The sequence below is a fragment of the Meriones unguiculatus genome, chromosome 18, assembly GCF_030254825.1.
Source record: "Meriones unguiculatus strain TT.TT164.6M chromosome 18, Bangor_MerUng_6.1, whole genome shotgun sequence".
Classification (NCBI taxonomy): Eukaryota; Metazoa; Chordata; class Mammalia; order Rodentia; family Muridae; genus Meriones; species Meriones unguiculatus.
The window spans coordinates 4,053,762-4,125,850 of NC_083365.1; the positions used below are offsets into that span (position 1 = coordinate 4,053,762).

General features: G+C 37.4%; 1 protein-coding gene and 3 pseudogenes across 1 annotated transcript; all 4 read left to right on the forward strand.

Annotated features, from left to right (window-relative positions):
- Window positions 1–4,859: 4,859 nt before the first annotated feature.
- On the forward strand, window positions 4,860–5,799 carry LOC110541297 (olfactory receptor 5AS1-like). Its single transcript, XM_021628069.1, has one exon. It carries the CDS (start codon window positions 4,860–4,862, stop codon window positions 5,796–5,798), a length of 939 nt encoding a protein of 312 aa, XP_021483744.1. The 3' UTR covers window position 5,799.
- Window positions 5,800–23,020: 17,221 nt separating this feature from the next.
- On the forward strand, window positions 23,021–26,416 carry LOC110543201 (olfactory receptor 5J3-like; annotated as a pseudogene).
- Window positions 26,417–46,483: 20,067 nt separating this feature from the next.
- LOC110544217 (olfactory receptor 5J3-like) lies at window positions 46,484–47,362 on the forward strand (annotated as a pseudogene).
- Window positions 47,363–64,365: 17,003 nt separating this feature from the next.
- On the forward strand, window positions 64,366–65,290 carry LOC110541466 (olfactory receptor 5J3-like; annotated as a pseudogene).
- The last annotated feature ends 6,799 nt before the right edge of the window (window positions 65,291–72,089 follow it).

The following is a 72,089-nucleotide window of genomic DNA, read 5'->3' on the forward strand; positions in this document are numbered from 1 at the left end:
ATTCTGATAATTTCCTTTTGTGGACCAACAAAGTAATGAAAACAAGCACAAAAATAGAAAACAAACAAAAATTATGAAGATTAAAAGCTACCTGCAGTTCACCAGACACCCTCTTATAATATGCATTATTTATTTGTGTGTGTGTGTGCACATGCCATACACACACATACCATGGATCTTATGTGGATGTTAGAGGGCAATTTCAGAAATTCCTTTTTATATACAACTTTGTAGAACAAGTATTTTCTTTTTATTGTCCTGCTGTACAACATATTCCAAGAAAACTGTCCCTCAAACTTCATGGACTTTTCTCCCTGCTTCCTGTCTTGGCCTAGGAGTACTGGCATTACACATGTGTACTACATGTTCAGTACAAAGCCTGGAATAGCATGCGACCCGTCAGGCTGTATCACAAGCACCTCTTGAGGCATAGAGCTGGTCCAACTTTCTGTCCTCTGATGATGTAGTCCTCATAAACAGACATACTCCTCTCCTCAAATTTATGCAGAGAATAAATCAGATACTTTACATGTATCAATCTTCACTTCTGGTAAAACTGTGGAAGAGTTATGTTCACATTAGAATCATACTTTATATTGGAACTGTGTATAAAATTAATGTCAAGGACAGCTGCCCAAACTCTGTATGTCCCAGAGCTCTTCCTGTCACAAGTCATGGCAGTTCCTGGGCGTTTTCTTTGTGGGATCTTTTTAGCACTTTACGCTTCTTTATTTTTCACACTCATTGTCCCCTAACTGCAGATTGCTAGTTTTTTATATACATACATGAATCATTGTCTATTAAATGAGAAGCCCTTCCTGTGGAGAGACATCTAAAATAAGTTTTCTACCTTGTAAATTAAGTACATTACTTGCTCTGAGTCATTTTTTTTATTTTATCCATTTTATAGTTTTTTGACATTAGTAAGTTACATGTTATTGTCATCATTTAAAGGATTTTAAAATTAGTCTTGCCATTTGAAATATTGGGAAGGACTGTGTTAATTGTTAAAGAAAAAAATAAGTAAAAAAAATAAAAACACTAATCACTGAAGAAGATTTTGCACACTTATGTGGACTTTCTCAGGCCTCCCAAAGTTAAGCAGTCAATTACTGCTTAGAATTTAAAGGTTTGTCAAAGCTAGACAAAACAAAAAGCCCAAATTCAGCTTCTTCAAAACAATATTCTTCAAAATACTGCTTAGTTATTGATTGTCTTTATCATCATTTATTATACTAGTATCTAAATTTTGAGGTAATTTCTTACTGGTCACCAAGATTATTGAGAAAAAAAAAACCACAAAACTGTAATTCTAGGAAATAGTCCTAAAAGACTAGTAGTTACACAAAGCCCTGACAGGCATACATATGTGGAAGCAGGTATATCTAGATAACAAAGATGGCTGGCGCCCTTCTTCCCTTCCCTGGCCCGAGAAAAAGCCTGGACCTGCTTTTCCCTAACCCTAGTAAGGCTGGCTTGCTGGCCTACCAGCTGAGTATGATGGGACCTCAAAGCCAGGCCACTACATGCTTATTCCTAGTTGTGGGCCTTTTAGCTCTGCTTTTTTTTTTCCCTAAAGTGACCACTTTCAATTTTAAAAAGGAGAGAGAGAGAGAGAGAGAGAGAGAGAGAGAGAGAGAGAGAGAGAGAGAAAGAGACCTACTCCAGCCCAGCAAAACTATTATTTCTTCTTTGAGATTATAATAAAATTTTATCAATTCTCCCTTTCCTGCCCTACTACCAATGTCTCTCCCACACATCCTTTTGCTCCTAGATTACTCAGATGCTCCTTTGTGTAGGCTTGAAGTTTTCTCCGACCAGTACAGCATGTTTATTGGGGTCATTTTTATTCCACTCATATTTGAAAGGGTGTGTTAGTGAAACTTTATATGTGTAGCTTTTAACAGTATTAGGAGACACAATCTCACAGCAAACTTCCCAGTCCTGTGTCTCTTATACTCTTTCCATCTTTTCTTTTGGAATGCTCTGTGAGCCTTAGGTGAGGGAGCATTTTGTACATATATTCTTTGGGACTGGTACCCAAAAGTCTGCCTTCTCATTAGTTGCATTTTACTGTAATGGTCCCTGTCTGTTGCAAAGAGAAATTTCCTTATGAAGAATGAAGATTATGCTTACATGTGGGTTTAAGGATAAATGTTCATAGATTGCTAAAAGGGATTATGCTGGTTTAGAATGTTAGAGGTTAAAGATTCTCCTCCAATAACCATGACTTCCCTAGCACTGTGTAGTAACTTAGTAACGGGTATAGCATCTCTCTTGTTGAACAGGTCTTAAGTCCAATTAGAGAGGTGTTGGTTACTGACAAGGTGTGCATGCCACTGCTACACACCTAAGGTGTTCCTGCCCTCCTGGTCAGTGTCACAGATGTGTGGAAGTGATGGGTGTCCTCCTCCTTTGGAATCTTGCATGGCACCTTCATAGAGGAGGCTATTCGGGAGAAAGATTTTATCTTGACAGATGGTGCTCTCTCTATATTCCAAATGCTACCTAATAAAAGCCCCAATAATAGACATAAAAAGCACTCTGTTGAATTGTCCATGGCGGTACAAGAGTCTCCCAAATATACAAACTATTGCCTTTTCTCTTGGTTACCCTCTGATGTGGAAAGTTAAGTCCCTAATGCTGAAAACACATGTACTTCAAAACCACAGCCTAAAATCTCTAGAAATGGAACTGACCTAAAAATAATTTTATCCATTAATTCTGCCTATCATGTCTGGGATTTTTCTCTGCTGCTAATTGTTGTACTCAAGATGTTTTTCTTACTGAATTCTATAATTCACAGAGAAAATGATCATGTCTCTTAGACAGCAGCTTTCCAAATTTCCTTGACACTGTACTTCGTATTTTTCTCACATTACTACATATTTCAAGGGCTCTTGCAGTAGCTAAATTCACATTGTATATTCACAGAAAGTATAGATCCATGACAATAAAAAATAATCAAGTCATTCTACTGGTCTTAAGTCCAAGGGTTTGTTATAAAGTATCTTCTTGTGATAAAAACGAATGTGATGTTTATTCCTACACAGTAGTCAATAATGTTAGCACTCTTCATTTTATTTCATTTAAAAGAACTCAGCTAAGTCACATCTCTGTAAAAAATAATTGCTGACACAGTTGTCCACAGGGAATAAAAATCAGTCTGGGATAATGTCCCACTTGTCAGTGGACTATAAGATAAATAGTGATCTCTGACAAGACTTAGCTTAGGTTTTGAAACCTGGGAAGAAACAGTGTATCCAAAACAAAATATGTTCCACTGTGGATGGTCTTAGATGGTGTTAACGTAAGAAACTTAATCCCTGTCACAGCAATAAAACATCTAAGGTAAATGTTGCAAAGCTAATGTTTGTGCTTTAAATGCTATGCACCTTTGTTGACGCCTTATGAGAGTCAGCCTTCCTGTGGGCTAGGAGATCAAAGTGCTCTCCTACGACAATTACACAGAAGCACTGTGCCATCTGTTCTTTAGTTACTGCCAAGAGAAGGAAGCTGACTCTCCACGTTTCAGAACCTTTAGAATCAATGGTAGAAAATCTCCCTAATTGTTTTTCCAGGAGTTTCTTAATTCTTTAATATTTACGTGAACCTTTTGTTAAATTGTTGACAAATACATAAAAGAAGCTTTTTATTGAAATTTTCTCTGTCCATTTTCTGTGTCTCACTCACTCAATTGTTTTGTATCCATTGTAAATATCAGATTGGAAGACTTAGCATTTCCCTGTGTGGTATTGTCTGACTTAATGGTCATGGTGGTACTGATACGAATAATAATCACATAATAAAGAACTACTATTTTTTATACATCTACAGCATGATTTTGAAAAAGGCAATAGAGTGATAAATGTGGAAATCATTAGTGAACATGTTCCTTGTTGGATGGTTTTTTTCAAAGGATTCAGACACTTCATCCAAAAAAAAAAAAAGAAAATATGGGTGAGATCATTTCTAAGCGCCTCTATTTTAGCTAATATTCTTTAATTTTATAACCTAACCTAAAATTCTCATGGCAGGATAAAACCATTCAAGATCAGAGGCATTGCAGGATTTTGAGGAAAAAGACAAGAGAACACTCAACAAATGAACTTGGATAAATTAATTCTATTTTGTTTTAGTCCCACCTGTAAAAAAATTCTCTAACATTTTTATGACAATCAAGAAATCTAAATAAAATGAGACATGCAAATATTCTCCATACTTCATATTTATATTAGTTATTTATTGCTTCAGTCAGGACCATCGTCAGCCTCATCACTACCAGTTACCATGGATAAACAAGTGTTGTATGAAACTGTACCCCAGTTCTAGTTCCTAGAAATAGGAATAATCATAGTTCAAAGAATGGAAAATTACTGTATATGGTGTTGTTTCTTGTTACAGTACTGATATTATAATGATTACAGTTTATTCACATTTAGCAACATTTGAGCAATTATTATTATTTTGCCTGTTTACTTGTTCTGTTGTTTCCAATAAAAATAAATAAGTATGTTCTCACAAATGTGGCTTATTTTATAAAATTATGACAGTACCCTCTAGACAAACACAAAGGTTTCTAATATATTTTAGAGTTATAAAATATGCTTGATCATATTAATGCCACACTGTATATGCAACAAATGGAGTAAGTACTGTTATTATTAATGAAGAAGAAATTATATATAATGAAATTATTTACAATACTTTATTTACTTAAAATGTCATGTATCCTATTAAAAAATTCCCCTTGCTTCCTTAGAAGAGAAAATAAGGACCTTGTTTCATCCATTACCCAGGTAACTTCACATTGTTGGATATCACCAACTGTCAATGAGAAAAGCAAGAAGCCCGAGAAGATGCAGCAAACAAACTATACCAGGCCAACAGAGTTTATATTTATCGGATTCACAGAATATCTGCCATTCAGAGTCATGCTGTTCTTAGTATTTCTCATAGTGTATACATTAACTGTGGTGGGAAATATGGGCTTTATAATCCTAGTTAATATCGATTTAAGCCTTCAAACCCCCATGTACCACTTTCTTAGCAATCTGTCTTTCTTAGATATCAGCTATTCTACAGCCATTGCTCCTAAAATGCTCATAGATTTCTTAGCCTCCAAGAAGAGCATTTCTTTCCATGGATGTGCAATACAGATGTTTTTCTTTGCATGCTTTGCAGATGCAGAGTGCCTTATCCTGGCTGCAATGGCCTATGATCGCTACGCAGCCATTTGTAACCCACTGCTTTATGCCACACTAGTGTCTCAAAGGGTCTGCCTCAGCCTTGTCGTGTTGGCATATTTTAGTGGAAGTGTGACCTCTCTGGTGCACGTGTCCCTCACGTTCATGCTTCCATACTGTGGCTCCAACATTGTCAACCACTTTTTTTGTGACATACCACCTCTGCTTGCTCTATCTTGTGCGGATACTCATATTAATGAGCTTCTGCTCTTTGCCTTATGTGGTTCAGTTCAGACCGGCACCTTTGTGGTCATCCTCATCTCTTACTTCTGTATCCTTATCACTGTTTTCAGCATCAAGTCCCCAGGAGGCAGGAGCAAAACCTTCTCCACCTGTACATCCCATCTCATAGCTGTCACCTTGTTTTATGGAACACTCTTGTTTATGTACCTGCGTCCCAACACCAGCTATTCCCCAGACACTGACAAGGTAGTTGCTCTGTTTTACACTGTTGTCTTTCCTATGTTGAATCCAATTATTTACAGCTTTAGAAACAAGGATGTGAAAAATGCACTCAAAAAAATATTTGAAAGAAGGAAGACCTTCAAGTGAATGAGAATTCAAGTTGTTTATAAGTGTCAATTCCTTGCACTTATAAACAATTTTTAATATTGAGATATATCTTCTTATTATCTAAAAATTTCATGAATACTTTCAAAATATTATAAATTTATCACTTTATGCACTTCAAGTAAACAGACATTGATTTATTCTTTCACTGAATACGATACCTCTCTACTTATTCATATCTTCAATTACTTTCATCAACATTTCTTGATTGTATTAAATATTAGTTACATTTGATGCACTTATTTTGCTAGATCTACTAAGACACTTTTCTTCACTTCTTTTTTTCAAGTATTTACAACTTGTACCTATAAATGTTACTTATTTTTAATACTGACAATTTGTATTGAAACTCTTCTGGATTTATTACAACAGTCTTTTTTCATAGTTTTCAGAATTTTGTGCATGAGGGAGGGTATATAATTTTCATATTTTCAAAATCAAAGTTGTTCTTTTTATTCTATATAATTATCTGACTACAGTTTCCTACTACTCTGTCATATAGTAATGGCAAACATAGGTGTGTACTTAAAAGAATATCAGCTGTTGGTTTGTTACACTCATCTTTAGTGGTTTAAGGTAATTCATTTTTAAAAATCCAATAGCAATGAATTTAATAATTTTTGTAAAATCCACCTATAAAGATAATACGCTTTATTTAAATGATCACTAAGCAAAAGGATGAAAAATTCGACAATTAAATTGCATATTTAATATCTTATATCATTTTGATCAACTTTGATGCTCACCATAAGTATTGCATTTGGTGTGTTATCACTATTGTTACTGTTTAGATCACATTTCAACTTTCAAGTGTACAAAATGAAAAGAAAGTTAGTGAGCTATTACCCATAGTTGTAAATTAAATATTATTAACTGCATTTACATATTTGAAACCTACAAAGTCCAATTGTGTGGGTGTGAGTGTGTGATGTTTGTGTGTTTATACAGGTGCACACTCACATATGTACATATGCATATACAGGCCAAAAATTGACATTGGGTGTCTCTTTCAGTTGAACCTGGCTTTATTTTTCTCTTACTGAGAAGTTGGGCTCTCTTAAATCAACAACACAGGGTGACCAGCAATCCCCAAGGACTCTTCTTTTTCTGCCTTTTTAGCTCTGTGATTAGAGGTTCAAGGTATCATTCTCGTCTTTTCTGTGATCCGATTAAGTTTGTGATGTTTGTATGGCAAATACTTTGCTGATTATATCATTGCTATAGTTCTCTAAAACCCTATGATTGTAGGGCTAAGAATATTATTAACCACATATTAAAGTGATAATATTCAGTTATCTTGATGCATATTTCATAAATTATATAAGCAATTTCAGAACCTGGATAGATTATAAGCATTACTGAATATGATAGTATATTCATGAAGATTCTGGTCATTAAACCATTACCTAAAGCCAAACTCTAAATTCCAAAGTAGGAAATACACACATTTTCTCAGATGAAGATGGGAATTAACAGGGAGAGGTAAATTAATTACTGAGCCTAAGAAATAACTAAACAAATAAATATGAAAGTTCCATAGAGGAGGATCAAGGTAAGAAAAGTTAAATTTAAACAGTAATGTAATGTTGAAAAGTTCTTTAACAATGTCCATTCCTAAATCCATTCCTAAGACATTCTGTTCTTTTGATTTATTTCAGTTTTATACATCTATGCAGCTTCTCACAGCCATTGGTCATCTGAGTTAGCATCACACTGAAATACAAAATAAGTCAAGAGACAAGTATGACTTTAGAGTGGTGTTCTAGATTGTATTCTGTTGCTTTGAGAAACACCACGACCAAAGCAACTTGATATTGGAAGTATTCATTTCATTCTTTTCAGGGTAAAATCTATTATCAGTGAAATCAGGGAAAAACCTCAAGGAAAACGCTTGAAGCACAAACCATTTAAGGGCACTGCTTTTTAGCTTATTCTCAGGTTTGAATTCAATTAAATTTCTAAGGCTGCAGTTATAAACACCTAGACATTGACCTATACAGAGTGGGATGGACCATCTTACATCATGGTCAGCCAAAGAAATGCCCCATGGACATGTCTCTAGGTTAATCAGAAGGGCACACAATACTTCAGTTGATTACCTTTCCATGCGTCTGTCAAGTTGATAATGAAGATAAGTCATAAAAACTCTAACACTTGACAAGTTGACACAAAAGAAATTTACTGTTTTATCATAGTCATTCCTTTACTACAGATATTATGCTAATACCCCAATATAAAATTCAGTCAATTTTAAAATTGTCACAGTGTTTAGAATTTTTCAATGTCTGTTATCCGTGGACTCTTATAAAAATGTTTTAAATTAAATGTTCCCCATTCTTAAGAAGAAGAACAATGACATAGAACAGTCATACTTTAGTGAAGTCCAACTCTTGCAGCTCAATGTCTGATATAGGAGACTCGTTCAAGACTTTTTGGGCTGCAAAATGCTTGTGCAAGTCCACTTTTCCAGCCCTTATATCTTCATCACACAAAGGGTGGGTAGTAGGCACATTCTGGCTCTAATGTACAGCTAATGTTTTCATTGGCAAATAGCTTACGGTATGTCTAATTTTCAGTGACTTCAATTGCATCTGGGGTTGAATCACTTCTCCTGGCTTTTCTTTAGTTATTCCAATCCTAACACATAATTCCAAGCCTTCCTAGCCTCAGATTATCATAATATCCCCTTAAATATTAAAATTTTCACTCTGCCAAAGCCAGTACTATGTAGGAAACTATTGAGAGTTACTAAGTTCTGCAATACACTGAAGATGCAGCCATTAATTCCCCTCTTAAGAACTGGCTATAGACTCTTTGTGTTAATCTTAAAGAAATACTACCAAGAGACCATAATACATTATCTCAGTGAAGTACAGGTTTTATTTCCATTAATTATTAATCCAAAATATCACATGAACATTCATGATAGACTCTGCTTCTATTTGAAACTGCACAAGCCTCTAATGTCTAAGTTGCTCTCAGTATTATTTTTCTAGTTCCCACAACGGTTCACTGAGCTTTAAGCACTCAATGGCTTTTCTTGCCCAGTATACACAAATGTTTTCACAATCCTTTCAAAAACACATGCTTCAGTCTATCTCAGCAACATCTCAATTCTCCTAACTAATTTCTTCTCTTTTTGCTTTCTGTTGCTCTGATAAAACAGTAGTAAAACCAATATGATGCAATGCGTATATCTTGCCTTCAGGCTCATGTTCAGGCACCATTCTTATGTAACCCAAGTAACTCCTAAAATGGCATTACCCACAGTGGGCGGTGTCTTCTCACATGAATTAGAAAGCATGAAAATACTCCTAGCTACAAGCCCACAGGGCAGTTTGATGAAGATAAATTTTTAATTTAGGTTTCATTATCCCAGATGTGACAAGTTATGTGACAAGCTACAAGAGTAGCTTTCATGAGTGATGAGGTACGGTGACAGACAAATGAGCAATTAAGGATAAGTGTAACATAGGATCACTGTGTAGTCTAATGAAATGCTGAAAAGGACATGTCTTCTTATACCTCGCCATCATAACTTTCAGTCACTGCCTTAGAGTGGACCCCAACATTCTAATATAGAGTAATCAAATTCAGTATTAATCCAGCAGCACAGACTTGGTGGTGGGGTTGTTTGTTTGTTATCTTGGTTTGATTTAGTTTTTGCTTTGTTATTGGTTTTGGGTTTGTGTTTTGTATTATTTTGTGGATTAATCAGATTAAAGAAACATCAGAATATCTTAGCCTGATACAGGCATCCAGCTTGCCTGTATGTCAGCCTTGGTTCACGTCCAGAAATCCTGGGAATTTATGGACCCAGGGTTCTTCTCAAGGTGCATATCAGCTTCAGCATCAACTAGAAGCTGATTTAAAATTGTTGTATGCCTAATGCCAAGTCAACAAAATCAGAAATGAAAATGAGGGCATAATGACAGACACTGAGGAAATCCAAAGAATCATGAAGACTTATGTCAAAAGCCTATATGTCACAAAATTTGAAAATCTAAATGAAATGGATAATTTTCTTGATAGATTCCACTTACCAAAGTTGAATCAAGATCACGTAAATAAATAAAATAATCGAAGGTTTGGTTATGAGTCTCAGAATCTGCTTTGATACACTGCTAGGTAGAGTCTTTCAGAGGCCTTCTGTGGTAGGCTCCTGTCCTGTTATTTCTTTTCTCCTACATCCATTGCCTGTCCCATTTGTCTTTTTAAGTGATGACTGATCATCTTACCTCTGGTCCTCTTTCTTGTTTACCTTCCTTAGGTGTACAGATTTTAGTATGTTTATCCTATCTTATAGGTCTAGTACCCACTTATAAGTGAGTATGTACCATGTGTGTCTTTCTGCTTCTGGGATTCCTCACTCAGGATGATTTTTTTTTAGATCCCACCATTTGCCTGCAAATTTCATGATTTCCTTGTTTTTAATCACTAACTAGTATTCCATTGTGTAAAAGTACCACAATTTCTGTATCCATTCCTCAACTGAGGGACATCTGGGTTGTTTCCAGGTTCTGGCTATTATGATTAAAGCTGCTACAAACATGGCTGAGCAAATGTCCTTGTTCTGTACTTGAGCATCTTTTGGATATATGCCTAGGAGTGGTATAGTTGGATCTTGAGGAAGCACTATTCTTAGTTGTCTGAGAAAGCGCCAGTTTGATTTCCAAAGTGGTTATACCAGTTTACATTCCCACCAGCAATGGAGGATTCCCCATTTCTCTACAACCTTTCCAGCATGTATTGTCACTTGAGTTTTTGATCTTAGCCATTTTGATGGGTGTAAAGTGAAATCTCACAGTAGTTTTAATTTCCATCTCTCTGATGGCTAAGGACATTGAGCGTCAAAAGACTCTACCTAGCAGTGTATCAAAGCAGATATTAAGACTCATAACCAAACCTTCAGTAGAGTGCAGGGAATCATATGAAAGAAGGGGTAGTTAGTATGACCTGGAGAGGACAGAAGCTCCACAAGGACCAAATATATCTGGGCACAGGGGTCGTTCGTGAGACTGTATCTCCAATCAAGGACCATGTATGGATATAACTTAGAACCCCTGCTCAGATATAGCCCATGGTAGCTCAGTATCCAAGTGGGTTCCCTAGTAAGGGGAACTATTTCTGACATGAAACCCTAGTAAGGGGAACTATTTCTGACATGAACTCAATGGCAGGCTCTTTGACCCCTCCCCTATGAGGGAGGAGCAGCCTTCTAGACCACAGAGGAGGACATTGCAGCCAGTCCTGAAGATACCTGATAAACTAGGGTCAGATGGAAGGGGAAGAGGACCTCCCCGATCATGGACTTGGAAACAGGCAGGGGGGAGATGAAGGAGGGAGGGTGGGATTGGGAGGGAATGAAGGAGCGGGCTACAGCTGGGATACAGCTAGGATACAAAGTTAATAAACTGTAACTAATATTAAAAATAATAGAATAAAATAATCATGTATCCTATAAGGAAATTCAAGCTGATATCAAAAGTCTCCTATCCAAAAAATAGTTCAGGGTTAAATTGTTTCAGAGCAGAATTCTACCAGACTTTCAAAAAAAGAGACAATAACAGTAATCGTTAAATTATTGAATGAAATAGCAACAGAAAGAACATTACCAACCTCTTTCTATGAGGGCATAGTTATCTTGATACCGAATCCACACAAAGATCCAACAAAGAAAGAGAATTTCAGACCAATTTCTCTTATGAACATGGATGAAAAAATACTCATTAAAATTATCACAACCCAAATCTAAGAACACATCAAAGATATTATCCATGATGACCAATTAGGCTTCATCCCAGGCATGTAGAAATTCAATATACATAAATCCATCAACGTAATCCATCATATAAACAAACTGAAAGAAAAGAAATAGCACATAATCGTCCCCTATCAGTGGACTTGGAGAAGTGCATGGGAGGAGATGAGGGAGGGAGAGTGGGATTGGGATGGAATGAAGGAGGAGGCTACAGCTAGGATAGAAAACAAATAAACTGTAATTTATATATAAAAATGAAATTTACAAAAAAAAGAAAAAACACTTAATCATCTCCTTACGTGCTGAAAAAGCATTGACAAAATCCAATGCCCATTCATGTTTAAAGTTTTAGAGATATCAGAGATGCAAGGCACAAACCTAAACATAGTAAATGCAATATATAGCAAGCCTATAGCCAACATCAAACTAAATATGGAGAAACTTAAAACAATCCCACTGAAATCAGGGACAAGGCAAGGCTGTCCTCTCTGTATGTATCTCTTCAACATAGTACTTGAACTCTTAGCTTGAGTAATAAGAAAAAGGGGATACAAATGGAAAAGGAAGAAGTCAAAGTATCACTATTTGCAGATGATATGACAGTATACAGGAGTGACCCCAAAAAATCCCAGAGAATTTCTTCAGCTGAGAAACAGTGGCTGGATACAAAATTAACTAAAAAAAAATCAGTAGCCCTCCTTTATGCAAAAAACAAACTACTGAGAAAGAAATTAGAAAAAAAAACACCCTTCACAATAGCCACAAATAAATAATATAAAATACCATGGTGTAACTCTAACCAAGCAAGTAAAAGACAGGTAATAAATATCAAGTAATAAATATCAAGGTAATAAACATCAAGTCTCTGAAGAAAGAAATTGAAGAAGATATCAGAAGTTGGAAAGATCTCCTATGCTCATGGATCAGAAGGATTAACATAGTAAAAAAGACCATCCTACCAATAACAATCTACAGATTCAATGAAATTCCCATCAAAATATGAACATAATTATTTATAGATTTTGAAAGTAAAATTCTCAACTTCATATGGAAAAATCAAAATCCAGGATGGCTAAAACAATCCTGTACAAGAACAGATCTTCTGAAGCTATCTCCATCCCTGATCTTAAGTTGTATTATAGAGCAAGAATAAAACAAACTGCATAGTACTGACAGAAACAGACTGGATCTGGATCAATGGAACTGAAATGAAGTCTCAGACATATGGACATTTGATTTCTGGAAAGGAAGCCAGAATCATACAATGAGAAAAGGATAGCATCTTCAACAAACAGTGTCAGTCTAACTGGATGTCTACAAGTAGAATAAAAAGCAAATGGATCCATATTTATCACCCTGAACAAAACTCAGTCCAAGTGGATCAAAGACCTCTTTCATTGTTTGTTTGTTTGTTTAATTAATTTTTTTACATTAATTATTTTTTATTCACTTTGTATGCCAGCTGTAGCCCCCTCCCTCATTCTTTCCCAGTCTCATCCTCCCTCCCACATCTCTCATGCCCCTCTCCAAGTCCACTGATAGGGGAGATTCTCCTCCCCTTCCATCTGACCCTAGCCTATCAGGTCTCATGAGGACTGGCTGTATTGTCTTCCTCTGTGGCCTGGTAAGGCTGATTCCCCCTCATGGGGGAGGTGATCAAAGAGCCAGCCACTGAGTTCATGTCAGAAAGTCCCTGTTCCCTTTACTAGGGTACCTACTTGGATACTGAGTTGGCATAGGCTACACCAGAGCAGGGGTTCTAGGTTATCTCTGTGTCTGGTCCTTGGTTGGAGTATCAGTCTCAGAAAAGACCCCTGTACAAAGACCTCAACATAAAACCAGACACACTGTTCTATACGTACTAAACACTAACAGATTGTGCCACTGTCTCTGACATGAGCACAGTTACCTGCTCCTTGATTTCTACCTAGTTAGCCCACAGATGAAGAGGATCCAGACTGCCCTTATGGGACCTGTTAGGCTATGACCAGAGAGAAAGGGAGGAGGAGTTCTCCTATTAGTGGACCAGGGGAAAGGGATAGGGGAGGAAGAGGAAGGTAGAGTGGGACTAAGAGGATATAAGGAAGGGGGCTACAACAGGGACACAAAGTGAGTAAATTAAAAAAAAGAAAAAAGAAAAAAAAAACAGACACACTAAAGCTGTTAGAAAAAATGCCAAAGAGTCTGGAACACAATGGCATGGGAGACAACTTCCTGAACCAAACACCAAAAAAGTGGGTCCTCATGAAACTGAAAAGCTTCTGTAAAGACAAGGACATGGTCAACAGAACAAAATGACAGCTTAAAAACTCCTATATCTAACAGAGCGAAAATACCCAGAATACATAAAGAATTCAAGAAATGAATCACCAAATACTCACAATTAAAAAAATTACAAACCAAATATTCCAATTCAAAAATGGAGTATAAAGCTAAACAGAGAATTATCAACAGAGGAATGTCTATTTGTGGAGAAAAACTTAAAGAAATGCTCAATGGAAGATGCATGCTGGAGAGGAAGTGGAGAAAGAGGAACCCTCTTCCATTGCTGGTGGGAATGCAACCTTGTACAACCACTTTGGAAATTAATCTCACACTTCTCAGCAAATTAGGAATAGTGCTACCTCAAGATCTAGCTATACCACTTCTAGGTATGTACCCAAAATATGCCCCACCATTCAATAAGGACATTTGCTCAACATTTTCGCAGCAACACTATTTGTAATAACCAGAATCTGGAAACAACCTAAGTGTACCTCAGTGGAAGGATGGATACAGAAATTGTGGTACATTTATTCAATGGAATACTACTCAGCAATGAAAAACAAGGAAATCATGGAATTTGCAGGCAAATGGTGGAAACTCATCCTGAGTGAGGTAACCCAGAAGCAGAAAGGCACACATGGTATATCCTCACTTATAAGTGGTTATTAGCCTTACGATGTAGGATAGACATACTAAACTCTATAGCTGTAAAGAAGCCAAACAACAAGGAGGACCCTAGGGAAAATGTTTAATCCTCATTCAGAAGGGAAAACAGGAGAGACATCAGAAGTAGAAGACAAGCAACAGAACAAGAACTTTCCACAGAGGACCTCTGAAATACTCTACCCACCAGAGTATTGAAGGAGACACTGAGACTCATAGCCAAACTTTGGGTAGAGTGCTGGAATCCTTACAGAAGAAGAGGGAGATAGACCTGGGGAGGACAGGAACTCCAAAAGGAGAACAACAGAATCAAATTACCTAGGCCCAGAGGAGCCTGCAGAGACTGATACTGCAACTAAGGACCACACTGTAGATGACCTAGGCCACCTATTCAAGGAAGCCCATTGGCTGCTCAGTCTCCAAGTGGGTTTGCTAGTAAGGGGAGCAGGGGTTGTTTCTGACATGAAATCAGTGGCCAGCTCTTTAATCACTTCCTTCTGGTGGTGCAGCCTTGCCAAGCCAGAGAAGAAGATGAAGCAGCCAGCCTTGATGAGACCTGATAAGCTAGGGTCAGATAGAAGGGGAGGAGAACATAGGAGGGACAAGGGAAACTGCAAACAGTTAAAGAGGAAGAACAGGACAGCAAGGAATGTTAATAGTGAAGACCTTGTGATCCACTGGGGATGGGTTCAGTTAGGAAAGAGAGACTATCTCAGGTTTTCTGCTGCAGAGCTGGGAATGAGACTCTTTGAACTGGTCTTCAGATGCAGTAGGAGAGGCAAGGCCACCTGCAAATAGTTTACATTTGTAATTTATGGAACTATTGAGAAGGTATAAATGTTTTATAAAGTATTGAATTTAAGTGTATTTATATATTATTACTGTATCATTTATGTTTTAGACACAAATAAACTTCTAATTAAATTGTGTAAGAATTACTACACATATAATTTTATAATTACATAAATTTATGTTTATAGATGTATATATACTTTGAAACAACTCACACTGACTAGTTTATAATATAAATTTGAAAGGCAAATGAAGTAAAATATCAGACAATATTTATAGAAACATAAAATTTGACATTGAGGTTAACCCAACAACACAAATTAAATGAGACAAAACTCATCCTAGGATCTCAGCCTCTAACACCAGCAGGCATTCCCTGTGAGAGTGCCTAGAAAACGGGCAATATATAGTCATCACGCTTTGTTAAAATCCAACAAGAAAATGGAAATCGAAGAACAGAACACCTAACCAACAAAGACAAATTCAGAACAGCACCTAAAACTATGCTCATCTCCAGGCCAGATGCTTAGAGGCCAGTATAAGCCCACGTCAATAAAAGCCAGTGTGATGTGTCCATTAGAGTTAAGCCATTCTACATGCAACATTTGGCCCTGATCATTCCAGTACAGGAAAAGAACAGGAAATATATCATAAAACCAACTACATGAAGATGATAGCGTTCCTTAAAAAGAGAATGAATAAATCCCTTAAACAAATCTGAGAAAAAGTTGAAGGAAATGAATAAAACTTTTCAAGACCATAAAATGGAAACACAATCAATAAAGATAGCACAAACTGGGGGGATTTGGAAATGAAAATTTCAAGAATTCAGACAGGAACCACAGAGGCAGGGTATTGGTATTAGCTCTTCTTTGAAGGTCTGGTAGAATTCTGAGCTGAAACCTTCTGGCCTGGGGTTTTTCTTGGATAGAAGACTTTTGAAAATAGCTTCTGTTTCCTTCGGGTATAGAGGACTATTTAATTTATTAACTGATCTTGATTCAACTTTGATAAATGAAATCTATCAAGAAAATCATCTATTTCTTTAGATTTTCAACTGTTCTTGCATATAAGCTTTTGAAATAAGACCTATTTATTCACTTTGTATCCCAGATGTAGCCCCCTCCCTCATTTCCTCCCAATCCCACCCTCCCTACCTCTTTTTCTCTCATATCCCTCCCTCAGTCCACTGATAGGGAGGTTCTCTCCTTTCATCTGACCCTAGCCTATGAGGTCTCATCAGGATTGGCTGCATTGTCTTTCTCTGTGACATGGTATAGCTGCACTCCCCCGAGGAAGAGATGATCAAAGAGTTCTTGCCACTGAGTTCATGACAGAGACAGATCCTGCTCTCTTAACTAGGAAACCTGCTTGAAGACTGAGCTGTCATGGGCTACATCTGAGAAAGGGGTCTAGGTTAACTCCATTCATGGTCCTTTTTGGAGAACTGATATTTGCAAAGACCCCTGGGCCCAGATTTTTTGGTTCTGTTGGTCTCCTTGTGGAGTTCCTGTCCTCTCCAGATCTTTATTTCGTAAGATTCCCTGCACTCTGCCCAAAATTTGGCTATGATTCTCAGGATCTGTTTGGATACTCTTCTGGATATAGTCTTTCAGAGGCCCTCTCTGGTAGGCTCCTGTCCTGTTCCCTGGTCTTTGTTTCTAGTTTAGTGATTTCACTCTGAGTTTTGTTATTTCCAGCAGTCTACAGATCTTGGGTGTGTCTGTTTCTTCTTCTTTTTTTGTTTTTTTTTTGTTTGTTTGTTTTGTTTTTTGTTTGTTTCCTAGAGCTTTCAGGTGTGCAGTTAAGTTCTTTGTATGAGATGTCTTGTATTTCTTTATGAAAGCACTTAGTGCTATGAACTTTCCTCTTAATTTCATTTTGTCCCATAAGTTTGGGGAAGTTGTGCCATCATTTTCATTGGCTTATGGGAAATCTTTAATTTCTTTCTTTATTTCTTCCCTGACCTAGATGTCCTTGAGTAGAAAGTTGTTCAGTTTCCATGCATGTTACGCTTTTTGCTGTTTCTGTTACTGTTGGGGGCAAGTTTTAGACCTTGGTGGTCTGATACGATACAAGAGATGATTTTAATCCTCTTGTATCAGTTGAGGCTTGTTATGTGAGTATATGGACAGTTTTGGAGAAGGTTCTGTGAGGTGCTGAAAAACTGAAAAGTTCTGTAGACATCTATTAGGTCCATTGGGAAAAAGATAGCATTTTAAACAAATGGATCTGGTCTAACTGGATGTCTACATGTAGAAAAGATCTTCACCAACCCAACAGCTGACAGATGGCTAGTATCCAGAATATATAAAGACCTCAAAAAGTTAATCTCCAACAAACCAAATAATTCAATTTAAAAATGGGGTACATAAATAAACAGAGAATTCTCAACAGAGGAATATGGAATGGCAGAGAAACACTTGAAGAAATGCTCACTGTCCTTAGTCATCAGGGAAAGGCAAATCAAAATGACTCTGAGATTCCATCTCACACCCATCAGAATGCTTAAGATCCAAACTCAAGGGACCACACATGCTGGAGAGGATGTGGAGAAAGAGGAACCCTCCTCCATTGCTGGTGGGAATGTAAACTTGAACAACTACTTTGGAAATCAATCTGGCTCTTTCTCAGAAAACTGGGAATAGTGCTACCTCAAGACTCAGCTATACCACTCTTGGGCATATATCTGAAAGATACTCAATCATACAACAAGGGCATTTGTGTTCAGAGCAGCTTTATTCTTAATTGCCAAAATCTGGAAACAACCTAGATGTCTCTCAGCTGAAGAATATATAGAGAAACTGTGGAACATTTTCACAATGGCATACTACTCAGCTATTAAAAACAAGGAAATCATGAAATTTTCAGGCAAACGGATGGGATTAGGAAATATCTTCCTGAGTGAGATACCACAAAAGCAGAAGTATATACTCACTTACAAGTGGAAATTATCCATATAATATCGGATAATCATACGAAAATCTATAGTCCTAAAGAAGCAAAACAGGAGCACCCTAGATAAAATTCTTAATTTTTATTCAGAAGAAAAAAATGGGATGCAACCCTGACAAGGTGGGAGAGAGGGAACAGGAAGAGAGCCTACCACAGATATCCTCTGAAAGACTCCGCCCAGCAGGGGATCAAAGCAGATGCAGAGACTCATAGCCAAACTATGGACAGAGCACAGGGAGTCTTATGGAAGAAGAGTGGTATAGATGGACCCAGAGGGAACAAGAGCCACACAAGGTGACCAACAAAGCTAAAAAAAAAAAAAATCCATGGGGAACTGCAGAGACTGAGACATCAAGGAAAGACCATGCATAGAGAGGGCCTGGATGCCCTGTTAGATGTAGTCCACAGACAGCTCAGTCTTCACATGGGTTACCTACTAAGGGGAGAGGGAACAGTCTCTGACATGACCTGGCTTGCCCGTTCCTTGACCAGTCCTCCCTGGTGAGGCAACCTAACCAGCCCACAGAGGCAAAGGATCCAGGCAGTCCTTATGGGGCCTGATAGGCTAGGGTCAGCCAATAGGGGAAGAGGACTTCCCCTATCAGTGGCCTAGTGAACAGGGATGTGGGAGGAAGGAGGAGGGATGGAGGGACTGGGAGAAGATGAGTGAAGGGGATACAACTGAGATACAAAGTGAATAAATTATAAATAATAATAATTATTATTATTAATAAAGTTTTAGAATATGTTACTCTAAAACCTTATTTGATGTCTAAAAAATGAAAATTGCTTAGAAAGAATATGTATAGTTACAGCAGCTTTGGGGAAATATAATGAACTTAAGTTGTATTATTAGCAGAATCCTTTAACAGTCCTCCAAGTGGCTGACATGTCACTGGAACATCCCTTTTTTTTTTCAACTCCTGCTGCTATATTCCATGTCTTTATTATAACAAGAGGCCTGAAGGTAGAGAAAATCACTCTGCCTTTAAAACATTGTGAACGATACTGTTTCAATTCTTCATTTGTGAAAGAAGGATCCATTAAACAGACACCAGAAGACCTGGCAGCTTTCTAATTACTTTTGCACTTGGGAGACAAGAAAGGTGCTAATGAATCAACTGTGGACAACGGAGGGTACAAGCACACAAGGGGCTACAGATTCTGTCCCCAGTAGAGTAGAACCCGCCATCGGCAACCCTGCTCCAAATAATAAAGAGTTGTGAAATTCAGCTCTTTTGCAGCACATGGGTTGTCCATTCAAGCTTTGGTAAATTGTAAGTAAGGAGTGCTATGTTTCCATTGAGAGATTTGGCATTTTCCGTTATTTTCTGAACAGTAATGAAACTATTGCCAATTGTCCAACTTCAGCATCAGATGAACAATTTAGAACACTATGTTCTAATTTGTAGGCTATTTAAATTTCAACCCTCTATATCTCATAAGCAAGAGCACTATTTAAGTGATGATTAAAATTCATAATATACTTATATTATCATTTATTGCATATGGTATGTACAACTATTTTTTATTAATTAATACTATATACAGCACTTTAGAGATATTTGAACACTTATTTAAATTTCAGAACTACCTTATTTAATAATTATAATTATATTTAATACATATGATTTATTTTCAATTTAATAAGATAATAGTACTTTTAAACAATTTAGATCTATATTTCTTTTAAAAAATATTATAGGAATTATTTTATTTTTTCCATTTGTTTTCCATCCTAGTGGATGTTCATAGTTCTCATTTTAAGAGAGGTCACACTTTTTGTTACAGCTGCTCAATTCTTCACTATAATGTACATATTTTAAGGTAGAATTTCTGATTTGTAATTTCATTTCATTTATTTTGTTATTGATATTTATTGTAGGGCTTAAATGCAGAATATCCTTCAATATCAAATTTTATAATCCCATTAATGTGTGATATTTTTCTTCATTTGTTTTTCAATTATTAACTAGTCAGTGTGTATTGTTTTAAAGTATAAGTGCATCTATAAATTAACATAAATTTGAATGCATATGTAACTCTTGTACAGTATATCTTGTTTATTCATGTATAATATATTAATTCTAATTAATAATACATAAAAATGCATTTACACATTACACTTTATAAAAATTACTTGTCAATATGATCATATGTTTTGAGGTTGCATGTTTGTTTACATGAACAGCTCTTTCTCTGTGTATTATTGTAACAAAATTTTGGTGATCATTAGCTCATTTGGTAAGCTTCTTCAAGGGTTCCTTTTTTAACTACAGTGAAAAAAATGTTTAAAGGTTGTAAGCACATTCACTGTTTTCCTGTTCATTCATAAGCATGTATTCTGATTGTTGTCCTGGAATCATAAAATGACTGTGAAAGAATTTCATACTCATTTAAGCACGTTGACTTGGTTTTTTGTTGTTTTTTTTTTTTTAGGTTTTATTTTTTCTTTTTATGTATTTGATTTTTTTTCTCTCATACAATGCATACCAGCCTCAGCTCCCTCTCTCTCACATCCTCCCAGTTCCCCATCTCACCTTCTCTCTCCCCTAGATCTTGCCTCCAACTCAGCTGGAGACTCTATTCTCAAGCACAGTCCACACAGATCAGGACACGGGGTAAGATGATCAAGCCTCACTTAGAAAGACAAATTGGAAATGCATTGGATGTAGGAGAAAACAAGTAACAGGACAGGAGCCTACTGCAGAGGGCTTCTGAAAGACTCTACCTAGCAGCGTATCAAAGCAGATACTGAGACTCATGACCAAAACTTCGGCACAATGCAGGGAATCATATGAAGAAGGAGGAGTTAGTATGACGTGGAAACGATAGGTGCTCCACAAGGACCAAATATATTTGGGCACAGGGGTCTTTTCTGAGACTGACACTCCACCAAGGACCATGTATGGATATAACCTAGAACCTCTGCTCGGATGTAGCCGGTGGTAGCTCAGTAACCAATTGGTTTCCCATAGTAAGGGGAACAGGGACTATTTCTGACAGGAACTCAATGGCAGGCTCTTTGACCTCCCCACCCCGCAAGGGAGGAGCAGTCCTGCTAGGCCACAGAGGAGGACTTTGCATCCAGTCCTGAAGATACCTGATAAAACAGGGTCAGATGAAAGGGGAGGAGGTCCTCCCCTATCAGTGGACTTGGAAAGGGGCACGGTGGAGATGAGGGAGGGAGGGAGGGACTGGGAGGGAATGAGGGAGGAGGCTATGGCTGGGATACAAAGTAAATAACCTGTGATTAATATAAAAAATAAAAATTATAAAAATAAATAAATTAATATTTTTTATTATTACCATTTATTACAATTATCAATTTGTATCTCAGCTGTGGCCCCCTCCCTTGTCTCCTCCCAAACCAACATTTTTATTTGTTCTTTTTTTTTAAAGGATGATTAAGTATCAAAAGTGTCATTATATGACAATTCTTGCCTTCATATTTTAGTTCGATTTTCTTTTTGCATTCTGTTAGTGTTGTTTTCAATATTAACAATGACAAAATAATTCAGGACATCCATATATTTATCAGGAGGAAATAAATTGTGTGAAAAATTAAAACCTGCAATTGTCTACATTTTTTATCAAAAGGATAAGGTACAACTTCACCTAATTTATTTTGAAGTGATCCACCTTCAATTTGATAATAATTAAGGTAAATATTGGAGAAATAAATTATTCACATACTTTCCTCACATTTCTTAGTACTATGAACAAGCAATTTATTTTTCTTCCTTTTTTCTACCTTCCTTACTTCCTCCCTTTCTCTTTGTTTCTTTCTTTCTTTTTTTGTTTCTTTCTTTCTTTTTCTTTTTCTTTAGTTTCCTAAGGATATTAATTATTTATTTGATTTTTCTCTCTCATACAATACATACCCACCTCAGCTCCTTCTCTCTCACATCCTCCCAGTTCCCATCTCACCTTCTCTCTCCCCTAGATCTTGCCTCCAACTCAGATGGAGACCCTATTCTCAAGCACAGTCCACACAGACCAGAAGATAAAATAGAAAATATGAACCAAGGAACCAAACATTCTCTCCATCTTTGCTATGTCTTTATCCCAGCACATCTTGTAGGCAAGATAAAGTTTTTTTGGGTGGGTTGGTGTTCCACTTTCCTCCATTAGGAGTCCTGTCTAGTTAGAGGGTGGCCTCTTTAGTCTCCATGACCTCCACTACTAGGGGTCCCAGCTAGAGTCATCCCCATATCTTGGCTCAGGGGATCTCTATAGGATGCCATTAATCAGAGGATGCAGAGATCCATGGAAAAAGTGAGGTCATATTTGAGGTGAGGTATTTGGAAAAGGGAGGTGACATGATATTGAAAGCAGTCTTCTATGTTAATAAATGTGAAATACTTTGGAATGTTTATGTAGTCACATGACTGTAGCAAGCTTATATTCCACATGAGCAAGTGGCTCACAGGTGTGAGAGAATAATATAGGGATTTAGTACCACACTCTAAATTCAAATTACAATTCTACCAACTGAGAGTTTTGTAACACAAGAGTTTTCCTTTACTATTCTGAGGTAATTGATAACAGAGAATAAACTAATATGATTTGCAATCCTTTGTGTCCCAATGTATACATTTTGTAAAAGACAAGTTGTCTACTGCTGATATTTCTCTCTTTTATTTGTCTACTACAGGGTAACTCTCTGTCACCATGATGAATATCAGATCCTGGATAAAATGCTTCCTATAATTTATTTATGTGTCATGATTATTTTTGAAACTAAGGACCTGTAGAGTACTGAACCATGGCAACATGGAATCACACAGGTGTGAAAAAATTCAGACTGGCAGGCTTAACTGGAAACCCTAATTGGCAGGCACCTCTCTTCTTGATTTTCAGCCTACTTTATTTGACCATCCTTGTGGGTAATTGGGGGATAATTATCTTGATTTGGTTGAACACCCAACTTCATACACCAATGTAATTCTTCCTTAGTAACCTCACTTTCTGTGATATCTGCTACTCTACTGTCATTGCTCCTAAGATCCTCATCAACTATTTAGCAGAACACAAGGCTAGCATATACTTTGCCTGTATTCTACAGTGTTTCTTTTTTGTTATTTATGGAAACACAGAAGTCATTCTCCTGTCTATGATGGCTTATGATTGCTATGTGGCTATTGCAAACCCCTTAATGTACACAGTTATTATGACCCACAGCCTTTGCACTCAGGTGGTTCTTGCATGTTACATGGGTGGCCTCATTAATTCCATGACTGACACAATAGGTCTACTCAGACTGGACTTCTGTGGTCCAAACATTGTGAATCATTTCTTCTGTGACATTCCTCCTCCTCTGAAGCTTTCATGCTCGGATGCGCACATCAATGAGATGCTGCTTTTGGTCTTGTCTGGAGTGATTGCTATTTGCACTATCTTTTTTATTTTTTTTATTTTATTTTTCTTTATTAATTACACTTTACTCACTTTGTATCCCCCCCCGTGGTTCCCTCCCTCCTCCCTTCCTCCACCTTCTGCCTGCATGCCCCTCCCCAAGTCCACTGATAGGGGAGAACTTCTTTTTCTTTCTTCTGATCCTAGCCAATTAGGTCTCATCAGGAGTGGCTGCCTTGTCCTCTTCTGTGGCCTGGTAATGCTGCTTCCCCCTCAGGGGGAGGAAATTAAAGAGCAGGCCAATCAGTTCATGTCAGAGACAGACCCTGTTCCTATTACAATGGAACCCACTTGGATACTGAATTGCCATGGGCTACATCTGTGCAGGGGTCTTAGGTTATCTCCATGCATAGTCCTTGGTTGGAATAGCAGTCTCAGGAAAGAGCCCTGTGCTCAGATTTTTTGGTTCTGTTGCTCTCCTTATGGAGTTCCTGTCCTCTCCAGACCTTACTATTTCCCACTTCTTTCCTAAGATTCCCTGCACTCTGCCCAAAGGTTGCCCATAAGTCTCAGTATCTACATTGATAGTCTGCAGGGCAGAGATTTTCAGAGGTCCTCTGTGTCAGGCTCCTGACTTTCTCCCTCTTTTCTCCTTCTTCTGATGTCCAGCCTCTTTGCCTTTCTGGATAGGAATTGAGCATTTTAGCAAGAGTCCTCCCTCTTAATTAGTTTCTTTAGGTGTATAGATTTTAGTAGGTTTATCCTATATTATATGTTTGTATGAGTGCGTATATACCATGTGCATCCCTCTGCTGCTGGGATAGCTCACTCAGGATGATCTTTTCCAGATCCCACCATTTACCTGCAAATTTCATTATTTCCTTGTTTATTATTGTTGAGTAATATTCTATTGTGTAGATATACCACAATTTGTGCATCCATTCCTCCACTGAGGGGCATCTGGGCTGTTTCCAGCTTCTGGCTATTATAAATAAGGCTGCTACAAGCATGGTTGAGCAAATGTCCTTATTGTGTACTTGAGAATCTTTTGGATATATGCCTAGGAGTGGGATAGCTGAGTGACCCCAAAAACTCTACCAGGGAAATCCTACAGCTGATTAACACCTTCAGCAAAGTGGCTGGATACAAAATTAACTAAAAAAAACAATCAGTAGCCTTCTTGTATACAAAGGACAAAAGGACCGAGAAAGAAATTAGGGAAACAACACCCTTCACAATAGCCACAAAGGACATAAAGTACCTTGGTGTGAACCTAACCAAGCAAGTCAAAGACTTGTATGAAAAAAAAAATTTCCAGTCTCTGAAGAAAGAACTGGAAGAAGATATGAGAAGATGGAAATGTCTGCCATGCTCATGGCTTGGCAAGATTAACATAGTAAAAATGGCCATCTTACCAAAAGCAATCTACAGATTCAATGCAACTCCCATCAAATTATCAACACAATTCTTTACAGACCTTGAAAGAAAAATTCTCACCTTCATATGGAACAACAAGAAACCCAGAATTGCTAAAACAATTTTCTACAGTAAGAGATCTTCAGGAGGTATCTCCATCCCTGATCTCAAGCTGCACTATAGAGCAACAGCACTAAAAACTGCATGGTACTGGCATAGAAACAGACTGGTAGATCAATGGAATTGAATAGAAGACCCTGACATAAATCCACACACTTATGGATACCTGATTTTTGACAAAGATGCCAAATCCATTCAAAGAAAAAAGACAGCATCTTCAACAAATGGTGCTGGTCTAACTGGAAGTTTACCTGTAGAAAAATGCAAATAGATCCATACTTCTCACCCTGCACAAAACTAAAGTCCAAGTGGATCAAAGACCTCAACATAAAACTAGACACACTAAACCGCTTAGAAGAAAAAGTGGGGAATACCATTGAACTCATTGGCACAGGAGACAACTTCCTGAACAGAACACCAAAAGCACAGGCTCTAAGATCAACAATCAATAAATGGGACCTCATGAAACTGAAAAGCTTCTGTAAAGCAAAGGATACTGTCCTCAGAACAAAACGACAGTCTACAGATTGGGAAAGGATCCTCACCAACCCTATATCTGATAGAGGGCTAATATCCAGTATATATAAAGAACTGAAGAAGTTAAACAAATCAAAGTTAAAAAATCAAGTAATCCAATTAAAAAAATGGGGTACAGAGCTAAACAGAGAATTCTCTGCAGAGGAATATCGAATGGCAGAGAAACACTTAAAGAAATGCTCAACCTCATTAGCTATCAGGGAAATGCAAATCAAAAAAAACCCTAAGATTTTACCTTACACCCATCAGAATGGCTAAGATCCAAAACTCAAGAGACAACACATGCTGGAGAGGTTGTGGAGAAAGGGGAACCCTCCTCCATTGCTGGAGGGAATGTAAACTTGTACAAACCACTCTGGAAAGCATCTGGTGCTTTCTCAGATAACTAGGAATAGCACTTCCTCAGGATCCACCTATTTGCACTTTCATCATCATGAGGGGGTCCTATATCCACATTATTATTTCCATCTTAAGAATCCGTTCAGCTGAAGGAAGGCGCAAAGCCTTCTCCACTTGTGCCTCTCACCTGACAGCTGTGACATTATCTTATGGATCTTTGACTTTTAGTTTTATGCAGCTGAGCTCTCAGTACTAGATGGAACAGGAAAAGCTCTCTGCTGTGTTTTACACCTTGGTCATCCCCATGCTGAACCCTCTTATTTACAGCCTGAGGAACAAGGATGTGAAGGAAGCGGCCAAGAGGTCAATTTGTGGCGAGAGCAGTGCCTCTTGACTCTGTTCTTTCTCTGGCTTTGAAAACTTGATGTGAAACTTCAAAGTGACATTATTCAAAATTATTAATCTTTTTTAGGAGTCACACAGAACTTTAGACCAAAAAATTTAGTAGGTATTATTATTAAATACTATATTATTTCAGAGAAAACTTAAAATATCCTTAATTATGACTTTCAGGGATTCCTTTACTCGGATCTATAAATTCTCTACAAAAGTAGAAATGATCATCTTCCATTTTGTATATTATTTTAATAGTATGATAACTGGCTGCATAAAAATGAAGCTCATTCCTCAAAATATTAAATAAACTAACTTTTATGAAATACCTGCATTATGTCAAATGCTGTGATATACAAATTTAACTGACTGGTAGAACAAAAATTTTTAGGTCAAGAAAGGGAAGAGAGCCTTTTCAGTGTAACAAAATATAGCACTTTGGTTGCTGTGGGTTGCTTTTAAGCAAAGATGGATTCCATGCCTGACAATGCTTAGCTAAACAAGATCCTTGCATATAGTCCAGAGATCAATGATAAAACCAAATACTGCTGTTATACTAAAATAAGGTAGCAATAAAAATACTTCTGATGACATCCTACACACTGACAAGTGAGGGTCTTCCTCAGCCATCATCAGAGATGCTTCCTCCTGAAGACGTTTCAAAGAATATATAGAGACCCAAATTCAGAAAATATGCAGAGAGTGAGAGACCTTGGAATACTTAGCGTTATCTGGGATGTTTTCATCAAATCCATCTTCTCAGGACTCAGAGAAACCTGTGGAAGAACAGTCAGAAATACTGCACCAGCCAGAGGTAATAAAGGAGACTAAGAAACCTAAGCCTTCTAAACATGATCAAAGTCCATATAAGCACACAGAGGATAAGGAAGGACTTTCACTGTATCCAAGGTGTGCATGTATATATGTATGTGTGTATGTATGTATATATGTATGCATGTATACATATATGTATGTACCAAGGTATGCATGTATATATGTATGTATATATGTATGTATATATGTATGCATGTATATATATATATGTATGTATATATGTATGAATACATACATATGGTATGTGTGTATATACGCTATTCACACATACTATAAATTTATGTTTAGCATTTTATGATATTCCTGAATGTGCAAATGAGAAATTTTCTAGTTATTGTGACTTCTCTTGAACTCCTTTCCTTCTCTTTGATTGCTTTGTTAAATTAAAATGTGTTAGATCTTTCGTTATTACATTATATTGTATTATATTAATCACTATCCATTAGAAGCCTGTTTTTAATGACAGACAAAACAGTGGATCTGGATGTGAGTGGAAATGGGAAGGATCTGTGGGAAATAAAGGGAGTGAAAACATTAATAAGACAATATTATGTTTGAAAATGTATTTTCACAAGGAAATCATGAAATTTGCAGGTAAATGGTGGGATCTGGAAAAGATCATCCTGAGTGAGCTATCCCAGAAGCAGAGGGATGCACACGTTATATACTCACTCATATAGACATATAATATAGGATAAAACTACTAAAATCTGTACACCTAAAGAAACTAATTAAGAGGGAGGACTCTTGCTAAAATTCTCAATTCCTATCCAGAAAGGCAAAGAGGCTGGACATAAGAAGGAGAAAAGAAGGAACAAGTCAGGAGCCTGACACAGAGGACCTCTGAAAATCTCTGCCCTGCAGACTATCAATGTAGATACTGAGACTTATGGGCAACCTTTGGGCAGAGTGCAGGGAATCTTAGGAAAGAAGTGGGAAATAGTAAGATCTGGAGAGGACAGGAACTCCACAAGGAGAACAACAGAACCAAAAAAATCTGAGCACAGGGCTCTTTCCTGAGACTGCTATTCCAACCAAGGACTACCCCTGGAGATAACCTAAGACCCCTGCACAGATGTAGCCCATGGCAATTCAGTATCCAAGTGGGTTCCATTGTGATAGGAACAGGGACTGTCTCTGACATGAACTGATTGGCCTGCTCTTTAATTTCCTCCCCCTGAGGGGGAAGCAGCATTACCAGGCCACAGAAGAGGTCAAGGCAGCCACTCCTGATGAGACCTAATTGACTAGGATCAGAAGGAAGGAAAAGAAGTTCTCCCCTATCAGTGGACTTGGGGAGGGGCATGCAGGCAGAGGGTGGAGGAAGGGAGGGGTTGGGATGGGAGAAGGAGGGAACCACGGGGGGATACAAAGTGAGTAAAGTGTAATTAATAAAGAAAAATTTAAAAAAAGGAAGAAAAAGGTTAAAAAAAAGAAAATGTATTTTCAATAAAACATAATTTAGAATATGTGTTCTTTTTCTATGGACATGGAGTTAATGATATTTCTGTTTGTACGCCATAGCTTTCCTTGGTTTTATGGAAATAAAATGAAATATTCCTTAATTATTCCATGACACAGTTAAAACTTATGCATCAGTGACAGGTGCCTTTTCATGCTATCATGGCTCTGCTTTTAAATCAGGAAGACAAGGACAATAAGAAATAAATTAACATGTCATAGTAATTTTATGTGTTGCAATCAAGTATAGTAAATAAAGGCATTCATGTTATGAATCATGCAGTAGAATTCATGGGAAAAGAGTAAGTTCATTTTAAGTCAGTTTAGGGAAGTTAAAATGCATATCCCTTTAGACAAATATGTGGAAATTATTTAAAATAAGTCAGAATGCCAAGTTTATTTTTATCCTCAAATTGTACTTAAATTGTACTCAAGAGAAGAAACTGAACCATGTCAGCCAAGAGACTTAAACTATTTCTTATAATACACAGTTAATAGTTATTTTATGTTATTTTGGATTCGCAATGGAAATGTAAAAGAAAGTTAAGGTTTCAAAGGAAGCATTGTACTCACAGACAGACATGTGTTTGTTAGGTGGAGAAAACTCTTCATACTCTCAACATTGGGTTGGGCCATTGTAGCAGAGACAGTTTGCTAAGATTCATTTGCATATCTTAAGTGCTGCTCCATTTTAGGGGTTAAACCTGAAGATACTCAAAGTTGGATCCTGAGTCCAAGTAAAGAGATGTTTTGAATAATTTTCACAACACTTCATATTTCACCTCAAACATCATTTAACACTATTTCCTTTGGACAAACCTCTCAAACTGAATAAAGATTATTATAGATGTCTTTGATCCTAGGTATTAGGTTTTTAAATCAGTTAAACACATTCATATACACACAGACAGAGACAGAAAGAATACAGAAAGCCTTGTATATCAATCTCAAATCCCTGCGTTCAGTAGCCAGAAAACCTACATGATCTCCTACACATGTACAGTCCTTACTGGTTCTGAAGTCTTAAATAGAATGTTAACTTACAGTTATGCATTCAGACAGTAGTGTGTATGCATGTGTGCTTGTGTGTGTGCATGTATGTGCATGTATGTGTAGGGTCTTAGGCATGTGGATAATATACTCTTGTATTTAAGTAGATTCCCATGACCTACTGTTTTGGAAGGGGACTTTTTTAAAATTTGTATTATTATTATTATTACATTTTATTAGGATTCAATACAACAACAAGACAATCCAAGCCAAAAAAAGCAAAATAAAACCACTTACAAAGGAAGGAAAACAAAAGCTAACAGTCAGACAGACAAAAGCAAAACCAAACTGTGAACAAATAAAAGCACACACCACACACACAAAACAAACAAACGAAAAACTATGCAGTCCATTATATGTTGGTCAACTACTCATGAACATGAGGCAGTCCTGGAGTGGCTGACATGCTCAGTGTCACTCTATTGGAGAAAACTGATTCTCCTTCTCCAGATAGGTATAATTGACAGTTCAGTTATTCAGCTGTTAAATTTCCCTCTATTTTCTAAGTTCATTCATTCATTCACTTTTAAAAATACATAAAAATAATAAAATATAATATAAAACAAAACTATCACTTTCTAGCTGAACAAAACAAACCAGCAAAAAGAGAAGACTCTGAGAGGAGTTACAAGAACCAAAGACTAACTCGTTTGCTCCAGAGGAATAGCTTGAAAACACTGTACTGAAGACCATTATATGTAAGTATAGGATCTGGCACAGACGTCTGGCCCTGCACATGCTGCCTCATTCTCGGTGCGCTCTTATAAGCTTTGTTGATGTTCATTTAGAGGGACTGTTTTCTTTTTGTTCTTTTTTCCTCTTGATCTTACAATCTTTATGTCCCCACATCTGACACTGCTTGGATGACTAAGAACTTGAGACTAGATAGCCTATGGACCTGGACCTAAGGGAGTACCAAATAGTACTGCTCTAAAAGAGGAAAAGCAAGTTGAGTAATAAAATGACCCTTATGTATTTCCTCTACTCATAGATCAGTGCTTTGTTTAGCTAAAATTACTGAAGCCTCCTCCAGCGGCAGATGGAAACAAATATAGGGACCCACAGCCATACATGACACAGAAGGTGATCACTCATCTCAGAGTTCAGGAAATCCCAGGGGGATAATAATTTATAAATTGTGTGTCTTGGTATGTTTTACAGTAGCTACTTTTAACACGATCCAAATGTATCAGGAGTGTTTCAATGGAAACAATTAATTTCCATTATCAGTTCTGTGTCAACATTTCTTGAATATTTGATACACTGACTCAATTATTTACCTGTATCTACTATAAAATGTTTCTTCTCCTTTTCCCAATTATTTGCAGCTATTTTCTGCAAATAAAATACATTTTATTTATACAAAATACAAATAAAAATGCAAAATAAAAAATTTGTACTCTGCAAATACTTCTTTTTAATATTGACTATTTATATTGAACCTCTGCTTGATTTATTAATAGTAGTAGTCTTCTTATATACTAAAGATTTTCTGTGTATAAGGCAGTGCCATTTTTAAGCAGAGGGAATTTTAACTTTCATTTTTCCAAAAGAGAAGCCTTGTTAATCCTATCATGCAATCACTCTGACAACCATTTTTAATTCTCTATTACATAGAAATGACAAGCTTCAGTATCAACAACACATCAGCTCTTATTCTGTTATATCCACCTTTATTGGTTGAAGATGATCAATATTTTTTAACTCAGCATACTGATTTTTTTTAATTCATGTTAGTCACCTGAAAATATATCTGCTACCTTTAAAACTGAATTAAGATAAATGGACGAAGAGATTCTATGAATAAATTTTATATTTCATATCCTACTTCACTTTGAGTCACTGTGATATTCATTATAACTCCAGAAAGAAAATTTTCATTTGGTAAATTTTCATGATTATAACTTTTTTTGGTGCCAAGCGAATAAAATCAAAGGAAACTACAGAGGCATAACATTCGGTTGTAAATTAAATCTGTTAAATTGTGTTTACACAATTGAAACCTACAAACTCCAACGTTCTTTGTGGGGGAGGTGGATGGGTGTGTTGGTGTATGTGTGCGTGAATGAGCACATGTGCAAATTCAGGCCAACGATGGCTGCTGGGTACTGAACTACACCTTGTTTTTCGCTCACTGGGTGTGGAGGTGTAACTTTTAACCACAGAGTGACCCACAATCTCCAAGGATTCTCCTGTCTCTACTTCTTTACGACTATGATTACAGATGCACGTCACCATGCCAATATTTTCTGGGGATGCTGGGGATCAGATTTAATTTTCCACTTTGAGTGGCAAAAATTTTGCTGACAGAACCGTTGCTTTAGTCTTTGAAACCATTATTAGTCTAGAGGCCCCAATGATAACATGTTAAAAAAAAAAGTGATAATGTTCAAATACTTAGATGAATATTCATGTCAGCAATTCCACAACCAGATTATAAACCATCACCATTCTGATCTTTACATGATTACATAACACCAAACTAAAAACTCCAAGTTAGGAAGATGTAAATTTTCTTAGATAAGTATTTGAATTAACAGAGAGAGGGAAATTAACTACTTAGCTAAATGACTAAGTAGACAAATAAATGTACAATTCTATAGAGAAGCAGCTAGGTAATGAAATTTTAAAATAAACAGTAATATAAAGTTTTCCAGTTCTATTTATGTAATTTTGACTTTGAAATTTCCTCTCATTACATAATACTGAATCCTTACCTGAGGCATTCTGTTCTTAGTTAATATTTACTGGTGCTGTTTTGTTTTTAAGTTTATTAACTACATCCCAAGAGTGGACCACCCCTCCTCTCCTCTCCTCTCTTTCCTCCCTCCTTCTCTCCCTTCCTGTCTCCCTTCTCTGCCCATGAAAAGGGATGCTACCCCCAAATCAATCTTCCCCAGCAATCAAATCACATCAGGCCTGAGTATATGCTTATCTACTAAAACCAGGCAAACAGCCCTGCCGGGGAAAGTGATCCAAAAGCAGGCAATAGACATCATGTTAGAAATATCCTCCCTGTCACTCCACTCACAAGGTGACCCACCAGAAGACCAAACACCTACTGGCCACATGTGTGCAGGGAGCCTAGGTCCAGACAATGCATGCTCCTTAGTTGATGTCTCAGATTCCGTAAATCCCAGTGGGTCTGGGTTTGTTGATTCTGTTGGTCTTCTTGTGAGTTTCCTATCCCCTTCAGCTCATTCAGTCTTTCGATTTCAGTATTTCTACAATACTCCCAGCTCTGCTCCATGCCTTGGCTGCAAGTCCACTGCTTGGCGAAGCCTCCCAGAGGATAGTCAAGTTAGGCTCCTCCTTGCAAGCAAAGCAGAGCATCATTAATAGTGTCACTGGCTGGGTCTCTACTGTGGGGTGGGTCTCAGGTTAGGACAATCATTGGTTGGACATTCTCTCAATCGCTGTTCTCTTTTTCCTTGCACTTCTTATTTTTTTAATTTTATTTTTCTTATTAGTTACATTTTGTTAACTCTGTGTCCCAGCTGTATCCTGTTCCCTCATTCCCTCCCCAACCCCACACTCCCTCCCTGGTCTCCTCCCTGACCCTTTCCAAGTCCACTGACAGGGGAGGACCTCCTCCCCTTTCATTTGACCCTGTTTTATCAGGTACCTTCAGGGCTGGCTGCAAAGTCCTCCTCTGTGGCCTAACAGGACTGCTCCTCCCCTGGGGGGGGGGGGGTCAAAGAGCCTGCCCTTGAGATCCTGTTAAAAATAGTCCTTGTTCCCCTTACTTTGGAAAACTACTTGGTTACTGAGCTACCACGGACCACATCTGAGCAGAAGTTCTAGGTTATATCCATAGATGGTCCTTGGTTGAATGCCAGTCTCAGAAAAGACCCTGTGCCCGGATATATTTGGTCCTTGTAGAGCTCCTATCCTTTCCATATCATACTAACTCCCCTTCTTTCATATGATTCCCTGCACTCTGCCAAGGGTTTGGTTATGAGTCTTAGTGTCTGCTTTGACACACTGCTAGGTAGAGTCTTTCAGATGCCTTTTGCGGTAGACTCCTGTCATACGTTCAATGCACATCCCATTTGTCTTTCTAAATGAGGACTGATCATCTTCGCCCGTGTCTGCTTTCTTGATTATCTCCTTTAGGTGTGTAGATTTCATTATGTTTATCATATCTTGTAGGTCTATATAAGCGAGTATATACCATGTTTGTCTTAATCCTTCTGGGATACTTCACTCAGAATGATCTTTTCTAGATCTCACCATTTGCCTGCAAATTTCATGATTTCCTCCTTTTTGATTGCTGAGTAGTATTCCATTGTGTAAAAATACCACAATTTCTGTATCCATTTCTCTGTTGTTGGACATCTGGGTTGCTTCCAAGTTCTGGCTATTACAAATAAAGCTGCTACAAACATGGTTGAACAAATGTCCTTGTTGTGTACTTGAGCAAATTTTGGGTATATACCTAGGAGTGGTATATAGCTGGGTCTTGAGGTAGCACTACTCCTAATTGTCTGAGAAAGCGCCAGATTGACTTCCAAAGTGGTTGTACCAGTTTACATTCCCACCAGGAATGGAGGAAGGTTCCCCTTTCTCCACAACCTCTCCAGCATGTGTTGTCACTTGAGTTTTTGATCTTAGCCATTTGTCTGGTGTAAGACAGAATATTAGAGTCGTTTTGATTTGCATTTTCTGATGGCTAAGGACACTGGGTATTTCTTTAAGTGATTCTGAGCCAGTCGAGATTCCTCTGTTGTAAATTCTTGGTTTAGCTCTTTGCCCCATTTTTAAATTGAAGTATTTGATTTATTGGTGTTTAATTTCTTAAGTTATTTTTATATTTTTGATATTAGCCCTTTGTCTGACATAGGGTTGGTGAAGATATTTCCCAATCATTAGGCTACTCTACTGTTTTGTTCTATTGACAATGTTCTGTGACTTACAGAAGCTTTTCAGTTTCATGAGATCCCATTCATTATTTTTGATCTTAAAGACTTTGCTGTTGGTCTTCTGTTCAGGAAGTTGCCTCATTAGCCAATGAGTTCTAGGCTTTTATAAACTTTGTTGTCTAATAGATTTATATTCTCTGGTTTGATGTCAAGGTCTTTGATCCACTTGGACTTGAGTTTTGTACAGAGTGATAGATATGGGTCTATTTGTATTTCTCTACATTCAGACATCCAATTAGACCAGCACCATTTGTTGAAGATGCTTTCTTTTTGTCCATTGTATGGTTTTGTCTTCTTTGTCAACAATCAAGTGCTTCTTTAGGAGTACAGATTTTAGTATGTTTATCCTATATTATATGACTAATTTCTACTTATAAATATCCATTTATAAATCCACTTCTTATAAATGGCTTCCTTGTCAAAATCACATATCCGTAGCTGTGTAGGTTTATTTCTGGGTCTTCTATTCAATTCCATTGACACAACATTCTGTTTCTATACCAGTACCATGAAATTTTTATTACTATTGCTCTATAGTTGCTTGAGACCTTCAGATGATCTGTCAGTGTATAGGATTGTTATAGCAATTCTGTTTTGTTGTTGTTGTTGTTTTTCCATATGAAATTGAGAATATTTTTTGAGGGTCTGTAAAGAATTTTCTTGGTGTTTTGATGGGAATTGCATTGAATCTGTAGATTACTTTTGGTAGGATGACCATTTTCACTATGTTAATCCTATCAATCCATGAGCACGGGAGATCTTTCCATCTTCTGATTTCTTCTTCAATTTCTTTCTTCAGAGACTTTTTTTTTCCAACAGGTCTTTTTCTTCTTTGGTTACAGTCACACTAAGGTATTTTACACTCTTTGTGGCTAATTGTGAAGGATGTAGTTTTTCTAATTAAAACATCCATTGATTTTGGTGTTTGCTGGTGAAGCCATGATTTGTTTCTCTCCATTTAGTTTGTTGTTGGCTTTAGGTTTGCTGTATATTGTCATTACTATGTTTAGGTATGTACCTTGTATGCCTTATCTCTCCAGGATATTAAACATGAATGGGTGTTGGATTTTGTCAAATGCTTATTCAGCATCTAAGGAGATGATCATGTGTGTGTTTTTTTTTTCTTCCTTCTGTTTGTTTATGTGGTGGATTACATTGATGGATTGAACCCCTGCATGCCTGGGATGAAATTTACTTGGTCACGGTGAATGACATCTTTTATGTGTTCTTGGATTTGGTTTGAGAGTTTTTATTGAGTATTTTTGCATCAATGTTCATAAGAGAGGTAGGTCTGAATTTTTCCTTTTTTGTTGGGTCTTTGTGTGGTTTAGGTATTCAAGGTTACTATGGCCTCATAGTATGAGTTTGGTAATGTTTCTTCTGTTTTTTATTTTGTGGAATAGTTTGAAGAGTTTTGACATCAGCTCTTCTTTGAATTTCAGGTATAATTCTGTGCGGAAACCAGCAGGCCCTGGGCTTTTTTTTTCGCAGGGAGACTTTTGATGACTGCTTCTATTTGCTTGGGATATATAGATCTGTTAAATCTATTTACCTGGCCTTTGTTTAGCTTTGGTAAATGGAATCTATGAAGAAAACTGTCCATTTCATTTAGATTTTCAAATTTGTAGCATTTAGCCTTTGAAGTATGGCCTAAAGATTCTTTGAATTTTCTCAATGTCTGTAGTTAGTCCCCTTTCATTACTGATTTGGATACTTTCTCTCTGTCTTTTAGTTAGTTTGGCTAAGGATTTGTCTATCATGTTGATTTTCTCAAAGACACAGCTCTCGTATTCTGTTGGAGATGCTTACCTTTGTGGTTCCTGATCTTTTCTTTAAGTTCTCCAGCTCCAGTGTTTTCTGCATTTGTGTTTTCTTTATTGATTCTAAATTCTGTTTTCACGTCTTTCCCTGTTTCCTTTATCTGAATGCGGATTCCTGTCATTTCATGATGGCATCTATTTTGTTTGTTTGTTTGTTTGTTTTGTTTTGTTTTGTTTTATTCATTTCCTCTTTATATGCCTCTATTTGTGTGGCTATTTTTTGCCTGTATTTGGGAGTTCTGTTCGTTTTCTCTTTAAGTGCCTCTTATAACTCGATAAGCATATCTTTAAAATCATTTTCCTTTTTTTTTCCAATGAATTAAAACATCCATTGATTTTGGTGTTTGCTGGTGAAGCCATGATGTTCTGAATTTTGTTGGATGTGTTCTTAAGCTTGCCTCTAGCCATCTGATGGTCAGTAGTCTTTGCTGTTTCTTCCTGAAGCCTGTACTGCAGACTGGGTCTGTCTGTCTGTGGAGTCTGGAGTATTCTTCAGGAAGGTAAGAGAGGTCCACCGTATTGAGAGTGGGTATTGGTGTTTCAAATGCAGCTAAGGGCAGGCGCAAGTGTGCACGTGCAGGAGTGTGCCTAGAGGTGTATCTGCCTGGGAGGGTGAAGTGTAAAGGATGAGCTTAAGGGCAGGTGGAGTGCTGGTGCATTTCGTGGATGCAGTGTGATATGCAGATGCCCTGAATAGCTCAGTGACCTACAATCCTGTCTTGGTACTGTGCTCCAAGTGCTCAGATCTGTTTGGGTTGCACCATCTTGGCTCCAGAAATTGTTTGACTGAACCTCTCCCCCGGGAGAGCCACAGAATAGGGTTTAAATGTTGAGAAGGAGGTCCTAGAGATCGCTATGTTGCCCACAGCGGGGGTGTGGATGGGAGGGACCCTATGTCTAATTGCTAGTGCAGAAGGACCCAATCTGGGACTCTGTATGCACTCTCTTGCAGAAGCATTCACTCACAAAATGCCCAGGCGCACTCACTGGCAGGCATGTGTGGAAAGGGCTGAGGAGTCTTGCACATCACTCGCAGGTGTATGCGGTAAGCTCAGAGAGCCCACAGTTTTCTACTTTCATATCTGGGCCCCTGTTTGGCCATTAGAGTAAGGAGGCACCCTGTATGTTGATGCACTCCCCGCCCGTGCTGTGCTGCAGGGGCAAGAGGAGCAAGTAAAGGTGACGCTGTGGATGCAGGGATTAGATCACCACTCTCAGACCCTGGAGATGTGCAGGGAGTGTCAGGATCCAATCTGTCCCAGCTCATGGGTTGTCCCCTCTAGCTCAGGAAGCTTCAAAGCCAATGCTCTGGTTTCAGCTGCCCTTCACTCACCAGTTTTGGAGTTTCAGATCTTCTGCCTTTCAGAAATGGTGTGCCCTGGTTGCAGCCATCTTGGAGCTCCCCACCCCCAATTCTTAACATGGATCCATAGGAGGAGACCTACTGTAGTCTTCCTTTCCTCTATGACTCCATCTCTAACAAATCACAAATATCTTCTCTCCAAAGCTTCCTGCCACTAGTTCATCCTTTATCCTAGCCTCCAATACCCGCAAGCATTCATTGGAAGCACACCAGCTGAAGAGAACAGGGAAAGAGGTAAGCAAACTGAACCTTCACCATTCTTTTTTCCCCTCCAAATCCAATCAGGAAGTCTGGCCTCTAGCTCTGAAGCAGAGCACCACTGCAGCTCTGCCTGCCCCTGGCCATATCTCCTGTGCATGAATCATAGCACTCTGACATCCCCTCACTCGTTGCTGTAGTCCAGGCCCCAATTCCAGCAGGCACACTTAACTAACCATAGGCCATGCCTGCCAGGAAAGCAGGTAGGTGGCCCACAAGACCTTCTATCTTCCCTGTGTTCTCCTAGACCCAATCTCCCATTCTCATCCCTGTCTCCACAGTCGACCCCCGTGACAGTATCCCTGGCCCTCTGCTCCTAGCTCAAGTGGATCCCACGGATTTTCCCCCTTCCATTCTCCTTCCCTTAACTCCTGTCTCTGTCATAGCCCCCAACAGCAGCAGGCACCACCTGCTACCTCAAGCACTTTTGCTCCCAGGGCAACAAGTAGGCTAAGGTGAAATTATGCCTCTCCCACTGCTCCTGAGATAACAAGCCACACACCTCCCAGCTCTGTAGCAGAAACCTGGTGTGGTCTCCATTTCCTACCTAACCCCATCCCCAATGGATCACAACACCATCACCTTCAACATTCCTTCCCCAAACACACCCTAGTACCTCAGTCTCCAACATGAGCAGGCATTCCCTGTGAGCACACTAGCTGAGCATGCCAGGAAGAAGGACAACAACGGCATTACACTTTCTGAAATTCCAGAGAGGAAACAGAAAACTTAACCAACAAGACCAATCCAGAAATCAGCACCTAGACCTATCGTCATCCTCAAACCAGAGGTCAGCATAAAAACACAGTCAGTAATGTCATGGCAATATGCCTGCACCAGAACCCAGCTCTTCTACCACAGCAGGCTCTGACTATTCCAACATAGCTGAGGTCAACGATCCCCTAATCTGCTAGTCTCTGCCTTCCCAGGGTTGGATTTAAATGTGTTCCACCTTTGCTGGCATTTTTTTTTTCTAAACAAATACTCTGTGATTTGAGAACTCAATTCCTCACACTCATAGAAAAACATTTTTTCAACTGAGCCAACTGACCTCTTCTTTAGACATTTTATTTATTTATTCATTCATTCATCTTATGTATATGAGGTTTCTGTCTGCATGATTAACTAAAAGCCAAAAAAGAGCATTGGGTCCCATTATAAATTGTTGTGAGATGCCCTATGGTTGCTGAGTATTGAACTCCAGAACTCTAGAACAGCGGTAATAATCTTCAGTGCAGCCATAACTCCAGCCCCCATTTTAAGACATTTTAAGAGCTAAAATATTTGTAATTTTTGACATATTTCCAAAGATGTAAAGACTGAAATATACATTTGAGAAGTGTATTATTTTTAGTTTTTCTGAAAATTTTCAATATGCAATCGTAATTTTAGTGTGAGCTGCTTCATAATCTTCCTGTAACTTATATATAGATACAGCAATTTTTAATAGTGGACTTAAGTTATTTTATTAAAAGAATATTTTAAGTCTTCTAAGTTTCTTACATGACTGAAACATCCTATATTTTTTACTTTTGCTGCTGCATTCCATGTCTTTATTGATCATTATAGCAATATGCTTGAATTTAGAGGAAATCCCAGGTGCTTCAAAATCATTGTTTGTGAAGACAGTCATCTTACTTCTTCATTTGTGAAAGAAGAACTATCCACTGAACAGACACCAGAAGGCCTGGCAGATCTCTGATTACCTTCACACTTGAAAGAAAAGAAAGGTGCTAATGACTCAACTGTGGACAGCTGGGACTTATACACACAAAGGGCTGCAGACGTTATACCCAGATGAGCAGAAACTACCATCATTCACCTTGTTTCAAATAACAAGTCCTTAAAGATTTGTGAAAGGCAGGTCTATAACAGATGTGTTGTTCATTCTAGCTTGGTAAGTTTTAAGGTAGGAAGTGCTGTTTCCATCGGAAGATTTTTACATTTTCTGTTATTTCCTGAAGACCAATGAAAGTTCATTGCCAACTGTCAAAGTGCAGGATTACAGCAGCAATTCAGAGTATTATGCTCTCATTTATAGTTATTTATCTTTAAACCAACTTTCTACATATCACAGACAAGAGCACTATTTATATAATGCTTACAAATTTATATTAAGATTATATTAACTGTTCTTACATATTATAAGAGCAAGTATGATTCTGTTACTTAATACTACGTTCATTCAGAACCTTAAAGGTATTTCCACACTTAGGCAAATTTAAAAAATAAGCAATTTAAGAATTAAAATTTATACATAATGCATATAAATCCCTATTAATTTAATAAAATAGTAGTGTTTTTAAACAATTTAAAATTATTTTTCTTTAAAGATTACAATAAATATTTTAAAAATTAATTTCTTTTTTTCTTAAATTTGTTTTCCATCCTAAGGAATACCAATAATTCCTATTAGAATTTTAGGAAAACTCAGATGATTTGCAATAGTGCTTCTATTTTTCACTATGAAATGTTGACTATAAGTTAGAATTTAGAATTTGTAGTTTTGTCTCATTTACTTTGTGCTACTGTTGTTGATTGTAGAATTTAAATGTGGATTTATCAGCAATGTCAAATATTATATTTTCATAAATGTTATGTGATATTTTTACCACATTTATCTTTTAATTTTCAATTATCAACTAGTAAATGTGTGTTGCTTTAAGTTATAAGTGCATCTGTAAACATAAATTAACATAATTTCTAATGTATATATGTAAACTTTATGTATAACATAATATGATGTGTATTCATGTCTAAAACATGAATGATATATTAATAATGCATATACATTCATACTCAATACTTTATAAAATATTTTAATTAATGCTTGCCACCATAATCATATCTTTTGTGGTAATATGTCTACTTTCATGAACATCTATCTGTTTATTAAGTCAACCAAATTTTTAGAACCATTAGCTTATTTGATAATCTTTTTCTGAGTTCCTTTTTAACTGTAGTGAAAAAAATATTTCAGGATTGTGCCTACTCTCACTGTTCATTGATGGACAGAAATTATTGTCTTCGAATCATAAAATGTTTGTGAAGGAACTTTCTATTCATTTAAACAGGTTGATTTGTGATGTGATTCCCTATTAACAGACTTCCTACATAGAGACTGCAAAAAATCAAATTTGAATATATTTTTGGGAGTAAAAAGTCTTGAGGAGAGACCACTCACAGTGTTACTGTGGAATCAGCCTTTTGTTCTATCGAGAGGTCAGTTCATGGATTTGAAAGAAATCAAGGAAAGGGATATAAAAAGGGTTGGAGTGAGAAAACAGAAGGGAGGAATGATCAAATTACACTAAAATCTTAAATTAAAAAAAAAGTTACTGTTTTCAAATGTAGCTTTTTCCATTCCCTAGGATAGAGTGAAATCAAATTTACTCTTCTTCCGAAGGGACAAAGGTGTGTTCCCAGGTTTAAGTGGGTGGGTTTATGCTTATGAATTGATAATTTCCATGTTGATGTAGCAGTATCCATCAATATGGAACAGCGTGCCAGGGTTACTATACTATCACCGGTAGATGTGAGGTGCCAAATTATTTTCTTGAAGTCCAATGTGCCTCACAGACATTACTAAACATATAAAATGTTTTTTGAACATGAAAACTAATTGAAAAATATGCTTAATGAGATTCATACATGTACCTCAAATAACAATCTATTTTACATTACCATAAATTTCAATACAGGAGTTGATTAAACCACTAATAAAAAAAGAATAAGATTCATTTATGCAAAATACTTTTGAACAAACAGTAAAATGTAAAATGCTAAAGTGAAAGTATTGAAAATGTGTAAATACTTTGGTGAGCATGAAATTTGGATTTCACGTGAAATATCATGCAAATGTTTTCCCCATGTCACTGAGCCTTCAACCACGTTTCAATGGCCACAGAAAGAATATCGTTTAATCCCCAGCATTCTTTCTTTCTATTCTTTTCACTTAAGAATATGTAGAAGCCCTCCTATCACACAGAACTCTATTTTAGTTTTTGAATTGGCTGTGTTCTCTTCTTGCACACTTTTCTTACATACCACATATCTCATTAAATTATTTCTTATTTTAATTCATTGTGGATATTATATAGAGTCCTTCACTGAACATCATAGATGTGACACAATGAATAGTAATTCATAATGTTGTTTAAATCTTAATTTGTATATTACATACATACTAATTCATATAGGAAAATAAATTGTTGACATGTGAATCAGAGGAATACAATGAGAGACAACAGACCTCAGATGATGAGATTTTGATTATACGTAATCAAGTGTATTTTTTTTCAATCTGAGAAAGGAATAAGAAGCAGTGATAAATGATAACTGCATTATATTGTTGTCTTAGAAGAGAAAGGCCAAGTGCTACTGAGAGTAGCTTTAGAGGCTCAAAAGAGGGTATTTGGTGATAAATGTTCCTCTCTTAAGCTCTCTAATAGGATGGTGACCTATAGGTATGTAGACTCCAAACTCCGAAATCAGATAGTGCTTTTGACTTCCAAACTAGACATGAACTAATCTGTTACTTTAACACACCAGTTTTTAAGTAAATTGCTGTAATAGCTTCAATAAACAGAAAAATTAATGCCATTATTTTATATCACAGCATTCAACATTTTTTCTATTCTCTGTCCACTTGTATTTTTATATGGTAGTTATTCTGTTGCTTATCAACACATTTAAATTTTTAACAGTACATCAGGTCCTTAAAGTGATGCTGCTGAGATAAGAGTGCTCCGTGTTTTTAAAAGAATTCTACAGGCTCAAATTAGTAACTGCTAGACACTTGTCTGCTGTGTTAGAAAGTATATGTTTACCTTAATGCTCTGATATTTATCTTAACTAGTATTGAACTCAAAATGCATCATTTCAAAAGAAATTATACGAAGTTGTACCAAATCATTTTGGAAAGAAAATATATCCACAGTTGCAGGTTTTGGTGTTTCACACAATATATTTTCTCTTTATAATATACATTCCATATTGTTTTATTTTTTCCAGTACTTAAAATAACACTAACATAAGACAAAAGAAAGAAAATTGAAAAAAATGTTGACGGTAAGATTTGTCGTATAAAATGACACTCAATATTTTTTAGGTCTTTTATTCACAATTCATTATATATCTCAACTGAAGCCCCTCTCAACTCCTCCCAATCCCGCCTTCCCTCCCTCTTGACCCTTACCATCTTCCCCTAGTCCACTGAAAGGGGAAGTTCTCCTCCCCTGCCATCTACCTACAGTTTATCAAGTCTCATCAGGACTGCCTGCATCTTCTTCCTCTGTGGCCTGGCAAGACCACATCGCCAGAGGCAAGTAATCAAAGGACAGACAATCCAGTTCATGACAGAGGCAGCCCCCGCTCGTCTCATGAGGTGACCCACATGGAGACTGAACTGACAATAGGCTACATCTGAGCAGGAGGTCTAGGTCCTCTCTATGCATGGTCCTTGGTTGATGCATCAGTCTCTGCAGGACCTCCTGGGCTCAGATTGTTTTTAACTTTGTTGGTCTCCTTTGGGTCTCCTGTCCCATCCATGTCCTTTTATTTCTCCTGACTCTTCCATAAGACTCCCTGATCTCTGCCCAAAGTTTGGCTGCAAGTCTCAGCATCTGCTTCAATCCACTGTTGAGTGGAGATTTTCAGAGGACCCATTTGGAGACTAAGCTGACATGGGCTATATCTGTGCAGGGGTTGTAGGCTATCTCCATGCAAGCAACAGTAATAAAGACTGTATGATATTGGCATAGAAACATAATGGTGGATCAATGGAACTGAACAGAGGACCCAGAAATAAACCCAAACACTTATGGACACCTGATCTTTGACAAAGATGCCAAAACCATAAAATGGAGAAAAGATAGCCACTTCAACAAATGGTGCTGATCTAAGTGGATGTCTACATGTAGAAAAATGAAAATAAATCCATACTTATCACCCTGCACAAAACTGAAGTCCAAGTGGATCAAAGACCTCAACATAAAAGCAGACACATTAAATCGGTTAGAAGAAAAAGTGGGGAATACCCTTGAACTCATTGGCACAGGAGACAACTTCCTGAACAGAACACCAAAAGCACAGGCTCTAAGATCAACAATCAATGAATGGGACCTCATGAAATTTAAAAGCTTCTGTAAAGCAAAGGACACCATCATCAAAACAAAACGACTGCCTACAGATTGGGAAGGAATCTTCACCAACCCTTTATCTGACAGAGGACTAATATCCAGTATATATAAAGAACTACAGAAGCTGAAAAGCAGCAAACCAAATAATCCACTTAAAAAATGGGGAACAGAGCTAAACAGAGAATTCTCTGTAGAAGAATATAGAATGGCAGAGAAGCACTTAAAAAAATGCTCAACCTCATTAACCATTAGGGAAATGCAAATCAAAACAACCCTGAGATTTCACCTTACACCCATGAGAATGGCCAAGATCAAAAACTCAAGTGACAACACATGCTGGAGAGGTTGTGGAGAAAGGGGAACCCTTCTCCACTGCTGGAGGGAATGTAAACTTGTACAATAAATCTGGCGCTTTCTCAGACAACTAGGAATAGTGCTTCCTCAAGATCCAGCCATACCACTCCTAGGCATATACCCAAAGGAGGCTCAAGTACACAAAAAGGACATTTGCTCAACCATGTTTATAGCAGCTTTATTTGTAATAGCCAGAAGCTGGAAACAGCTCAGATGCCCCTCAACTGAAGAATGGCTGCAGAAATTGTAGTACATCTACACAATGGAGAATTGCTCTGCAATGAAAAATAAAGAAATCATGAAATTTTCAGGTAAATGGAAAAGATCATCCTGAGTGAGCTGTCCCAGAAGCAGAAAGACACACATGGTATATACTCACTCATATAGACATATAACATGGGATAAACCCACTAAAATCTGTCCATCTAAAGAAACCAAGCAAGAGAGAGGACCCTAACTAAAACGCTCAATCCCCATCCTAAAAGGCAAAGAAGATGGACATCAGAAGAAGAAAACAGGAACCTGCAACAGAGGGCCTCTGGAAGGCTCTACCCTGGAGACTATCAAAGCAGACGCTGAGACTTATGGCCAACTGTTGAGCAACGTGCAGGGAAGTGGGAAATATGTACAAACTGGGAAATAGTAAGATCTGGAGAGGACAGGAACTCCACAAGAAGAGCAATGGAACCAGAAAATTTGAACACAGGAGTCTTCCCAGAGACTCATACTCCAACCAAGTACCATGCATGGAGATAACCTAGAACTCCTGCACAGATGTAGTCCATGGCAGTTTAGTGTCCAAGTGGGTTACATAGTAATGGGAAGAGGAACTGCCTCTGACATAATCTGTTTGGCTTGCTCTTTGATCACCTCCCCCTGAGGGGATAGCAGCCTTACCAGGCCACATAAGATAACAATTAGCCATTCCTGATGTGATCTGATAGACTAAGATCAGAAGGAAGGAGAGGAGGACCTACTCTATCAGTGGACTTGAGGAGGGGCATGTGTGAAGAAGGGGGAGGAAGGATGTGACCGGGAGGGGAGGAGGGAGGGCCTTATGGTGGGATACAAAGTGAATAAATTTTAATTAATAAAAATAAATAAATTTAATTATAAAAAACACAAAAAAGATAAAAACATTGATATATATAGATCAATGTTTAAATATATAAATATATATTTATATATATCAATGATATATATCAATGTTTTTATCATATATATATTATATATATATATATGTATGTATGTATTGTCTTGGCTCAAGTTCTATCTATAGGATGGCATTGATCAAATGCATCAGAGATTCAGCCAGAAGGTGAGGAAATATTTAAGGTAGTGTATTTGGAAAGGCAGGTTTGGGGAACGGTATTGAAATCAGTTAGGTTTAGGTTGTTTAGGTTAACTGAAAGTGAAATGCTTTGCAATGGTTATTCATGGGATGTTGGAACTTCCTTTGTCTCGATAGTAGAGCAAGCTAATGTTATACCCTAGCAGATGAATTTTACATACTAGAGAGTGAGACAGAGTTTGTGTACCTCCCTCTAAATTTAGATCTCAGTTCTACCAACTAAGAGTTTTGTGGCATTACAAAACTTTACTTATACTTTCCTATTCTGAGGTAATTGAAAACAGGGAGTAAACTAATGAAAAGTTGCAATCATTTGAGTCTCAGTGTATAGATTTTGTAGCATGCATATGGGCTACTGCTGAGTTTGTTCCTTTTCTTCATCTATCACAGAGTAACCCCTCAGTGTCTCACACCATGATGACTATCAGAACTTGGAGGAAATCCTTCTTTTTATTTACTTTTTTATTTAAATCTCATGATAATATTTGCAACAAGGAATTGCAGACTATTGAACCATGGCTGTTTGGAATCACACAGATGTGAAAGAATTCATACTGGCAGGATTAACTGGAAACCCTAATTGACAGCTACCTCTCTTCTTCATTTTCAGCCTAATTTATTTCATCATCCTTGTGGGTAATTGGGGGATGATTATCTTGATTTGGTTGAACACCCAACTTCATACACCAATGTACTTCTTCCTTAGTAACCTCCTCTTTCTGTGATATCTGCTACTCTACTGTCATTGCTCCTAAGATGTTCATCAACTATCTTGCAGAACGCAAGTCTAGTTCATTCTTTGGCTGTGTTCTGCAGAGTTTCTTTTTTGCAATGTACATAACTACAGAAGGCATCCTCCTCTCTATGATGGCTTATGATCACTATGTGGCTATTGCAAACCCCTTAAAGTATACAGTTATTATGACCCACAGCCTCTGCACTCAGATGGCTTTTGCATGTTACATGGGTGGCCTCATGAACTCCCTGACTCACACAATAGACTGGACTTCTGTGGTCCAAACATTGTGAATCATTTCTTCTGTGACATTCCTCCTCTTCTGAAGCTTTCATGCTCTGATGCACACATCAATGAGATGCTGCTTTTGGTCTTGTCTGGAGTGATTGCTATTTGCACTTTTACCATCATTATGGTGTCCTATATCCACATTATCATTGCCATCCTGAGAATCCGTTCAGCCAAGGGAAGGTGTAAAGCCTTCTCCACTTGTGCCTCTCACCTGACAGCTCAGTACTCCATGGAACAGGAAAAGCTCTCTGCTGTGTTTTACACCTTGGTCATCCCCATGCTGAACCCTGTGGTTTACAGCCTGAGGAACAAGGATGTGAAGGAAGCAGCCAAGCGGTCAATTTATAGGGAGACGAGAATCTCCTGAATCGGTCCTTTTTCTGGCTTTGAAAACTTGGTATGAATCTTTAAACTGTCATAGTAAAATGTATTAAAAATTTATAATAGTATGATAGAATTTTAGATCAGCAATATTTTAATAATTTTTATTTATCAAATACTATATTTCTCAGAAGAAACTTAGAATGTCCTTTATGGTATGACTTTTATGGATTTTTTCACATGCCTCTACAAGGTCTCCATAAAAGTAGAAATGATTATCTCCAATTTTGTATATAATTTTAACAGTATGATAAGTGTCTGAAGGAAAAAAATGTATCTCAAGACCTAAAAATTTACATAATCTAACTTTCATGAAATACTTGTTTTGTTACAGCTGCTGTGACATAGAAACATGACACAGGATTTGGAACTAAAATTATTAGATGAGTACGTAAGAAAGAAACCTCTTTTGCATAATAGAATTTAAAGATTTGCTCTTAAATGGGGCTCTTATGTAAAACTGAACTAATGGCAGACACTGCCTATTTGGGTAACAACCTGAGACTAGATGGGCCATGGGCCTAGTGTAAAACTGGGTAGGACTGGTCCAATAAAAGAATGTTGTAAAAAAAATGCCTCTCAATGACATTATGATACACTTATACATGAGGTCCTTGTTTAGCCGTTATCAGAGAAGCTTCCTGCTGCAGCAGATGGGAACAAATAAAATGACCAACAGTTAGATAATATGCAGAGAGTGAGAGACATTTGAACACTCCTTCCTAAATAAGATGTCTACCTCAAAACCCTCCTATCAGAGCTCAGGGTACCCTGGTGAAGCAGAGAAGGTGTAAGAGCTAGGGGGTATAGAGGACACTAAAATAAAAATTTAAAAAGATCCTCTAAATAAATGATACAGTCATATGAATGCACAGAGTATGAGGCAGATGGGATCCTATAGCTTAAAAAAAAAAGAGAGACACATGCTCCTACCCCTAACCCAGAATAAAAATATCTCTTAAACTGATTACCACTTGCCAAGAAAAATTTAGATTTCTCCAAGGGAGTCTTCCTGGGGTAATAAACTACTCTTAAGAATATGCCACATGTCTACTCATGGATGGCCAATAGAAAACAAAATCAATTATCAGTGACATCTTTGAATGTTCCTTGTTTCATAATTTCATGTTATTTTTAATTTATTTTGTTTTTTTAATTTTAATTTTGTTTTTATATTAATTACAGTTTATTCACTTTGTATCCCAGCTATAGTTCCCTCCCTCAGTCCCTCCCAATCCCACCTACCTCCCTCACCTCCTCCCATGCCCCTCCCTTAGTCCACTGATATGGAAGGTCCTCCTCCCCTTCCATCTGACCCTAGCCTATCAATCCTCATCATTACTGGCTGCATTGTCTTCCTCTGTGGCCTCTCAAGGTTGCTCCCACATATGTATTCATGTAAAAATATACATATATAAAAAATGTAATGTATACATATATGTATATTTGTATTCTGTTTTTACTTATAGTTTTTTTGGTGTATGTCTTATGTCTTTTATAGTGTTTTTACTGGATTCATGAGTATCTGAATGAGTGGATTTCTGCATCTATATCTTTGTCTTGTGACTTTTTTGGGTTCTTTTCCTTCTGTCTTTTAAATCCTATTTTATATTAGTTTTGTTTAATATTTTGTTCTATTATTTTTCTTATAAGCCCATTTATTTTCTAACTAGAGACAGAAAAGGAATGTATTCAGATGGGAGGTGAGGTGGGAAAGAATTTGGAGGGTTAGAGAGAGAAAATACCATCATCAGGATAACTGATATGAGAAAAAATATTTTCTTATTTTTTCATTAATTTTTTTATTATCTCATAAAGGTTCAATAAAATTACCAACATATCATATTTTTCAATACATATATTTTCAAACCTTTGTATTTCTACTACTAAGCTACTTATGATTATGCTAATTTATGTGCATGTAATAGAATATTACAGTACCCAGGACCTCAACATAAAACCAGATACCCTAAATCAATTGGAAAAAAAAGTGGGGAACAGCCTAGAACTCATTGGCACAGGAGACAACTTCCTGAACAGAACACCAACAGCACAGGCTCTAAGAGCAACAATCAATAAATGGGACCTCATGAAACTGAAAAGCTTCTGTAAAGCAAAAGACACTGTCGTCAGAACAAAATGACAGCCTACAGACTGGGAAAGGATCTTTACCAACCCTTTATATAACAGAGGGCTGATATCCAGAATATATAAAGAACTCAAGAAGTTAAAAAGCAATAAATCAAGTAATCCAATTAAAAATGGGGTATGGAGCTAAACAGAGAATTCTCAATAGAGGAATATAGAATGGCAGAGAAACCCTTAAAGTGATGCTCAACATCCTTTGCCATCATGGAGATGCAAATCAAAACAACCCTGAGATTTCACCTTACACCCATCAAAATGGCTAAAATAAAAAACTCAAATGACAACACATGTTGAAGAGATGATTTTCTGGTGCTGGTATATGTTATTAGAATATAAGTATAGTACATTCATTGTCTGTGTAATTCAAGCTCTTCATTTTTAATTTGTGTAAGAAAGGCTAGCATTTTCTTGAAAGACAGCAATGAGCTCTTTATGGAAAGGTTTGAAAGGAGAAAAGGAGTGGGGGAAATGTTATAATTATAATCTTGAATAGAATAAAAAAGTAGGGTCCCAAAGATATATATATACCATACACACACACACACACACACACACATATAATACATATATAATATATGTATATATATATTATATATATATGTTATAAGCAGTGATTTTTATTAATGCTTGCTGTTATTCTTAAACAGCTGTATAACTTAATCACCGCACAGAAACTGGGTTTATTTAGTTAACCTAGCTCACAATGCTGGGCAATAGTTACTCCCTTTTAAACCTCCAAGCCCTCAAAATTTCCTAACATTTAGATTTTATCCATTATATTTGCTTTTTGTGAAATCTTAGGTCTGGTTTATTCTCCACATCATTCCAAGATCTCTCCTCCAGCTCTGCTCTCCTAGTTCTCTCTGCCCTTTCTCCTCCCATTCGTTTCCTGCCCTCTGGCTCCTCCCCTCTTTCCTGTCCTATGGCTCTTCCCATCACTCAACATTATGGCTAGTTGCTTTATTTTGGCCTGTTTACACAAAGTTGGGACAGGATGCTTAGAATAAGTATCACAATGTAATATTTGGATTGAAACCAGAGGGGGGGATCAGCATTTGAATGAACTAGGGTAAGGTGCATATATCTCAAAAGAGCATTATACCAACATATGTTTGTATATATATTGGTATATATGTTTGTATATATATATATATATATATATATATATATATATATATATATAAAGGTGCTACCCAAGTTTTACTAACATTAATACAATTTTGTACAAAACCAATTCAAGTGAAACATAACCAATGTGTTAATTAGAATTTATTGTTCTTCCATTAAACAATTTATTTACTAACTATACATTCAAATATGACCAGTCCCTCCCTCATACTTCCCATTCCACAGCACTTCCCTTTTCTCCTCAGAACCAAGGTGGCCTCCCATCCATATCAAATTACAGTAGGACTAGGCACATCCTACTGTAGGACTAGTTTGGATAAAAAAGGCACTCCAGTTAGAGGAAAGATATCCAAAGAAAGCTGACACAGTCAGAGACAACCCCTGCTCTAGTTGTTAGGGAACCCACATGTAGCCCAAACTGCACATCAATTATGTAAGTGTAGGGAGCCTACGTCTGTCCATGTGTCCTCTTTGGTTGGTGGTTCAGTCACTGTGAGTCCCTATAGGCCCAGGTTAGTTGACTCTATAGTTTTTTTCTGGTGTCCTTGACTTCTCTGGCTCCTTCAATTCACCACACACACACACGCACCTCTTCCACAAGGTTTCCTAAGCTATGCCTAATATTTGGCTATTGGTCTCTGTATATGTTTCCATTAGTGCCTGGATGAAGTCTCTCAGAGGACAATTATGTTAGGCTCCTGTCTTCAAGTATTAGCAGTTTATCATTAATAGTATCAGGGGTGGGTTCTCTCTCACAGGATGGGTCTCAAGTTGGACTAGTCAATGGTTGGTCATTCCCTCAGTTTCTACCCCATCTTTAACCGTAGACCTCTTGTAGGCAAGAAAATTTTGGAAAAATTTTTTTCAGTAGGTTAGTGTTCCCGTTTCTCCTTTGGGAGTCTTGCCTGGTTACAGGAGGTGGACATTTCAAGTTCCATATTCCTGGTTGCTAGGAATCTTAGCTGGTGTCACCCTCGTAGATTCCTGGGAGTTTGCCTTGTCCTAGGTTCTTGGCTCATTACATAGATGCCCCCATCTCCAACAATTTCTGTTCTCTCTACTAGCTCTTTCTTCCTCAGTTTTGCCCACACTTGATCCTCCTGTTCCTCTTCTCACCATCTCTTATCCAATTCCCTCTTATTCATTCCACCATTCCACCTGTGACATCTATTTAATTTCCCAAAGGAGTCAAGCATCCTCCTTTGGGCCCTCTTTGTTAGTTAGATTTTCTTTGGGTCTGTGTATTGCAGAATGGTTATCTTGTAGTACATGGCTAATGTCTACTTATAAGTGAGTAACATGTGTGACTTTCTGGGTCTGGGTTATGTCACAGAGGATGATATTTTCTAGTTCCATCCATTTGCCTGCAGATTTCATGATGTCCTCGTTTTTAATAGCTGAGTAATATTACATTGTTTAAATGCACCATATTTTCTTTATCCACTCTTAAGTTGAGAGACATTTAGTTTGATTCCAGTTTCTGCTATTACAAATAAAACTGCTATGAACATGGTTGAACAAATGTTCTTGTGCTACAGTGGAGTGTCTTTTGGGTATGTGCCCAAGAATGGGTCTTGAGGTAGAACTGTACCAAATTTTCTGAGAAGTCAGAAAGTGGTTGTGTAGGTTTGCACTCCCACCAGCAGTGGAGAAGGGTTCCCCTTTCTCCACACCATCTCCAGCGTGTGTTGTCACTTGAGTTTTTTATCTTAGCCATTCTGATGGGTGTAAGATGGAATCTCAGTCATTTTGACTTGCATTTCTCTAATAACTAAGGAAGTTGAGCATTTCTTTTTTCTTTTTATTTATTAATTTATTATTTATTATTTATTACAATTTATTCTCTTTTTACCCCTGATGTAGCCCCTCTCCCTTGTCTCCTTCCAGTCAGTCTCTCCCTCCTTCTTCTCCATCTATGTGCCTCCTATAGTCCACTGATAGAAGAAGTCTTCCTCCCCTTCTATCTGATCCTAGCCAATCAAGTCTCATCAGGACTGACTGCACTGTCTTTTCCTGTGTCCTGGCAAGGCTGCACCCCTCCCCAGGGGCAGATGATCAAAGAACTGGCCACTGAGTTCATGCCAGAGATAACCCCTGTTTCTCATAATAGGGAACCTACTTGGATATTGAGCTGCCATGGGCTACATCTGAGCAGGGCTTTTAGGTTTTCAAAATGCATGGTCCTTGGTTGGTTTATCAGTCTCTGCAGGGCTCCTTGGGCCCAGATTTTTGGCTCTGTTGGTTTTCTTGTGGAGCTACTATCCACTCCAGAAGACAACTTCCCGAATAGAACAGCAACAGCACAGGCTCTAAGAGCAACAATCAATAAATGGGACCTCATGAAACTGAAAAGCTTCAATAAAACAAAGGGCACTGTCAAAACAAAACAACAACCTACAGACTGGGAAAGGATCTTCACCAACTCTATATCTGACAGAGGGCTAATATCCGGAATATATAAAGAACTCAAGAAGTTGAGCATTTCTTTTAGTGCTTCTCAGCCATTAGAGATTCATTTGTTGAGAATTCTCTGTTTAAATCTGTACCTTGTTTTTAAATGTGTTATTTTGGCTTTTCATTTTCTACTTTCTTAAGTTCATTATGTTTTGGATATTAGCCTCTGTCAGATGTAGGGTTGGTAGAAATTTATGATGTCTTTATTATCATCAAATAGAGTCAAGAGATAGAATTAGATTTTGCCATGTCTTTCTCTGGTCATCAAATGTACATTAGCATTTTGTTTTAGTTTTGTGTGTGTATCTGTTTTGTTTTTCACAGTGGTACGCAGAGTATGTTCTAAAGACCATGCTAAAGAAATAACCAGATATTTCATTTCATTGCTTATTTTTGTCATAAATCATGTTTTATTTGTACAGATCTTCTATTCATTACAATAGTAATTAAATGGAATTTCTTGTGGGAGCCATCAAGTCCTTGATAATTTCTTCATTCCCTTGAGAAACAAGAACATTTAATAATATTTGAACTACATATTTTGAATTATAAGTTAACTTTAGGGACTTTATTCCCTTTGTACCAAAGCACATATATACTTGAACAAATCTTGTAGCACATAATTATCTCACGTGTATTTTCATGCCAAGGACTTTGTTTTGTTTTTGTTTTTGTCTCTTTTCTATTTAAGAATACTTTTAAATTTCAACCCTCTGTCCATCAAACAGTCTTTGAATTTATACACCACATCAAAAAGTGAGGTCTTTTGACTGTTGTAATTTTTGTTTGGTAGAATTATAGGGAATGACAACCATGGACTGAGTGGTTACAGCATTTGTAAGAGGCTTATTTTGAATATAATTTCCTTCTGTGTATAAGCTAAATTTGTTTATTTGATACTTCTATTCATAAATATTACAAATTAGTTACTTTTCCATGAGCAAGTCTTTTCTTTTTGAGATTATTGTATTAACATCATTTGTCCCTTTACTTTCCTTCCTCTAAACCTTCTTTTTTTTTTTAATTTTTCATCATCATTTTAAAGTTTATTTTTAATTATTGAAAATAGATTTATTTTATTTTATTTTTTTTTATCAGTTACATTTTATTAACTCTGTATCCCAGCCGTGTCCCGATCCCTCATTCCCTCCCAGTCCCTCCCTCCCTCCCTCCCTCATCTCCACCGTGCCCCTTTCCAAGTCCACTGATGGGGGGGACCTCCTCCCCATTCATCTGATCCTGTTTTATCAGGTATCTTCAGGACTGGCTGCAAAGCCCTCCTCTGTGGCCTAACAGGACTGCTCCTCCCTTCGGGGGTGGGGAGACCAAAGAGCCAGTCATCAAGTTCCTGTTAGAAATAGTCCCTGTTCCCCTCACTTTGGGAAACCAATTGGTTACTGAGCTACCACAGGCTACATCTGAGTGGAGGTTCTAGGTTATATCCATACATGGTCCTTGGTTGAATGTCAGTCTCAGAAAAGACCCTGTGCCCAGATATATTTGGTCCTTGTGGAGCTCCTATCCTTTCCCCATCAGACTAACTCCCCTTCTTTCTTATGATTCCCTGTACTCTGCCAAAGGTTTGGTCATGAGTCTTTGCTTTGAAAACACTGCTAGTTAGAGTCTTTCAGATGCGCTCAGTAGACTCCTGTCATACGTTCAATGCACATCCCATCTGTCTTTCTAAACGAGGATTGATCATCTTACCCCATGTCCGCTCAATTGATTATCTTTTTTAGGTGTATAGATTTCATTATGTTTATCATATCTTATAGGTCTATATAAGTGAGTATATCCCATGTTTGTCTTTCTCCTTCTGGGATATTTCACTCAGAATGATCTTTTCTAGATCCCACCATTTGCCTGCAAATTTCATGATTTCCTCCTTTTTGATTGCTGAGTAGTATTCCATTGTATAAAAATACCACAATTTCTGTACCCATTCCACCGTTGATGGACATCTGGGTTGTTTCCAGGTTCTGGCTATTACAAATAGAGCTGCTATAAACATGGTTGAGCAAGTGTCCTTTTTGTGTACTTGAGCAAACTTTGGGTATATACCTAGCAGTGGTATAGCTGGGTCTGGAGGAAGCACTATTCCTATTTGTCTTAGAAAGCGCCAGATAGCTTTCCAGAGTGGTTGTACCAGTTTACATTCCCACCAGCAGTGGAGCAGGGTTCCCCTTTCTCCACAACCTCTCCAGCATGTGTTATCGCTTGAGTTTTTCATCTTGGCCATTCTGATGGGTGTAAGGTGATATCTCAGGGTCGTTTTGATTTGCATTTCCCTGATGGCTAATGAGGATGAGCATTTCTTTAAGTGTTTTTCTGCCATTCGATATTCCTCTGTCGAGAATTCTCTGTTTAGCTCTGTTCCCCACTTTTTAATTGGATTACTTGGATTGCTGCTTTTCAGCTTCTTTAGTTCTTTGTATATACTGGATATTAGTCCTCTGTCAGATAAAGGGTTAGTGAAGATTCTTTCCCAATCTGTAGGCAGTCGTTTTGTTTTGATGACGGTATCCTTTGCTTTACAGAAACTTTTCAGTTTCATGAGGTCCCATTTATTGATTGTTGCTCTTAGAGCCTGTGCTGTTGGTGTTCTGTTCAGGAAGTTGTCTCCTGTGCCAATGAGTTCTAGGCTGTTCCCCACTTTTTTTTCCAATTGATTTAGGGTATCTGGTTTTATGTTGAGGTCCTTGATCCACTTTGACTTTAGTTTTGTGCAGGGTGATAAATATGGATCTATTTTCATTTTTCTGCATGTAGACATCCAGTTGGTCCAGCACCATTTGTTGAAGATGCTGTCTTTTTTCCATTGAATGGAATTGGCTTCTTTGTCGAATATCGAGTATTCATAGGTGTGTGGATTTAGTTCTGGGTCTTCTATGCGGTTCCATTGATCCTCCTTTCTGTTTCTATGCCAATACCATGCAGTTTTTATTACTGTTGTCCTGTAGTACAGCCTGAGATCAGGGATGGAGATACCTCCAGATGATCTGTTGTTGTACAGGATCGTTTTGGAGATTCTGGGTTTTTTGTTTCTCCATATGAAGCTGAGAATCTTTTTTTCAAGGTCTGTAAAGAATTGAGTTGGTATTTTTATGGGAATTGCATTGAATCTGTAGATTGCTTTTGGCAGTATGGCCATTTTCACAATGTTAATCCTACCAATCCATGAGCACGGGAGATCTTTCCATCTTCTGATATCTTCTTCGATTTCTTTCTTCAGAGACTTGAAGTTTTTCTCAAACAGGTCTTTCACTTGCTTGGTTAGAGTCACACCAAGGTACTTTATGTTATTAGTGGCTATTGTGAAGGGTGTTGTTTCCCTAATTTCTTTCTCAGCCTTTTTGTCTTTGGTATATAGGAGGGCTTCTGATTTTTTTGAGTTGATTTTGTATCCTGCCACTTTGCTGAAGGTGTTTATCAGCTGAAGGAGTTCTCTGGTTGAATTTTTGGGGTCGCTCATGTATACTATCATATCATCTGCAAATAGTGACACTTTGACCTCTTCCTTTCCGATTTGTATCCCCTTGATCTCCTTTAGTTGTCTTATTGCTCTGGCTAGGACTTCAAGTACTATGTTGAAGAGATATGGGGACAATGGACAGCCTTGTCTTGTCCCTGATTTCAGTGGGATTGATTTAAGTTTCTCTCCATTGAGTTTGATGTTAGCTATAGGCTTGCTATATATTGCCTTTACTATGTTTAGGTATGTGCCTTGTATCCCTGATCTCTCCAAGACTTTAAACATGAATGGGTGTTGGACTTTGTCAAATGCTTTTTCGGCGTCTAAGGAGATGATCATGTGGTTTTTCTCCTTCAGTTTGTTTATGTAGTGGATTACATTGATGGATTTCCGTATGTTGAACCACCCTTGCATGCCTGGGATGAAGCCTACTTGGTCATGGTGGATGATATCTTTGATGTGTTCTTGGATTCGGTTTGCAAGTATTTTATTGAGTATTTTTGCGTCAATGTTCATAAGAGAGATAGGCCTAAAGTTCTCTTTTTTTGTTGGGTCTTTGTGTGGTTTAGGTATTAAGGTGACTGTGGCTTCATAGAATGAGTTTGGTAGTGTTCCTTCTGTTTCTATTTTGTGGAATAGCTTGAGGAGAATTGGAGTTAGCACTTCTTTGAAGGTCTTGTAGAATTCTGCGCTGAAGCCATCTGGTCCAGGGCTTTTTTTGGAGGGGAGACTGTTAATGACTGCTTCGATTTCCTTGGGAGATATAGGGCTATTCAGTCTTTCTACCTGATCTTGACTTAGTTTTGGTAGATGGAATCTTTCAAGAAAATTATCCATTTCATTTAGATTCTCAAATTTTGTGGCATATAGGCTTTTGTAGTATGACCTAATAATTGTTTGGATTTCCTCAATGTCTGTGGTTATGTCCCCATTTTCATTTCTGATTTTGCTGATCTGGATAGTTTCTCTCTGCTTTTTAGTTAGTTTGGCTAAGGGTTTGTCTATCTTGTTGATTTTCTCAAAGAACCAGCTTTTTGTTTCATTGATTCTTTGGATAGTTTTATTTGTTTCTAGTTGATTGATTTCAGCCCTTAGTTTGATTATTTCCAGCCGTCTGCTCCTTTTGGGTGTCTCTGCTTCTTTTTGTTCTAGGGTTTTCAGTTGGGCCATTAAGTTGTTTGTATGTGATGTTACGAATTTCTTCTTGCAGGCACTTAGTGCTATAAATTTTCCTCTGAGCACTGCTTTCAGTGTGTCCCATAAATTTGGGTATGTTGTGCCTTCCTTTTCATTGAATTCTAGGAAGTCTTTAATTTCTTTCTTTATTTCTTCCTTAACCCAGCTGTCATTGAGTAGTAAGTTGTTTAGTTTCCATGTGCGTGTCGGCTTTTTGTTGTTTCTGTTGTTGTTGAGGTCGAGCTTTAGTCCATGGTGGTCAGATAGTATACAAGGGATTATTTCAATCCTTTTGTATCTGTTGAGGCTTGCTTTGTGGCCCACTATATGGTCTATTTTGGAAAAGGTTCCATGGGGTGCTGAAAAGAAGGTGTATTCTTTTGAGTTTGGGTGAAATGATCTGTAGACGTCTATTAGGTCCATTTGATTTAGGGATTCTGTGAGTGCTTTTATTTCCCTATTTGGTGTCTGTCTAGTTGATCTGTCCCTTGGTGAGAGTGGAGTGTTGAAGTCTCCCACTATTAAGGTATTAGGATCAATGTATGATTTAAGCTTTAATAATGTTTCATTTACGAATGTCGGTGCTCTTGTATTGGGGGCATAGATATTCAAGATTGTGATGTCCTCTTGGTAGATTTTTCCTTTGATGAGAATATAGTGGCCCTCCTTATCTTTTTTGATTAACTTGGGTTGAAAGTCTATTTTATTAGATATTAGGATGGCTACTCCAGCTTGTTTTCTGGAACCGTTTGCTTGAAAAACAGTTTTCCAGCCCTTTACTCTGAGGTAGTGTTTGTCTTTGTTGCATAGGTGTGTTTCTTGGATGCAACAGAATGTTGGATCCTGTTTCCTTAACCATTCTGTTAGCCTGTGTCTTTTTATTGGTGAGTTGAGTCCATTGATATTGATAGATAATAGTGACCAATGCATGTTAGTTCCTTTTGTAATGGAGTCGATGATCTAACCCTGATTCATTGCTTGTTTTCTTTTCATTTTTGTTGGGACATTATCTGTATGCCCTGTTTTCTTGGGTGAATTTGTTTTCATTGGATTGGAGTTTTCCTTCTAGTATCTTCTGTAGGGATGGTTTGCTGTGTAGATATTGTATAAATTTAGTTTTGTCATGGAATATTTTGTTTTCTCCATCTATGTTGATTGAAAGCTTTGCAGGGTATAGTAGTCTGGGTTGACATTTGTGATCTCTTAGAGTCTCCATGATACTTGCCCAGGCCCTTCTGGCTTTCATAGTTTCTGATGAGAAGACCTTCTTTTTTTATCTTTTATTAATTACACTTTATTCATTTTGTATCCCCCCCCATAAGCCCTTCCCTCCTCCCCTCCCGGTCCCACCCTCCCCCACCTTCTACATGCATGCCCCTCCCCAAGTCCACTGATAGGGGAGGTTCTCCTCTCCTTTCTGATCTTAGTCTATCAGTTCTCATCAGAAGTGCCTGCATTGTCAGGGTTCTAGGTTATCTCCATGAATAGTCCTTGGTTGGAGTATGAGTATCTGGGAAGTTCCCTGTATTCAAATTTTCTTGTTCTGTTGCTCTCCTTGTGGAATTTCTGTCCTTTCCAGCTCTTGCTATTTCCCACTTCTTACCTAAAATTCCATTCCCTCTGCCTGTCAGTTGGCCATCAGGCTCAGCATTTGCTTTGACAGTCTGCACGGCAGAGGCTTTCAGAGGCCCTCTGTGGCAGGTTCCTAGGTTGTTGCCTGATTTCTTTTTCTTGTGATGTCCATCCTCTGTGCCTTTCAGGATGGGGATTGAACATTTTAGTTAGGGTCCTCTCTTTTGCTTAGTTTGTTTAGATGTACAGATTTTAGTGGGTTTATTCTATGTTGTATGTTTATATGAGTGAGTATATACTGTGTGTATCTTTTGCTTCTGAAACAACTCACTCAGGATGATCCTTTCAAGGTCCCGCCATTTACCTGCAAATTTCATGATTTCCTTATTTTTCATTGCTGAGTAATACTCCATTGAATAGATGCACCACTGTTTCTGCATCCATTCTTCAGTTGAGGGGCATCTGGGCTGTTTCCAGCTTCTGGCTATTACAAATAAAGCTGCTACAAACATGGTTGAGCAAATGTCCTTTTTGTGTACTTGAGCCTCTTTTGGGTATATGCCTAGGAGTGGTTTGGCTGGATCTTGAGGAAGTGCTATTCCTAGTTGTCTGAGAAAGTGCCAGATTGATTTCCATAGTGGTTGTACAAGTTTACATTCCCACCAGCAGTGGAGAAGGGTTCCCCTTTCTCCACAACCTCTCCAGCATGTGTTGTCACTTGAGTTTTTCATCTTGGCCATTCTCATGGGTGTAAGGTGAAATCTCAGGGTTGTTTTGATTTGCATTTCCCTAACGGCTAATGAGGTTGAGCATTTCTTTAATTGCTTCTCTGCCATTCTATATTCTACAGAGAATTCTACAGAGAATTCTCTGTTTAGCTCTGTTCCTCTTTTTTTAAGTGGTTTGCTGTTTTCAGCTTCTTTAGTTCTTTATATATACTGGATATGAGTCCTCTGTCAGACAAAGAGTTGGTGATGATTCTTTCCCAATCTGTAGTCAGTCACTTTGTTTTGATGACTGTGTCCTTTGCTTTACAGAAGCTTTTCAATTTCATGAGGTCCCATTAATTGATTGTTGCTCTTAGGGCCTGTGCTGTTGGTGTTCAGTTCAGGAAGTTTTCTCCTGTACCAATGAGTTCTAGGGTATTCCCCACTTTTTTTTCTAGCCAATTTAATGTGTCTGGTTTTATGTTGAGGTCTTTGATCCACTTGGACTTCAGTTTTGTGCAGGGTGATAAGTATGGATCTATTTTCATTTTTCTACATGTAGACATCCAGTTGGACCAGCACCATTTGTTGAAGATGCTATCTTTTTTTTTCCATTGTATGGTTTTGGCATCTTTGTCAAAAATCAGGTGTCCATAAGTGTGTGGGTTTATTTCTGGGTCTTCTGTTTGATTCCATTGATCCACCATTCTGTTTCTATGCCAGTACCATGCAGTTTTTATAACTGTTGTTCTATAGTTCAGCTTGAGATCAGGGATGGAGATACCTCCAGAAGATCTTTTATTGTAGAGGATTGTTTTAGCAATTTCCGGGTTTCTTGTTATTCCATACGAAGTTGAGAATTTTTCTTTCCAGGTCTGTAAAGAATTGTGTTGGCATTTTGATGGAAATTGCATTAAATCTGTAGATTGCTTTTGGTAAGATGGCCATTTTTACTATGTTAATCCTGCCAAGCCATGAGCATAGGAGATCTTTCCATCTTCTCATATCTTCTTCTATTCTTTCTTCAGAGACTTGAAATTTTTTTCATACAAGTTTGACTTGCTTGGTTAGGGTTACACCAAGGTACTTTATGTCATTTGTGGCTATTGTGAAGGGTGTTGTTTCTCTAATTTCTTTATCAGCCTTTTTGTCTTTTGTATACAGGAGGGCTACTGATATTTTTTTGAGTTATTTTGTATCTGGCCACTTTGCTGAAGGTGTTTATCAGCTGTAGGAGTTCCCTGGTAGAGTTTTTTGGGGTCACTCACGTATACTATCATATCATCTGCAAATAGTGATAATTTGACTTCTTCCTTTCCCATCTGTATCCCCTTGATCTCCTTCAACTGTCTTATTGCTCTAGCAAGGACTTCCAGAACTATGTTGAAGAGATATGGAGAGAGTGGGCAACCTTGTCTTGTCCCTAATTTCAGTGGGATTGCTTTAAGTTTCTCTCTGTTCAGTTTGATGTTGGCTATAGGCTTGCTGTATGTATATCACCTTTACTATGTTTAGATATGTGCCTTGTGTCTCTGATCTCTCCAATACTTTAAACATGAATGGATGTTGGATTTTGTCAAATGCTTTTTCAGCATCTAGGGAGATTATCATGTGTTTTTTTTTTCTTTCAGTTTGTTAATATGGTGGATCACATTGATGGATTTCCGTATTTTGAACCACCCCTGCATACCTGGGATGAAGCCTACTTGGTCATAGTAGATAATATCTTTGATGTGTTCTTGGATTCGGTTTGAAAGTATTTTATTGAGTATTTTTGCATCAATGTTCATAAGGGAGATTGGCCTGAAATTCTCTTTCTTTGTTGAGTCTTTGTGAGGTTTATGTACCATGGTGACTGTGGCTTCATAGAATGAGTTTGGTAATGTTCCTTCTGTTTCTATTTTGTGGAATAGTTTGAAGAGAATTGGAGCTCTTCTTTGAAGGTCTGGTAGAATTCTGCGCTGAAGCCATCTGGTCCTGCATTTTTTTTGGATGGGAGACTTTTGATGACCACTTCTATTTCTTTGGGGAATATAGTACTATTTAACTGATTTACCTGGTCCTGATTCAGCTTTGGTAAGTCAAATCGATCAAGAAAATTGTCCATTTCTTTTAGATTTTCAAATTTTGTGGCATATAGACTTTTGAAGTAAGTCCTAATGATTGTTTGGATTTCCTCAGTGTCTGTAGTTATGTCCCCCTTTTCATCTGATTTTGTTGATTTGGGTGGTGTCTCTCGGCCTTTTAGTTAGCTTGGCTAAGGGTTTGTCGATCTTGTTGATTTTCTCAAAGAACCAGCTCTTGGTTTCATTGATTCTTTGAATTGTTTTATTTGTTTCTAATTGATTGATTTCAGCCCTGAGTTTGCTTATTTCCAGCCGTCTACTCCTTTTTGGTGTGTCTGCTTCTTCTTTTTCTAGGGTTTTTAAGTGGGCCATTAAGTTGCTTGAATGAGCTGTCTCGAATTTCTTCTTGAAGGCACTTAGTGCTATGAACTTTCCTCTTAGCACTACTTTCATTGTGTCCCACAAGTTTGGGTATGTTGTGTCTTCATTTTCATTGAGTTCTAGGAAGACTTTAATTTCTTTCTTTATTTCTTCCCTGACCTAGCTGTCATTTAGTAACAAGTTGTTCAGTTTCCATGTGCGTGTAGGCTTTTTGTTATTTCTGTTGTTGTTGAAGTCCAGCTTTATTCCATGGTGATCAGACAAGATACACAAAAGAATTTACCTTCTTCTCAGCACCTCATGGAACTTTCTCCAAAATAGACCATATAGTGGGTCACAAAGCAAGCCTCAACAGATACAAGAAGATTGATATAATCCCTCTAAACCTTCTTATATAACCATTCTTGAGAAAGATTTAAGTTTGATAAACTCATTATAAGTTATAGAGAGGATGAGTGGTATTTTAGTCATCAGCTCAAGTTTCTTATATTTCTATTCTTCTTCTGCATGAGACTCAAATTTGTTGTTCAACTTCCTAAACCAGTATGTGAATTCAAAAGAATATCTTCTAAAAGAAAGAATTGTAATCTAAAGAATATTTTATGCCTTTCAATTATTACTATAAATAAATGTGGTACTGCTGTCTTCTTGTTACTGTATCCATCCTCTTCCAATGTGATTATTTTCTGTATTTTATATACTGTATAAACAGAGGAACCACAGAACTAAAGGATGTTGAATTTATCAAGGTAGTCATTAATTATTTATCCTTTAGTAATTAAACTACCACTCATATGTTTAAAATAGTGGCTCACATTCTACTTGGTTTATAGGTAGAAAGAGGCAAGTGAGTTACATTGCTTATTTGTGAATGACCTTCTGTTATCTAGGAAAAGTTAGAAGTTTCTGAGAAAATTTATAGGAACTGAGTGAGATTTATATCTAGACTAGAAAGATATTGCTTATTATAAACCTGCATTACAGAATAAAAGCAGAGCCTAATTGTTTTACTTTACATGATTAGATTATTTTTAAAATAGTACCAATTAGACATCAGATCATGTGACTAAACAGATTTTATTAATCAAATATAAGTGTTATGTTTTATGATGCTTTGTTACAGGTCAAAGCATCATTCACAAAAGATAACCTTCTCAGGAGTCAATGCCTCTGATTGTCCTCTAAGAACCCTCTAGAGGTATTTACTGCTAGTTCTCTGCTTATCACACATCACAAACAAATATAAGGTGTTTCAGCAATAGAGTACTTGCCTATCATGCATAAGATCTTCTCTACTATGCACAAACATTGTATACACATGTAGAATAGTAACTAATTTTGAAAGCACGTGACATCTATAGCTTAAATATGTTATAGTATATTTTCTTGTGTGAGTTGTATGTTGAGAACAGTCACATCACTCTATTTGATCTACAATGCATACTTTTATTGTTTTTGAGAAGACTTTCCACATTAGATCTTATTATAGTAAAACTTAGTATTGAGGACAGTTTGAATGAAAACATATGTTAAGTGCAAAATTTATATTTGGAATGTTTATAAATTAGTCTTTACCTGTTGTAATCAGGAAGTTATTTTTTAGCTTATTGTATACCTGTGGAATTCCATTCAATTGGATCCCTCAACTAAGAATCTAACTTTAATTAAATATATGTTTAGAATTTTCAGTAAAAGATACAAATATGATGTTACAGGAAATCATAGATTTTTAACTAAAAATGTCTATGTTTATTAGCAGGGCAACTAGAGATAGAATTCTTCAATGCATATAACGTAACTAGATTGGTATTCTTAAGATATTTATATGCCAATGTCTGTTTATCCAAATCTCCTATTATTAACAGATACTGAGACACATAATTACATGGGAAATATCAACTTCACAATTGTTACTGAATTTATCCTTTTGGGACTGACAGATCGTAATGAACTCAAGGTGTTCCTCTTCATCTTGTTCCTGGTGATCTATGTCATCTCCATGACTGGAAATCTGGGAATGTTTTTTTCTGATCTACATAACTCCTAAACTCCACACACCCATGTATTATTTCCTTAGGTCTCTGTCATTTGAGGATGCATGCATCACCATATTGCTGATGAAATTTTTTGTTGAGCAAGAGATTATCTCATTACCTGCATGCATTATGCAGTATTTTTTGTTTGCATTATTGATTACCACAGAAGGAATTTTGCTGGCTGCAATGGCTTATGACCAGTATGTGGCCATTGTAAACCCCTTAATTTATACAGTGGCCATGACTAAAATGGTTTGTGTTGGGCTGGTGCTTGGTTCCTTCCTAGGAGGCATAATAAACTCATTGACACATACAATTGGTTTAATGAAGCTGTCCTTCTGTGGGCCAAATGTCATCAATCATTTCTTCTGTGACCTACCTGCCATGTTAGAGCTGTCCTGTTCTGACACCACCATGAATGAGCTCTTGCTTTTGGTATTCTCTGGCATCATTGCAATCACTACACTCTTGATTGTGGTAGTCTTCTACATCTTCATTGTTGCTGCTATCCTGAGAATCCACTCAGCAGCAGGCAGACGCAAAGCCTTCTCCACCTGTGCCTCCCATTTGACGGCTGTGACTCTGTTATACAGCTCGGTCAGCTTCAGTTATATTCAACCAAGCTCCAAATACTCCTTAGAACAAGAGAAAGTAGTGTCTGTATTTTATACCCTGGTGGTTCCCATGTTGAACCCACTGATTTATACCTTAAGAAACAAAGAAGTGAAAGATGCTATGAAAAGGGCCTTGGAGATGAAATGTTTCCCTTGTTGATTTCAGACTGTTTCTGCCAAAGAGATATGAAATACTGAAAACATTTACAAAGATATACTAAGTTTTATCCCACCAAACCTTCAGGGATTACCGAATATGATTCTTGTGGTTTACAATAATGAAAAAGAATACATTCATGAATATATAAAGGTGATATTGTTATAAACTCTGAACCCTAGAGTAGGACTTAGGGTGATTATCTGAAACAGTTGTTAATATTTCCATTTCTTACTCATATAAATATACATATATATAATAACTTATATATATTAAGTTCAAATATATATATTCTTACATGTCAATAACCGGAACATAAAATAAAATATACAAAGAGAAACTTCTCAAAAATATAAACATTTTCTTTAACAGTTGTTCAATACACATAAGTAAAATATTCTGCAACATAAAAATAAAGGTTCTCAATAAATATACACAATATGTAAGGATGTGTTTGATATTATTTTCTAGGGTGAATCTTTCCCTGAAAGCACATTTATTATCATCCAACTTACAGAAAATTTTACATTTAATCAGAAAAGGAACAACGTAGTCATCATATCATTTCCTAACAGAATTAATCCTATATTTAAATATGAAGTTTTATGAGATACAGAAATTTAATACAGTAAATGTGGGAAAGGATTTTTTTCTCACAATTTTTTTCTTTTCTTGTTTTCTCTTTCTCTCTTTTTTTCCTTTTCTTTCTTTTTTTGTAAGTTATTTAGTCTAACTGTACCATGAATTTTCAGTCTTCTGCTACCTCCTCCTCCCCCCCAATAGTCTTCTCCACTCATCCAACACAGTACTTTCTCATGTTATTTTCTTTAAACACAGCATTCTTTTTCTAGTTTTACTTTTGCTCACACTGTATGCACCATATCCCAGCTTACCATAGCCCGAGTTACTCAACCCACCAAGACCTGTTTGGTGCCTTCACTGTTGTCCCAGTGTTTTCTCCTCTTTCTCAGATTCAGTGACACTTTCCTCATCCACATTTAACATCTCAACCTACTACTCGCATCTTCCCTAGGACCTTTACCTTATTTAGGACTACAGATTGTTTATCCCGTATTATATGGCTAATATCTACTTATAAGTGAGCATATACTGTATGTGTCTTTCTGCTTCTGGATAACCTCACTCTTGATGAATTTTAATAGGTCCCACAATTTGCATGTAAATATTATGATATCCTTATTACTAATTGCTAAGTAGTATTCATTGTGTAAAGGTACCACACTTTCTTTTTTCATTGTTTTCTTATATATATATATATATATATATATATATATAATTTATTCACTTTGTATCTCAGCTGTAGCCCTCTCTCTAATCCCCTCCCAATCCCATCCTTCCTCCCTCATCTCCTCCTATTCCCCTCCCCAAGACCCACAATTTTTCTATTCATTCCTCCATTGAGGGCCATCCAAATTTTCTGTCAAAGTAACAGATTGATTTCCAAAGTAATTGTACAAGGTTGCATTCACACCAGCACTGGAGGAAGGTTCTTATTTCTTCACAAGCTCTCCAGCATCCATCATCCCTTGAGTTTTTATTTAAATATTTATTCATTTTTATTTATTACAGTTTATTCACTTTGTATTGCAACTGTAGCCTTCCCACTCATCCTTTCCCAATCCTACCCTACTTCCCTCTTCTCCTCCCATGACCCTTCCCCAGTACTCTAATAGGGCCCGTCGCAGCTCAGCCTCCAAGTAAGTGGGTTCCCTAGTAATGGGAACAGGGGCTGTCTCTGACATGAACTCAGTGGCTAGCTCTTTGATTACCTCCCCCTTGGGAGGTGCAGCCTTGCCTGGACACAGAGGAAACCAATACAGCCAGCCCTGATGAGACCTTATAGGCTAGGGTCAGACAGAAGGGGAGGAGGACATCCCTTGAGTTTCTGATCTTAGACATTCTGATGGATGTGAGGTGAAATCTCAGGGTTGTTTTGATTTGCATTTCCTGAATGACTAAGACATTGAACATTTCTTTAATGTTTTTCTACCATTTAATATTCCTCTGTTGAGAATTCTCTGTTTAGCTCTGTACCCCATTTTTAATTGGATTACTTGGTTTGTTGGTGTTTAACTTCAGTTTTTATACATTCTGGATATTAGCCCTCTGTCAGATGTAGGATTGGTGATGATCTTTTCCTTCTGTAGATATCTCCATCTCAAATCTCAAGCTGTACTATAGAGCAACTGTAATAAAAACAGCATGGTACTGGCATAGAAACAGACTGGTGGATCAATGGAATTGAATCAAAGACCGAGAAATAAACCCACACCCCTATGGGAACTTAATTTTTTGACAAAGAAGCCAAAACCATACAATGACAAACAGACAGCATCTTCAAAAAATGGTACTAGTCTAACTGGATGTCTACACTAAATCTGTTAGAAGAAAAAGTGGAGAAAAGCCTTTACCTCATTGGCACATGAGACAACTTCTTGAACAGAACACCAACAGCACAGGTTCTGAGATCAACAATTAATAAATTGTTCATAAAACTGAAAATCTTCCGTAAAGCAAAGGACACTGTCATCAGAACAAAATAACAGCAAGTTTTTATATGGATTAATAACCTATTTCTGCTGATCCATAGGAGTCCTATACTATATATACAGTCAAAAATAAAAGATAAAAAAGTTTGTGACATGGGTCATAAAGAAAAATACTGTTTTGTGTTTCTAAATGATTATTTTGTCAATATGTTTTTTGTATACTTGTGTTTCCATCAACAGGTATGTGTTGTTCTCAGTCTCGGTCACAGATGCTCCTTATTATAGTAAGCTATAGTGAATGCAGAAATTATTCACTGGTCAAAATCCCGAGACTATGCAACTGGGCTTGCTAACGCATAAAGGGGACATCTACATTAACCTGTACCTGAAACTACAATACTAAGAGAACATCAGTAATCAAGCTCAGACAGAACCTGAGAATATAAATATATAAGAATATAAGATGGTAAAGAGAGTTGTGAAATACTATCATCTAGACATGAATGGCCTGGTACACACATGATCTCTCAGGAGCCATGATTAATTTTAGAAGATGTGTACTAACTCATGAAAATTAAATTTTCCAGCATGGGTGGAGAAGAGGCTCTTTGGTCTCCTCCTAGCTAAAGAGCTATTGGGAGTTTATTGATTATAAGGAAATGTGTATTGTCTCTTTAGGGGCTAGGATTTCTTTATGAATTTCTGACTGGCCTTGAACTAACTATGTAGACCAAGCTTACCTTGAATTCAAAGATATCCTCTGCTCTCAAATATTGTAATAAAACAACTAACTCTAATTTTCCATAAGTTACCCAATGAAGTAGAAAAGAAATTAACTCTTCAGAATTCTTTTTACTTAGCTAGGAAATTATAGGACAATATAACTGGTTAATGTAGACAAAACTACTCTTAATAAACCACGTGAAAATTAAATTCAATTGTACACTAAAAAGATTATCTTAAATGATCAAGTCTGCTTCATTCTAGGAATGCAAGGATGGTTAAATATATGTAAACCCTTAAAGATAACCTAACATGTATAAATAGAGGTAAGAATAAACTCAAATGACTACTCCTTAAATGCAAAAAAAAGACCTTTAAAAAAACTATAAAATCTTTTTTTGGGGGGGTGAAAATTTGGCATTCTTCAGATATAGGGCAACATATCTCAATATACTAAAATGAGCACACAACAGCAGGTTAAAGTATAAAACCAAAGTGTGGTAATACATGCCTTTAATGCTAGGATTAGGAGATAGCAAGGTGGATGTATAGTCTACAAAGTTAGTTCCAGGACAGCCAGGGCTACACAGAGAAACCCTGTCTTGAAAATAAGTAAATAACTAAAACCAAAACAACACAAAATCAAAAAACCAAAATCAGAAACAAGAGGATACCTATTCCCTCCTTTGTATTCAACGTACTGCTTGAGGTTTTAGGCAGAACAATGAAAAGAGATAATAATCTATCTATTTATATATCTGTGAAAATTTTCATATGTACATATGAACTTTAAAAAATTATCTTTATTTGTAATTGATATGATTCAATTTTCATCAAAAATTATTCACAAAAACTTAAGTATTTTTTTCATCTTTTTTTTATTAATTTTTCATCAATTACACTTTATTCATTCTGCATCCCCCCATAAGCCCCTCCCTCCTCCCCTCCCAATCCCACCCTCCCTCCTCCCTCTGCATGCATGCCACTCCCCAAGTCCACTGATAGGGGAGGTTCTCCTCTCCTTTCTGACCTTAGTCTATCAGTTCACATCAAAAGTGGCTGCATTGTCCTCTACTATGGCCTGGTAAGGCTGCTCCCCCCCAGGGGGAGGTGATCAAAGAGCAGGCCAATCAGATTATGTCAAAGGCAGTCCCTCTTCTCATTACTATGTAACCCAATTGGACTCTGAACTGCCCTGGGCTACATCTGTGCAGGGGTTCTGGGTTATCTCTATGAATAGTCCTTGGTTGGAGTACGAGTCTCTGGGAAGTTCCCTGTGTTCAAATTTTCTTGTTCTGTTGCTCTCCTTGTGGAGACCCTGTCCTCTCCAGCTCTTACTATTTCCCAGTTCTTACCTAAAATTCCGTTCACCTGCCCAACAGTTGCCCATCCGGCTCAGCATCTGCTTTGATAGTCTGAAGGGCAGAGGCTTTCAGAGGCCCTCTGTGGTAGGTTCCTAGGTTGTTTCCTATTTTCTTCTTCTTCTGATGTCCATCCTCTTTGCCTTTCAGGATGGGGATTGGACATTTTAGTTAGGGTCCTCTCTCTTGCTTGGTTTCTTTAGATGCATAGATTTTGGTGGCTTTGTCCTACGTTGTATGTCTATATGAGTGAGTATATACCATATGTGTCTTTTTGCTTCTGGGACAACTCACTCAGGATGATCCTTTCCAGATCCCACCATTTACCTGCAAATTTCATGATTTCCTTATTTTTCATTGCTGAGTAATATTCCATTGTGTAGATGTACCACAATTTCTGCATCCATTCTTCAGTTGAGGGACAAAAACTTAAGTATTAAAAATTTATTTGGAAATGCTAAAAATGCAGGATAGCCAAAGTGTTTTTAAAAATAAAAACCACTGCTGGAGGTATCATTAACAATATTTTCAAGTACTACTACAGAGCTCTATCCATTCCTCAGCTGAGGGGAAACCAGGTTGTTCTCAGATTCTGGCTATTACGAATAAAGCTGCTATGAACATAGTTGAGCAAATGTCTTTGTTGTATTGTTGAGCATCTTTCAGATATATGCCCTGGGTTTTAGATTGTAGCCATTCTGATGGGTTCTAAGTTAACCACGCAGCAATTACAAACAAGGATATTGTGAAATTTCCAGGCAAATGGATAGAAAAGATCATCCTGAGTGAGGTAACCCAGAAGCAGAAAGACATACAACGTATGTACTCGCTTATAAGTGGATATTAGACATATAATACAGGATAAATATACTAAAATCTATAGTCCTAAAGAAGCTAAATAATAAGGACCAAAGGAAAGAGGCTTAATCCTCATTCAGAAAGACAATCAAGATAGACACAGAAGTAGGAGAAAACAAGAAACAGGACAGGAGCCTACTACAGGGGACCTCTGAAAGACTCTACCCTTCAGGATAGCAAAGCAGATGAGACTCATAGCCAAACTTTGGGCAGAGTGCAGGAAATCTTATGGAAGAAGGAGGAGATAGAAAGACCTGGAGGGGACAGGAGCTCTACAAGAAGACCAACAAAGCAAAAAATCTGGGCCCAGGTGGTCCTGCAGAGACAGATGAATCAACCAAAGACCACGTGTGGAGAGCAACTAGACTCCCTACTCAGATGCAGCCCATGGAGAAATCAGTCTCCATGTGGGTTCCCTAGTAAGGGAATCAGGGGCTGTCTCTGACATGGACTCAGTGGCGAGCTCTTTGATCACCTCCCCCAGGTGAGGTTGCCTAACTAATTAGGCCACAGAGAAAGAGGATCCAGACAGTCCTGAGACCCAATAAGCTAGGGTCAGATAGTAGGGAGGAGGACCTCCCCTATCAGTGGACTAGGGAAGGGTATAGAGGGTGGTGGAAGAAGGAGGGAGAATGGGACCGGGAGGAAATAAGGGAGGAGGCTACACCAGGGATACAAAGTGAATAAATCGTAAATTAAAAAAAGAAAGAAAGAAAATTTAAAAAGACCAACTAACCTGGGTGCACAGGGCCTCAGAGACTAAAGCACCAACCAAAGAGCATCCATGACTAGACCTAGGACCCCAACACATATGTAACTGATAGGCAGCTTGTTCTTCGTGTGGGTTCCTTAGCAAATGGATTAGGTTTTGTCTCTGATAGACTCTGTTGCCTACTTTTAGCTCACTCTCCCTTGACTGGGCTGCCCTATCTTGGCTCAGTGGAAAAGGTTGCCTTAGTCCTGATGCACTTGATGTGCCACGGGGAGTGGGGGTTGTCGAGGGTTGAAGATGATGGTGTTTTCCATTTCGGAGAAAGGGAGAGGAAAGAGGAAGAATGTGAGAGGGTAGGACTGGGTGGAGAGGAGGGATGGGTCTGAAATCCAGATGTAAAATGAATAAATAAATTTAATGATAATTTAAAAACATAAAAATAACTTTACCATGTTTGTAGCTGAAACAAGATCTCATTATCATGATAGAATTCCTAGAATACACAGACCTCCTGATTCATTTTATCCATAACTGAGGTTACAGGCATAAGATACTACACTTCGCTAGACTTCAGTGTAACACACTTTGAAAGACATTAAATTTTATTTTGTAAAAATGTTTATGTATATATATATATT

Excerpts from the sequence above, each read along its gene's own strand:
- LOC110541297 (XM_021628069.1), top strand. The coding sequence starts at position 4,860 with ATGCAGCAAACAAACTATACCAGGCCAACAGAGTTTATATTTATCGGA.